We start from the raw sequence: 60948 nt of genomic DNA, 5'->3' as shown, positions 1-60948 counted from the left end.
ACTAAGGCAGAAAGTGGGTTACTAGAAGTTATTTAAGAAACAGACAGCATGTCTAAAAGCCTAAGGGACCTGCAGAAAATTTTGGAAGACCTCATTTCACCTTAAGGAAAGAAGGACACAGGGTCTAAATATTTCAATTCAGATGAAGCAACAGCCCCAGATGGGATACTTTGTGAATGCTGTAAGAAGCGGTAAGACATTGGTTTATTTGGCATAATAACTTAAAGTGTTTCTAGGAAATTGACATTATCCAGGAAGCATATGAGAAGCAGAAGAAAAACACATCTGGAAAACACTCTGATATTACTATGTGGCTGAAGGACATCTGAAGGAATTGCTTGCAACCCTGAAGACAGAATCCATCTGTACCTGGCTCACTGTAGAGCTAGTGGAGGCAGACTAAAGTCAGAGGAAATGAATCCAGTCATAGTTACCAGTAATTACCTCGGATACAGTGTGATTTGGCTCAGCACAAGGAGTTTAAGAGGTTAAGTTACAGTTCAACTTTTGAATGCACAAGACTGCCATGTTGCCCACAGCCAAAGCTGGAAATAATGCTTTGATATCTACTCCAGAATGCTTGTTCAGAGCTCATATAAACACATCCACACAAACATATATGCAAAAAAAAGTAGATATACAGAGCTGGAGTTCTCAGGGCTTACACACATGCACAAATGAACCCTTAATACGGCCTTTGAAAGAGGTGCTAGACTCTCCTGGGGAAGTTGAGTCACTGTAAAAGTCTGTGAAACTCCTTGGCCTAGCTTAGTGCAGTCCTCTCTATATGATTTTTAAAACTCCATACACTAACCTTGAGTTTTCTGTCTCACTATTTCAGTGCTGGCACTCCTTACTCACACTAAGCCTGGCAGTGGGTATGTTGGTAAATCTCTGTATTCAGCTCTTCTTAAAGCTCCTGTTCAGCTTTTGGAAAATGGCATTCTGGCATACGACACGATCACAATGATTTGCAAATATGTGAGATGCTGCTTTTAATAAAAGCAACAAAAGGCTGAGGTTGAGCAGAACAAGGTGCTGGTGGATTGACAGCTTGCTGCTTTCATTTCCTCTCCAGCCTCCCAGTACTGCTGACGCTGCCGTGCTTTAAAGAAAAATGCCCACAAGACCAGGCTTATGTTACGGGATTATTATTTACATGCTCAATGTCATCTATCAGATCTGTTTTGCCACCTGCTGGAACTGATTTAGGACCCGATGCCCTCTACCCTTTTATCTCAGTGGGGTTGCACGCCTGCACACTGCAAGGGCCACCCACGGGGAGCAACCTGCAGGGAAGAGCTGTGCCCCCGACAATACGCTTTCCATCATTGACCTAGATGTTGTACTGCAGCATCTGACTGCTCAGCTCTCCTGTGCTCTCTGTGTAGTAGATGGATGATTAGGGTGATCAGAACACAGGGACAGAGTTTTTCCATGTTCATGTCTGCAGTCCTAATTCCCTAGCTAAGAGATTTAGGACAATCTATAATTCTGCTCAGTACTTCCAACCAAAAGAACAAGCAGTAATCAGCATTTTAATACACGTGCTGGAGTTTAGTTGGTCTGGTCTGTATGTCTCATGATACTGGGAATTATTGCTTAATCCTCATCACTGGAAGAAGGGAAGCAGACCCAATGGGGATTAAATGCAGTAGCCAATAAAAGTCATACTCTATGAAAATATTACAATAATAAATGAAAGACAGCCGTGCCAGATAGCTTTCCTTGTGCTTTTACAAATGTTTAGACAGCCTAATCTAACCACATATTTAGAACAGCTATTTTCAGTGAGACCCGTATGAACTGTACTGTTAGTTAGCATTCTTGGCCCAGGTTAGCAATGGAAAATATTTCTTATCTGATTTGGCTGTATTTATAAGTGAAAGACAAGTAAAATGTATTCTGTCATTTGAAACTTTTTTGATTTACGAAAAGTAACAGAGTTTGTAATGTAACCCAAAAACTGCTTGTGAAAATTTATGTAATTGTCTTTGATGGTACTTTGCAACTCGTTTGTAAGCATTTTATGTATAAATAGCAACATATTTTACATATATAATCTAGGTTTATATAGCTATTTTTCTCCGGTATTATGAACAGATGTCAATGTCTGGGGATATAGTCAAAGCTCTGCCATTTAACCATAAAGCCAGAAACTGACAGACTAGCAACAGGCCATAGGAGCTACAGTCATATTTATGTGTAATTTAAAATGATCTTTCATATCACAATGTTGCTGTTTCCATCCATCCCTTAGAGAAGTGAGGAGAGGAAAAAGTGATCTCATATAAATCAGATGTTCTATAATTTGGCAAACTGGTACTAGTGATATGTAAATCAGAATTCTCAGAAAACAAATTCTGCAGGAAGTATATCTGTTCTTTATTAGAAGGGGACTGTTGATATATTCAAATTGCAGATTACTTTATACAAAATCCATACGTTGCTTTGGAAAATGGTATTCAAGGCTTAAATGAATACAGACTGACAGTGAGGACCCTGTGGGACAGTTCTCTGCTAACAATGAAATGTATGGCATAGGAACGTAAGGTCTTATTTAAATGGCACTATCCACTTTTTAAAGATTCCTCTCCTTTGTATTATCTTCTCCTGCATGTACTGTTTCTAATCCATAGTCCATGCAAGAACATGGGCCATCCTGCATATCCAGTGTTTGAGAAAAGCCTGGCGGCACAGATCTAGCTTGAAAGTGGAGGCAAAATGGTCTTCTTCCATGGTAGAAATATTATGTGTCAACACTGAGAAAGAGTGAATCTGAAGGTACTCAAGAAAAAAAAATCTTGTAAGGATTTTAAACTTAAGAGAAACATAAATATTTCTGAGAAAAATAATTTTCAGAAGGGTTTTGAAAGAATAATTTCAGAATACACAACTCAGTTCCTATAATTTCTTTTCATATTTAAACATCTGTTTTTATTCAAAGTTTCTGATAATACTAAACAATAAGCAGAACTTCACCACACAATGTGATGACTGATGGTGACTGTTCACTTTGAGAACAAGGTAGCTCTGCCCTTAATAATTGCAGCCTGAAGGACACTTCTTGATAAGACTTAAAATGAGAGCTACTGGCATTGTTGCCATAAGCTGTATCTGTGGGCTCCTCACCTCCCTTGCACCTCCCTCCAGCCTTCAAAGTATAAATGTACAAACATGCTCTCAAAACTTTCAGATCAGAAAGATCCTAAATCTTCCACAATGCTTGTGCTTTTACTAATTGCTCAACACTTTCTTAATCTTCATGATACACATCAATCCATCAACTTCTGCATTAATTGTGAAGTCACACTTAGAAAGGGGACCTTTCCATTGACATCAGCAGGAACACCTGGACTGATCATTCCTTTTCAATATCTTTTGCAATTCTGAAAATTTAAGCAGCCCAGAATAAAGTTCTTCTTTTTCCCAAAATAGGACAACAGGACAACAGTAATAGGCCTGTAGTTTCACTTAACACGATAACTATTATCCAGAGGAGTTTGTCTTGCATATTGGCTGCCTTTCCAGCCTTGGGGATCACCTGGTGAGACTGTAATGGGGAGGCAGAGTGTGCCTTTGGGGAAGTAATGTAGACATCTTAAGTCACTATGAGTCCTGATGAACCTGCATGATACTGGGATGGTCTCATCCTCTGCCTGTCTCATCTGCTCTTTTGCTGTATTCTGCTTCCTCTTCTGCTGAGTGCTCTTTCTTGTATTCAGAACAATGTTGGCTGAGGTGGCATGCATGCCAGAGAAATATTCTTAACATGGAGTCCAGCTTGGCAGAAATAGTCACAAGTAATTATCTGTTGAAATGCATTTACTGTATTTGCTTTGGTCCCTCAATAGCAGAAGACAATTAAAATCGGGGAAGTCAACATTGCTTGCATCAAACGTCATAGAAGATGCAGATCTGCACAAAACAGTCCTAATAGCACACATTTTCTAAGCCTCGGGTAGTCCACTGGATTAAAATGTTGAATAAAAGAAGATTTGACCCTGTCTGACCCTGACCCTGAGGTCAAGACACTTATGTCCAGAGAGCTTCAGGTCAACTTGCCAGACCAGCATTTATGAGCAGGTTGGCTGAATCTGCATGATGTAGTATTTGGCCAGACACCTCCTCTAAGCCCTATGTGATGTTCCAGTGGCTTTAAGTCGCAATTATCCCTTTTTATGACTTTTTAAACATCATTAGCCTTAATGACTTAATTGTTAGATCATAATTATGTATGTACCATGCCTCAGGGCACGGCAGGAAGACACGTGCATGTTGAAAGATGCAAAGCCTGCTTGAAGACTACTGTAAAGCTCTCTGTGAAGGGAATCTCCTGTCACACTCTTGTTCATTGATAAAAGGATCTCTGGAAGAAAACATTGCCAGAACCACACCTGGGTGTTGCCTTGGAGTGAGCTAACCAGAGTGGTCCAAAACAGAGCCAAAAGCAAGGTAACCATGAATTAGGGTGAAGTAGCAGAGATCCAAAACTTAAAACTCTCCGACTCTCCTTTTTACACGTAACAATCTAAAGGTATCCTCAGTTCCCAGTCAATCATGAAAAAAATTGATTAAAAACTGCTTGTTGGGTTAAAACCTGCTTCCTTGTGTCTTCTACGGAGCACTGATGATTAGTTTTGAAAACCTGAAAATATTTTACAACATCTCCAGCTCTTTAAGATTTGGTGCCCGTCAGGTAAGGACTGATCTTACTCCTGAAGACCTTTCTGTCAAAGTGAAGGCATTGCAAGAGTAAGAGTTGAAGATTTTTATACAGATCATGTATTTTTTTGCAGTGTTTTAAAACTGGTTGAAAATTTGATATTAAGTTAAGTACTGTTTTCTAACCTGTCACAGCTGTGACATATTCCCAAAAGTTTTTTTGTCAAATAAGGTTTAATTTCCTTTGGACACATGTCTGCCTGTTTTCTTCACTTTTTTTTTTTTGTTATAATTTATTACTTTTAATAAGTAAATGCTACTTCAGAATCTAAATATTATTCACTTTTTATATTAGAAATTCTTCTATCAAATTTCTCCACTGCATTTAAAGATTTACCTAGTAGTTGATATGAACTTAAGAATATCTCATTATTTTATTTTTTCTTGTCTTTTCTCTTTTCTTTCAAATGGCGTAGATTTGCTTGTTGTTCCCTGACTGCCTTCCTGAGCCTAGAGGATTTTTTAAGAATAGCCTGCCCAAAAGGCAGTGCTAGATGCTTAAGTTCGTGGTGTATTCATCAAATACCACCAACGGAGTAACTCCCAGATTTCACTGAATTTCACTGAATTTCACTGAATTTCTAGAGTTGGAAGGGACCATAGAGATCATCTAGTCCAACTCCCCTGCTGAAGCAGGATTGCCTAGAGCTAGAGCATGTTACTCAGGACTGCATCCAGGCGGGTTTTGAAAATCTCCAAAGAAGGGGACTCCACAACCTCCCTGGGCAGCCTGTTCCAGGGTTCCGTCACCCTCACCGTGAAGAAGTTTCTCCTCATATTTGAGTGGAACCTCTTATGTTCCAACTTGTGCCCGTTGCCCCTCGTCCTCTCGGTGGGAACCACTGAAAAGAGTCTGGCTCCCTCCTCCTTCAACCCTCCCTTGAGATACTTGTAGGCGTTGATAAGGTCTCCCCTCAGCCTTCTCTTCTCCAGACTAAAGAGTCCCAGCTCTCTCAGTCTCTCCTCATAAGGGAGATGCTCCAATCCCTGAATCATCTTTGTAGCCCTACGCTGGACTCTTTCTAGTAGTTCCCTGTCCCTCTTGAACTGGGGAGCCCAGAACTGGACACAGTACTCCAGTTGTGGCCTCACCAGTGCAGAGTAGAGGGGGAGAATGACTTCCCTTGACCTGCTGGCTACACTCTTCCCTATACAACCCAAGATACCATTGGCCTTCCTGGCCGCAAGAGCACACTGTTTACTCATTGCCATTTTACTGTCCACCAGGACCCCTAGATCTTTCTCTTCAGTAGTTGCCTCTAGCGGGTCCACCCCTAACCTGTATTGGTGCCTGACATTCTTCTTCCCCAGGTGCAGGACCCTACACTTTTCCCTGTTGAACCTCATGAGGTTCTTCTTTGCCCAGCCCTCCAGCCTGTCCAAGTCTCGCTGGATGGCAGCACAGCCCTCCGGGGTGTCAGATGGATGAAAAGGTCTCTCAGAGCTGTTGTGACATAAAATACTCTGTGTAAGACCTTATGGTTTATACGGCCAAGCGAACTCTTCGACTCCACAACACTGTGACTGGTGGGTGATCCACCAGCCTTTCTGTGTTATTTGAACTCAGTCACGTTTGGGAGCAGATGTGGGGAACAGCAGGCAGTGATCTGATCCATAAAAAAATAAGTTTTACTTGGGTTTGAGACCAGCAGGCTCAGAGATGAATGAATACCAAGGCACTCTCTGAGCTGCTTCAGGACTCCTCCTGTTCTTTGAGAAGCCTTGATAGCATCTGGTCTTCTGAACCCTGATATCTGCAGTGGATGGGCATTAGAGGTAAGTATAGTGTTTCAATTAGGTGACTGACCAGATGATGATGGATCTGAAGTGTTCATTTGGTACGCAGGCAGACAGAGCTGGAGTAGCACTATCAACTCAGGAATGAAAACACTTTACAAAAGCCAGTTGGCCCAGCAATCTTTTATTTTGTTTTCAATAGGAAGTGCAGGGTGAGGTTGACAAAATGTGTTTATATTTATACATTATTGATAGCAATAGGATGTAATAGAGACAGGAAACATGTATTTCTTGGAAAAGCACAGAAGTGCTTTGGGGTTTTAAGTGTGAAAAAAATCATCCTATTAGAGCTAGAGATGAACTTTGTGATATACATACGTTACAGTATACATTTCCTTCTCTAAACATCCTCAAGAGAGAGATCATTAATTCTTCCCTGCTGATGTCAGGGAGATTATTTACCCTTTTATCAGCCTAGTGCTTGTGAATGTTAAAGCAGTGAAACCAAATGTAAATAATAAACATTTCATCCCCAAACTTTAAGATGCACCAGATGGTTTTTATTTTCAGATTTCTGAGTTCTTACTCTAAAGTGTCCTCAAATAGGTATAAATCCTGAAATTATCTTTTGGGGCTTTGCTGTCATTGTAAACCACTGTGTGCCTACACTCAGGGTGTTCACTGTGAGGTCAATTATGCTGAACCTTGTACTTGTTCTCAGACTCTCTGTTATATATGTATATATTGCTCCAAGGGTGTTGCTTCAGCATGCTACAGAAGTAAGCAAGGAAATCACCTCTAGAAAATAAAAGTATAAACCCTTCCATTGTCACTTTCTTGCTGGCATACCTTCCACAATGTGGTTTCCTAGGATTTGTATCAAAATTTGCTCCCTCTGAACCTCTTTACTTCTCTGCCTGTTATGTGTGATCTGTTAGTAGCCTTTATTTGTGAAAATGTCTGTACGGGGAGTGGGGGTCTCAGTTTGGGAGAAATGCTGGATGAAATCAGTTGTTCCAAGGAATTTTTACTGCTGAAAGTTCCTGAAAAATGCCACTTTGTTTTCAATGAAGACAGGGAGAGACAGGGAGGGTGAATACAGGTGTCTTTAAGTGATCCTGTGTTTCTGGCTTGGCCTTGGAGTTCCTGGCTAGCCTTCAGGGGCAAGATGTTTTCACAGTATACTCTGGCCATAGCCCCTGGTTCAAGAGTCTGGGACTTGCGCACAGAAAGTGTTCCCAGGGGGTTGTTTCTGCTTATTTCAAGGCTTTATCTCCCTGATAGGACATCAGAACTAGGAAGCGAGAAACATCTGAAGCTTGGAACTTGGCCAGGTTCTTGAACTTGAGGTATTCTGTATTACTTTTAACTAACAACTTTTTTGAGTAGACTGGATACGTTTAAAATGTCAAAAAAAAAAAAGCCAAAGGTTAATTTATGTTTTAGGTAAATATATTTTTTTGTGAGACCAGTGTTTTCTGTGGTCCTGTTATGATGGACTAAGTCATGGCTACAGCTCCACTGGCTGTTTATGTCAGCAAAGTCTAGCCTGGTGTCTGAAGTGCAAACATGAAACGCATCTTGCATTTTTCCACCTCTATCACAAAGCTTGCCTACCTCAAAGAAGAGTTGTGCTGAACTGGGTGAAGCCCTTCAGGAGCACCTGAAGGTGATTCTGTGGTAAGGACTACTTCAGAAAAATATCCTTGCATGAATTCAGCTTTAACTGACCAGGCCTGTAACATGTATTTGCTCTTTGACCTCTGAGAATGCACCAGTCACTAGACTAAATGAGTATTTTCTCATCTAACAGATGTTTTATGATGCTATTTTCATCATCATCAGATCTTACTAATGTCTTGTAACTGCTTTGCTGCCACTATCCACCCTACAGCCCCTTGAATTATATTGCTGTAGGACTCTACGGTACCAGGTGAGAAAAAAATGGAAATATTTAAAGTACAAACTGTGTTGTTGCTCTTCCACGTGGAAATATCTAACATCTTGTTCTGACTGAAGAGTAATTGCCAGCTGGCACTACCTTGTCCATAGCAGCAGGAGTAGAGGAGTGTGTACAGCAGGAGCAGATAAGGCTTTTTAACTTGCTCAAGACATTACCCAGAGACTGCAAGGTTACGGATGTTGATGTCATCTGCAGTCACATCTTTCTCTTGAGAAATTCTAAGCTTGATGTGCATAATACAACAAATGTCTATTCAGTTATGCAAGTTGGTGCAAGCTGTGCATACCCTTAAGTCCCAGGGTGATTTAGCAACAGTACCACGTGTACTGGAGAAAATGAGAACCTATTATCATTTTCTTCTTAAGCACCCATCAGTTCATCTGTTTTGCTCGTAATCCATTCAGGGTTCAGCAGTCTGGATACTCATTGTGCATTGCAGTTATACCTCCCTTTCTTATTGTACAGTAGCAGAGGATGAAGTGTCAGATTGAACTAGACATTGAACTGTTGACGTTGAACCCAGGCACTTGGTTTCTGCTTCCTTCCTTGGCTTTGTGAGCTGTTTCAGACATCTGACTTGAAAAGGTAGTGGCCTTCAGACATACTTAAACACCAGCCAGCCAGTATTTCACAGTCTGGAGGCAAGGCCCTTGCTACAATAATAGGTGGGAAGGATGGCATCTGCTCCCTGGTCAGAGCTCCCTCGCTCCCTCCTCCTCTCTCTCCTTATTCTCCTCTCTGCTCCCCCCCTCCTTTTTAATTTCCCTTTCTTCTCCTTAACCTTGAGACCTCTTTTATCTTTCTGTTTAGCTTGCCTCCTTTCTCTGTAGAAAGAAGCGAGGACTTCTAAAAGTCACAAGCGAAATAAAGGCTTGTGAATGCTATTACATGCCTCTGTAATTAAAGTTTGATTATCGTTCCAGTTGTGCCCTCATTAGCAGTTATGTAAACACAGATGGATGTGAAGACAAGCAGACACAGAGCTCCCATTGTTGTAGATAAATATGAATTACAGGAATCCAGCAAGAGGTCTTGCTCTCTGGATCAGGGGCCGTGTAGGTTAGGCTCCTTAGAAGGCGGAGTTACACAAACAGACACAATGGAAGCACTGAAACCGAAGAAACACCGGTTTCTTCATACTCGGGCGAGCTAAAGTTGTCCCTCCACGCAGCAGCCATCCCTACAGTGATTTTCCATCTTTCCAGGCGCCACGTATTACAGTTGTGAACTAGAGAAGGGTTACAAGGCGGCTGTGCTCTTCGCGAGGTTGGGGCAGAGCCTTTCAAAGCCAGAGCAGTTCAGAGGCGTGCTCATCGCTCAAAAGTTCAACCAAAGACGTTTGTTTGTGATTTCTATCTGCCTTTTTGCTGAGGGCGCTCCTCCCGCGGCCTGCCATTTAACACCAGCGTCCCTCCCCTCAGCCAGGCCGCAGCGTGGCATGGCTGAGAACTGGATGATGTTGTTGTGGCTGGTAATTTGCTAGAGCTGAGAGCGTGCCTGCCCTTCAGCCAAGGGTGTGTTTGTAGCTTGTGTAGACGTTCCCGAGTGAACTTTCAGCTAGCTAGATGGGGTATGGATAGCAGCGATAGCCACGGCAGCCTGGAGCGCAGCAGAGGCACGGCAGCCAGTTGGGTTGGCACGCTTCTCGGGCAGGGTTTTCAGCCCACACCGAGCTCCAGGTTTGCTGCAGCAAGTAGACAATTAGGCTATCTAATTTAAGCGTAGCTGAAATATAACCTCAGGAGACGAAGCAGTAGCCTGGCTGGTGTGAGGGCTGGCTCTGGAGGTGGCTGGTTGGTGCTGCCCCCAGCACCCCCTCAGCTTTGGCAGAGCCTTGTTGTGCTCCAGATCTGGGACTCTGCAGGCTGGGTTTTGCATATTTTTCTACATTTTACCCATCCGGCTTAGCACTTAGTATGATGTTTCAAGCATGCTGCTATTTGGCTGAAATTTCTGACGCCAGTAGCCATTATACTAAGTTTTGCTTTATTTTACGACAAAATTTAATTTAATTTAATAATTACTTTATAACTAATTTAATAATGTGTACTGAGTGACCTCTAATTGCCATATAACTGCTGTGTCATGACTGTTTTATGAAATCTAAGTGAGACTCTTGTTTCCAATATTTGAGATAATTGACCAATTCCCTTCTTTCTATGTAATTTTCAAGAAAACAAAAGTTCCTCTGTGGGTGTATTACTTAGGGGGAATGTACAGATCTGCTCATTGAATAATCTTACAAATACTTACTTAATGGCCTTCATTGGGAATTATGTTATTTGCCTGAACACTGTGCCATGCTGAAACTTGAAATTAAGCCGAGTTCTCAAGTGTAAAGTATCTGGTAAAATAATACTTTATTTGAAGCAAAGGCAATGAACTGCATTTATTGATCTCCAATTTAAACTTTGCAATATGAGACTGACCAATTTAATTTGAGTTTATTTAGCCCATATCCTCACAAACTTTCCGTGATCTGTGTAGTCCTATTGATTTATGGCTTACTCTTGTGTTAAAAGGCCTGAAATATCTTCCCTGTGTGTTTTGTTACATTTCTCCAAATGAAGATAGTTTTTGTTTGAGGTGTTTCCCCTTTAGCTTTGTCTCGCAAATAGTGACACCAGTCTGGACCTATCTGTGGGTGTAAGTTATTTTCAGATAGGGGAAGGAATTTACTGTCTCACCTGAAAGAATTCCAGCTTGAAAAATATGAGTTGTTCAGCATTGTCAAGAAATTCTTCTGTTCCCTGGGTGTGTATGCAAGAAATGCATAAGCTTAATATGGTACAATTTTTTGAGCTATAGTCAACTGGAGTCATGGCCTTTTTTTCTCTTTATTTGCTGTGAAGCCCCAGTACAGAACCTGCAATGCACTAGGGTAAAAAGTTCTGGTAAATAAATTGCACTTTGTCTTCATATTCTATCATCTTAAACATTAATGGAAGATACCAAGAAGGTATGATTAATCTGTTCTTAGGTATATCTGCCAAGTTCTGGATCTTTTATATGTTCTCTTCCATCACAAAAACAGAGTATAGGAATCAGTGAATCAGGGTTTCTCTGCAATATATGTGAGACTGTTACTTTTGAATAAAAACTCATGTGCTTAAAATATTGTTTAATAAATTATACATAATGTTTGATTTAAACTTATTTTCATCCGTATTGTTCACCCATTTGAGACATCACTGTTGATCAATATTTGAAATAGACTTTACTAAATTAAACTTTTAAGCTTTTCTTGCCAAGGGTTGACTCATTGCCACAATAGTAATCTATTAGCTGCTCACCCACAGGTGACACAAATATTTGAATTCTCAGTTCATTACAGGATATTTAGCCTTGTTGATGTCAATAGAGCTGCTTATTCAGTTACAAAAGTAGTCATGTAAATAGCCATGTAAATTTTATTTAAGTAGCTTTTTATACAGTGCTAGATTTTAAATACAAATCCAAGCCATGCACAGAACTGAGCAGGTGGTTCTACAATTGCAAACTGAGATAAAACAAGAAACTAGAATGTGAGTACTGTTAACTTGTGTTCATGTTTTAAATGAAAACATGTGTATAGTCCTAGGAGGTGTCTGGTCAGACAGCAAGTCTGTTCACTGCTGTTGCAGGCAGCCTGCAATATAATCTCAACATACTTCTGAGCTTTGAGCTCCAATGAAAAAGTATTTAAATTGTTCTCGGTGCAGCAGGAGGTGGGAAGACTGGTAAGAAAGCTGTGTGAGGAGCAGGGCTGAGATGGCGCTGGAGGGAGCACTGATTCGTAGCCTCAATTGGAGGAGAGAGACAAGAGCAATAGGGAGAACCATGGGGACAGAGATGAAAAAGCTGTTTCCCAAGAATCCATCATCGGAGTTGCTCTGCTGTCCTATCAACTGATTTCTCTTGCTTTGCCTTTGCTTTCACTAACAACTTTGAGCTAAAGTTCTCTGCAGCTAACAAAAGGATTTTTTCCTTCTTTGCTAGCCTTTGTGTCTGAGTCCTAAGGGAGAGCCTGGGTACTTTTTGTCTTCTGCCCTCAGCATCTAACTTGTTCTTGTAAAGGAGTTGGATTCTGTGCCTGAGGGTCAGTTCAGTCTTCCTGCCAAAAGGCCCATGGAAGCCAGAAATGGGTGAACTTTTCTGATGAACAGTTTGCATTGAGAAAGATGCAAGTTTGGTCTTTCCAAATGTATTTGTAATTCAGAGTCAAATTCGGTAAGTAACAGCAATGAACTAAACCATAAAATATTACTGAGGTGTTTCCCTCCAACATTTCCCAAACCAACAGCCTTAATTTTTCTAGTTCTGGATTGCTAAGAGTCCCTTAAGTACAGTTTGTGGGTCTCACAAGGGCAGAAAGGCAATCGTGGGGATTGCCTGTGAGGCTGAGAATGTGAGAATTCTTGGGTTTGAATGGCTCTCCTTGATTTAGAGCAGAGACCTGAGCTATGTTCTTGTTCTCAGCAATGTTCCTTGCTGACTTGCAGAACATACCACCACAGGTGCTTTTCACTCTCCCCCAGTGAAGCTGTTTTGCTTCGTGTAAGCAGTTAAACACTCGCTGGCCTGACGGGAGAAATTCCATAGCTGGTATTTAAAAACCTCAGTGCTGCTCCTGGGCTTTCCCTTGCCTCTGCCAACTTATGAAGCAGAGAGGAGATGCCTGTGAGAAGGACAGAAGCAGTTCTGGCTGAGGGCCGGAGGGAAGGCTTACTCCAGGTGCCTGGTCTGGCTGGTGAAACTCTGCACCGGCCCTGCCAGGGGAACAGAACAGCTCATCCCTGAACTGTGCTGGAGACAGGCTGTATAACTATCCCACCCACCAGGCTTCAGGGCATGAGGGCATGTATTGCTTCTTGCCTGTTTTGTGAATATGGGGCTGTGTTTTAAATAATGATCCCATAAATGAGAGATGTTGGTGTCTGGATACTCCCTCCAGTTAACTAGAGGTCAATAGAAAGTTATTACCATGCAGTCCTGAGAATATAGTGGTTATTTTCTTTGTTTGATCCCTTATGCTGAAGTAGTGGACTTGAGGCTAAGCCATATTCATTTATTTTAGCAGGCTTTCAGCTCCTGCAAGGAGATGGGTATTAGTATCGGGAGGGAACATTGGACATTAAATGTGGTCAAGGTGATTGCACATAAGCATTAGATTATATGTAGATTATAAATTAATTTAAAATGATGAATGAAACAGTTAAAGTATGTTAATGGTAAAACTACAGTAGAGACACAGAACGTCCCTTGTAGCCTGGGGTCTGTGAAGCTGTGTGGATGTCACTGGCAGCCTGCGTCCAGGGAGAGAAGCAGGTACACACAGAGAGAGAAGCTTTTCCACAACCAAATCAAAGAGATTAAATTCCTGTTGTCCTTGTTCAAACCAGTGTGGGCTGGGTGGGTGAGGAAGCCAAAAAAAATGAGAAATAGATTGCTTTCACAAAACAAGTGGCAAAAGACAAAACTACAAGAAACAATACAATTACATATATGTTTTAAAACATAATGTCTCAGTTAACTGACAACAGCTGGAAAGGCTGGATTCAAATAATGTTCTCAAATGTCCATTTGTGATGAATACTTAAGAAAAAATTATGCAAGCTAATGATAGTTACAGAAGCATGACTTGTATTTAAGTGAGCTACTGCTTGGATGCCAGAGGTAGGAAATGAGTGCTCTGAAATATTAGGTATGTGACTATTTTATGTTAACAACTGCAGAGTTTGATTCTGCAAACCCTAAGCCATGTGAGAGTGGAACTACTCTCCTGGACAAAACATGAGTACAGCAATATCGATTTAACATGCATAATTATCAGACCCTTTGTCTATATTTTAATTTTAAATGTTAGATCTTCATTTTGGTTTTAAACAGTTTTGAGAAATACCCAGTGAAAACGCATGCCTATCTTGGGGAAGAAATAATGACTGTGTTTTGCTGCAGTAAAAATAGATATTTTTTTTTCCATTTATATCCGTAGCTTCATGAGCTTTCATTAAAAAAATCAAAATCCTGTTTGTTGTCAAAGATAGCTTTTAACTTTCCTTTTTAAAATCCATTCAGAAAACCCTATGCCACTTAAGAGAGAACACATGAAAGAAAGTCTGCCTTTCTCTTTTCCCCTCCTGCAGCACTGCCAAGCTCACACTGCAGCATTCTTTCCTGGTTCTCTTTGAGAAAAATATATAAATCTAAATTTAAAATCTATGAGGCATCCCTGATCAAAGGATTTTATTTTCTTGTCAGCGCCTTTTTTAACGTACTTAAAAGTATTACTATAAACTCCCCAGTTTATTACATCTATTACAATGTAAGTACTGTATAGATTTGCTGCGCATAACAGTGTCCGTAATAGACATCACAGAGAATGCTGCAGTTTACTAATCACAAGTTTTATGAAGCTTTGCTATCTATTAATTAGCATGCCTCAAGTTCAGTAGAATGGAAAAGTTTTAGGGCCCAGATGAAGTATATAATCAACCCTTCCCCCCCCCCTTTTTTTTTTTTTTTTTTTTTTTAAGAAGTAACTTAAAATATGTGTGCTGTGTAAGAACGTGTGCTGAAGTTTCATGTTTCAGGTAATCTTCTTTAAAATAATGGGAGTCTAGATTGCATCAGTTAGTTTAAAAACTGCTATGCTATTGGTAGGGACAAAATGGGATTAGAGCCAAAATTTGACTGCATTACTGCCAAAGTCTGTATCAGATTTAAGACACATGCTTCTGCAAGCTTCCATGAAGGTTGTGAAAAAAGTTTTAATACAGAGTTGGATTACAGCTCTCGAGCTCAAAACATTGGCCATTACACTACCATCTTAAAAGGCTGCTGTAACACGGAGCACAGAATAGAGCAGACTTTTTACATTTTCTGGACCACAGATGGATTTTGAATAACTCTTTGTGTCTTCATGGAAGATATATTAACTTCATTAACTGGAATCTATATCTGATCACTTCTGAGCGTGTATGTGTAAATATACAGATACATATCTATTTAAATCCTTATCATGATTTTCTTTTAAGTGTATCTAAAATCTGCTCTAAGAAATGACATTCTCTAGATGAACTTACAATTGTTTTGAGCAGTAAAGAGCCAAATATTTACTCTCATATGTTGGAATCCTTTGTGAGTTTATAAGAGAAATTCTGGAAGCTTTTCTTTTCTGTATTACTGATAGAGAAATGCATTTTGAAACAGACGCCTCTAGCTGTATGACGACGACTGCGTAGTAACCTGTGGATTTTAAACATCAGAATGTATAAACCGTGGGCAACTGTGAATATTTTCATAGTTTCTTTTCTACATCTGCTGCAAGGATCTGAGTATGAGAATGGATCTGTGAAGGTAAGTGATCTTTATTGCCATTCTTAATAGTTCAAATTGCCAGAATTACATACATTTAATGTGCAAGGTGGAAGTCTGTTTGCTGTTTTGATATTTCAGTTTATTTTGTGATGGTTTAATTGCACAGATGCTTAGCAGCCACAAAGGAAAGTAGGATTTATAAAGAAGTTAAATCCATATTTGCTGTTTAATATTTATATCTTGTTACTAGTTATTATTAAGTACTTGTTGCGTACTTGGTTCTTAAGTTAAACTTTTAGTGTCAGTCATACAAAATAAAAGCAAAATCTAAACAAAAATGCAAGGCAGAGCATTTGGAATACTCTTAAATATACTTTTTAATTTCAGGCATTTATAATTGCAGGAATTAGTATCCTGGTACTGAAAATTTTCCTCTAAAAACACATGTTCATTTTTTTGCCAGAAATCAGAGAAGAGTTTTTCTTTTGTTTTATTAGGAGATGTTATCTATGAAGTTAAAATAATCAGCAACTTGTAATAATAGAGCACATTGCCTGGGAATTAACCTTTCTTCTGAATATAATACATGCAACAAAATTTAAGCTGAAACCTCACCTTGAGAGTAGGATTTTTCAGATCTGACTTTCTGCGACAATGTGAAAACATCCAGGACAATCAGTTAGAAAAATCAGAACAAAAACTGGAACAAGTTTCTGCATGTGCAGCGTGTCCAAAAATGATTAATTCGGTGTGTGGTCCAGAACAAACTATTTGTTTTTCACTAACAGAGCAAAACAAGCTAATACTTTTGTTTTCAGTTCAGAAAACCTCCCGCTTGCAAGAGATGACCACACACTGGTCTGTGAACTGCACTGCATGTTGACCTGCGTTTTAGAAAAGAAACGCTAAGTTCTGTGCTTAATTGCAGACCCCTGTTGCCAGCACAAGAAGTTAGCAGCGGTGAGCGATGTGTGCCTCAGGATGACTAATGACTAACCCCTTTGCCTGCTCACCATTCACAGGCTTTTAATTTACAACCTCAGCAATCAGTGCTTTGAAGGCATTAGGACCAGAGTAATCAGTCATGTATACATTACCTTTATGGACTGTGGGACAAATCACTGGTTTCTTACATGTAGGAATCACTTTATTTAAATCAAAAAGTGCTTTCTAATACAGAATACTAACCGTTGTATAATTGGCAGTGATGAAATTCTGTTCTCACATGGGACACAAGTTTATTCACATAATAGTAAACCACTAGTCAGTCTTTGAATTAAATTTTGAAACCATATAATCCACTTTGCCTAGAATAAATGCAAGAGCTAATTTTAACTGGTTTATAGATCATTTACTGTGATAGCTTTGTCCATTCAACATATGTACATCTGTAATTGTTTCCATTGTAATTTGGCTACCATTCTCAAGAAGCCAGCCTAGCCACAGAGTATTTTATATAATAACAAATTACTGTTAGTTTCCAAGACTATCCTGAAGCTATTGTGTAGACCACACTAAAAAGGGCTGTGTTTCACATGCATTGGCTGCTGATTGACATAAGGACTGTTTTCCCACTTGTTCTGGCTCTTTCTGTGTAGACAGAGATTTTTGGCTAAGCTGTGAATTATTTTTCCTGTAATGTTTTACATATTATATTAGAGTTCTGGCTTGTTTTAGCGTGTATGACCTGTGGGCTTTTCTGTGTCTACATATGTGGATATACCCCATAAAAAATCCTTCATGTTACAGTGTTTAATGATACACAGGGTTATGCCTATTCTTACCAGTTGCACCTCAAATTGAATTTGCAGAACACAGAAATGATGTATTGCAATCACCTATCATACCTAATTTTTTTTTAAAGTTCTTTAAGGTCAATGACAGTATCGCCTGGATAAAAACCACAAGGTCAGGATGTGGGTAATATGCAATTAGCAAGACCCAAGAAGGGTTAATCACCAGCAACCTGCTCTTGCTCCATTCTATGAGTTCAAATAGTGAGCTCTGCCCAGGACACCCAAAGTTTTAAAGCTGTTAATGGTTTAAACCATCAAGTGGTGTCAGTGTGGTATCATGTGATAGAGTTTGGGGGGGCTAAGGATTTATATACTCTCTTATTGCCCTTCCGCAAATATCCTAATTAATGCTGTGAATATTAAAAAGCTTATGTACAGTTGCTGTGATTCAGCAAGTGTCTCTGTTGTGCTTGACTTCTCTCAACCTTTAAAAATGCCATGCTCTGCCAGCTGCAGGAGCCCCTTTTCCCCCAACATGCACACCAAGGCCGGTTGTCCTCTGCCCTTCAGGACCCAGCTCCTCCTTCCTCTCTCCATTCCTGACCTGTTCCAGTCCCAGCATTTGACCAATTTCCTCTCCCCTCTCGGACTCAGGATCTCAGTTTCCCTGTGGGGCTCCCATTCGTGTTCTTCATGTGCTTCCCTCCTTCCCACTTGCTTCCTCCTGGGTGGGGATGGTCCTGCTTCTCCCTCAGATCCTCAGGAGGTCTGTCCCAGTTCCTCAGAGACAGCACTACTGGGCTTTTTTGCTTTCCAGTCACGTCTGACCATGCTCCCCCCTTCCCTCCTCCATGCTTAGCTTCTTGTTTTGTCTCTGTGGTCAGGACTTCCTGGCTTTCCTTTTCCTGACCCCAGTTTCTAGATCTGGTCTTCCCAGGTGTTCTCAGCCTCCTTGGCCAGATCTTGCCCTCTTCCATCAGTGTTCATCTCCTTCCCAACCCAAAGGTAGTTCTGGCAGCTTCCCTTCCCCAGCTGCCCAATCCCCATGGCCTTAGGGAGAGGAAGGACAGGTCCTCTGCTCGCAGCCCCATAGGCTGGACCTGTGGTGGCCTGCACCCGTGTCCTGTTGCACCCCTGAATGGAGTGGGGTCAGCACAGGCCCCATCTGCTGAGCATCTAGCTGCTAAACCCTGGCAGGTCCCTGCTGTTCCTCTCAGAGGTTTTGACATTTGGGTGGATTTTTGCAGAGATAGCAGTAGACACATCTGGGCCAAGCGAGGTTCCTCAGGTGTCAAAATTTCACATCTGTGATCCACAGTGGGGAAACGCCAGATGTTTGCAAAGATGAGATTGCCAGAAAATGCTTTTTTCTGCACAGATAAAGAAGGATCTTCATCCTTAACTGCGGTCAAGACACTTTGACGGAGAAAGCAAAAAAATTACTAAAATCATTTTGAGGCAGACATCTGGTGTGGAAAGTTTCAGCCTGAACATCTAACGTCTTGGCAGTGTTATAAACAACTGGAAAATGGTCTCATGATGGGAAGCGGTGGGCAGCCTGGGACTGGGACAGCCTGGCCGTGCAGGTGTCAGGCTGGCCCCCTTGGCTGAACCCACCTCAAGGCTGGCGGCAGGCCCTCTGCCTCACACTCCAGTTGCTTGGTTCAGGATGCCAGCCTGACATGCAAGGTCCTCAGTGAAAAATTATATTTCTGCGTGGGTTTTCTGAAGGCTGAGCGTTATTATCATTACTTTTTTTTTTTTTTTTCATCAGGAAATGCTTTAAAAATGCCTGGTTGAAGCTTTGTCCTGACAGTCTCTTACATTTTGGAACCCCTCAACTAGGGAACCGCAAACTTCGCCATCTCTTTTCCTGTCTCTCCCCCACACATTTTTCCTCTCCTAGAGCAATGACAGACACAGGCTACTTTTTCCAGAATTTTAAAATTAGATGCAAAGAGCTATGTCCTATATTCATCAGAGCCGAGGCAAATTTTTTTGCCAAGAAAAGCCAATGATCTGTCAGAGTTGCTCCTGCCTTCCAACATTAAAACTGCCTCTCTAATGAGGCTGCAAGGTCTTGATCTCTGAGAATTTAAGTCTCCTCGCTCCCTGCCCTATTCTGCCCCGCATGTTATTAATAAAGTGCTGGAGGGAAGGCAAGAGAAAGGGACAACTGGTAATGCCCAGGATTCACAGCTTTTTTTTTTTTTTTTGTAGAGGTCTTCTCCCCATGGTGAACCCTCCTCTGGTTCATTACAGAGAAATCCACAGCTGATAGGCCTGAGGAGTATCACAGAATGGTTAGAGTTGGAAGGGACCTTAGAGATCATCAAGTTCCAACCCCTCTGCCATGGGCAGGGACACATTGACCTAGAAATCTGCTTTCTGATCAGAGGACCGAGGGGTTAGTTATGCTTAGCCCTGGAGCTAAACATGGCTGCTCTCTGTTACATGCCCTTCTTTTCCACAGCTAAACCTTTTTTACTTCTGTGCTAAACATCAATACAGCCTTGAGTGGTCATTTTAGCTGTAACAGATCTTCGTAGATTCAACAGTCTCACATTGCCACTGTGAGCTGGACAGAGGTGGAAACTGCTTTCCAAAAACAGCTGGTGCATAGTCCCTGTCTGCTGGTGAGCAGACAGCACTGTGCCATGATCCTCGGTCCCTGGACCACCTAAGCGGAGAATGCTTTGCCCCTGGGAAGGCATAGAAATACTGGAGAGCCATCACGCCCTGAGCAGAAGGAATTGGGAAGCTCTTTGCATCTCTCCCTTCCTAGAACCAGCTGCAGCCTGTCTGTCTGTACAACCTAAACAAGCAGAAACCTGCAAAGAAACCTAAGCAGCGGCTCTGGACATAAACTTGTGTTCCTGCAACTACAACTCTGTTTTTCAGATAGATTGACACAGCTCTCTAATAACTGCTTGCAAATGTTGCACAGTTTCTAGAAAAGAGAGATTCTAACAAATCTTATATCTCCTGAGTTATCTTCCTGAAAGGCAACTCCTGGAAGTACAGCAAACTGCTCAACGCTAGAAAAAGCAACTCTAAAGGATGTTGGAAACAATTCCTCTGTTTAAACTAGGCTTTTCATCCTCATATCCAACTACCTTTCAAAGTTAGCAAACTCTTTTAAATAAATATTATGAAACAGTGGTTTTTCAGAAGTGTTTTATTATCCCAGCTTTGTCACTGCTGCTTTTGATTCTCCGTGATTACCATCTCTGATAGGCACGATAAGGCAAAACCATGTGAAAATGTATTTGCCACATTCCTGCAGAAATGATCATCTGTGCTATTCCTTCAGTGGTGGGAAGCTATCGGGGAGGTTGTGAGGAAAGCCAATTTGTTTTGACTTATCTGCTGCTGCCTTGACAAGGTACAGTGAAGGATAAGAGAACAATTCCGTATTGTTGTTATGCCACACGGCATCCGTCCTTGGCTCTTATCAATTTGGAAAGGAAACTACTAATACACAGCTACTTTATCAAGAGCAGTTCTTGCTCATGAGAAATAGTGAAAAAATCTCTCCCAGCTGCTGTTCCAGTCCAGTCCACCTCAGCTACCACTGTAATAATCAGAGCAGAGCTCTGAGAAGTACATCGGCTTCAGATGAATGAGATGCAACATCTGAGCAATTCATTCTATTAGTCAGCTGTTTGAAATGAAGACAATGCTAATTGAACTTTGACATCAGCTGTGGCTCACATCTGAAACTCTGTGAAACCAAAGAAAGCCAGGAAGGCAGGCTCAGAGGGCAGTGGAGCAACTTTCTGTTAATTTGTGGTCACAAGGCAACCAAAACAAGCAAGCAGCTCAGGCTCAGTTAGTGTTGCTTGTTTCTGCCTTATGCCTTGTGCTTTCTTCCTCACAGGCATTTGTGATGTTTCTAACTACTGATGTGGTGGTACTGATGGAGGCTCCCACAAGAGGCAAACAGAGAAATAGCCTGCTTGAAAATGGAAAAAAAGTGGTGCAAACTCTGGCTTGTGAGACCTCTACTGTTGCCTCTGCAAATTTTATTCTGATCATTGCTGTCCCTACTCCAGACTAGAGCTAAGTAAGGTTTACTTGTGTCTTATCTCCTGTAGACACCATATCAGTATATGCGAAAAATAAATAAGGCACAATTGTTCTAGGTGATAACTCATTTATTCATATTCCCATTAAAATGGTTATCACTAAATGACTGGGATCTGTGTTTCTTTTATACTTTTCTCTTAGGGCAAGTAAATCCAGTTACAAAACTGGCTATTGCTGTTTCTTGGGCTTGGTTTTGAGATGTAGTCCCAGGATTTGCTGGGGGGATAAAATGACCTTGCTGCAGGGAAGATAACTCAATATAATACCTTTCCTAAAGAAATCCTTATTTCTTAGGAGTTCCTTATATCTCCCACTATGTGCCAGTCCCTTATCTACTTCTCCCCTTGCTCCCTCCCTCTCCAGCATGTTTTTGAAATCTTCATAATCCTTGTTGGGATTTGGGGAACATGGGCAATATGCTATGTGCCCCCAGTACAGCTGCAGAGATTCCATTTGCCCATGGGAAGACCAAGCAGAATTTGCTCTTTTTTTGATGTCCTTGTGAAGGAGCTATATATGGGCTTCTATATCAATGAGTAGCAGAACAACTAAGCAGGGTATTTTAGTTTGCTGGCATTAAGTAAAAATCAGCCTCCTGAAGGACATCTGCATTTTTTTTTCTGGTTGCCCCCAAATGTGACTTAAACTGTGTGACCACTCAGCCTGTGGTAGAACGCCATCTAGGGTCCTTACCGCTTCAGTAGAGTGATACTGAGTGCAAGGGACGTGCAGTTGAACACATGGGATTTGGCAATCCAGTGTGGGTGCCACATGGGTTGGGAAAGGGGTGATTGCTCGCCTTGTTAACAGGATGTCAAGACGGCTTTGTCTGAGCCATGCTTTCAGACGCTGGGTTAGTTTTGAGAATTCATTGTCACTGGGTGCAGCGTGGTCACTATGTGCGTGTAGTTGGGGAGGGAATTCTGTTTGAGTTGGGTTGAATTGCAAAAAAGTTGCATCGTGTTACTGTCTCATATGTCATGTTGCACGTAGAGAATGTGCCATACAAACAGGCAGAACTTTGCACTTTAATTAGCAATGTGACTCAGAAACCACATTAAGATACTTTCCTGCACTGCTAGGGAAATATTACTTAAGAAAAATTACAATTCCAGGAAAATGTGTGCATGTGATTGGGGTAACATAAGTTCATTCAGTATTGGCAATAGCTTTGCTTTGTGAAGTGACATTTTGAAACCTGGCTGTCCAATTGGCTAGTCACACTTCCAAAACATTTCTTAAAGTGTCTTGGGGCAAACCCAGAAACCAATGAAAGCACTAACTGAAGGAACCTTCATCACATTAAAAAATACTTTGAAGTATTAAAGGAATACATACTCGTCTGGTTTCATTCAGGTGTCTGTTACTGAGCCATTCCAAAATCACTTTCCAAACCCCAGTGACTTCCAAAGAATGGACAAATATCAAAAGAAAGTAACTACAGTCTGGACATGCTCTTTGTAAACATATATAATATGCTATTTTTGACACACGTACCCTGTCACAGTGTTAGACTACACCTAAAATTGTGTACAATGAAGTAAGTGCTGCGTAATGTTTCTAGCTGTGCTCTGTACTCAGCATCACAGCTGCCTGAACAGATTGCAGCAATGCAAGACGTTATGAACAAGCATGGAAGTAGAGGCTCAGAAAACATGCTGTAAGACTCCCAAAGCTGTCAGCAGCATTCGGGATATATTACTGAGTTAATACCCTGGATGTTTATGACAATCCATCTGTGACCTTTCACTGACCAAGCAGATATACTTTGTGTGATCGCCGTAGGAGGGACCTAAAGGAAAACTCTCAACGTAGATGACTGGGCTTGAACAGAAAGAAACTTCACACCTTAGCAGACCTACTCTTTTCTTCCATCCGCACATCCAGCTTCTCCACCACTGCTGACAAAATGATGCGCAGTGGATGTTGTTACCTTCAAAATCACATTTCAGCTGCTGTGAGGAGCTTTCCCACGAAAGCCAGAAGACCTGACTATGGGAAGAAATATTTGTTTAAAGAGAGTTGTAGTTGATTCTCAAAATATTTGCTGGCTGGAAAAAAAACCTGCCTATTTTCATGTAAAGATTTCGCTGGCTAAAAGCATATAATTGTCAGAGGTATTTTGATAAAATATTATCAGTCTCTGATTGCTTTGAACATGAAAAAGAATATGAAATATTCTGAGATTTATGCTTTCACAAAACCATGTACAATTTTGAGGTTTTCAGTTCTTTGCTTTGCTTACTTTGGTTCATTCAAACCATAGATACAGCAACCAAAATATCTCATCTCTGAGGATTTTGATAATGTAAGCATGCTACTAAAGTGCTAGAAGTTTGATTTGTTTGCTGTAGCACCACAAAAGATCTATTCTAGTTCAAAGAGCCATAGAAAATATAAAACAGCTGCTCTTTTGAAGCCATAGGGTAGCTAATATGATTTACTTGTGAAAACATAACATCTTCAGCTAAACTAGAAGCTGTTTTATCACCACCTCGACCACTAAGTTTAGGAAACGGGTAATTAAGTTTCCTGCCTTCACTGGAAATAAGGCTGGAGCCCAAGGATACCAGCTCCCAAGGAAGGGAATCTGAAGAGGAGTTTTTCCCATGCTGAACATCTGAGGTGAAGCAGTCTAGAAGTTGCTTCTCCTCCAGTTTTGAGTCTTAGTCAGATGACTAGGTTTTAGTAAAAGAGGCCCTCAAACTTCACATCTGTGCAGTAAGAAATGTAACAGCCTCAGATTAATGTGTTTCTGTCAGCTCCCTGCCTCCCCATACAATACCTGGTCAAACTATTAGTTTTACCATTTTATGTTCTTCCCGTGCCCACAGTATCATATCTGTCAGTCCTCCTTTCTGTGCTCCACCAGTTCTCCACTGCTCTTCTTACAAGACAGGGCCCTATGCAGTTTCTCTTTCAGCAGCCATGACACAGGACCTCAGGATGAAGTGGTGTAATCACACAGTCACCCTTTCCTGAGAGGATGCATGGCCAAGGCCAACACTCTTTGAGGCAGACAAGGGAGAGGTTTTGCCTAGCTTGTAGGTGGGGCAAGTAAAAGTATTTTTCCTGTGCCTGCTCTTCAGTCCTTGAGCTTTTTCTGGGCAAGCAGGCACTGATGAGGGTGGAGAGGTGACCACTCAGAGTACCATTTCCTCTGCAGGCACAGCGGGAGGAGCTGTCTGGGTGTTACAGCCAGGTGATGCATGTCTCAGGTATGCATTTTTTTGCTGGTGAGAGTTATATGGAGCCTCCCTTTGATGCAGTTGCAGAAAATGTTGTAGTAGTGGGCACAGCTGAAAATATTTGCAGGCAAATCAAGGCATCAATTTTCTGAGGGGGCTTTGGAAAACAGAGTTTTCCCGGTACTTTGCCTCTGAGCCCCAAAACCCCAACTTCTTTGACTATCATATGTCTGATACAACCCTAGGGATTCTTAACTGTAACACAGTCTGTACTAATTTTATATTCGGGGAAAGAATTTTGAGGCTGCTTTTAACCTCATAAAGAAGAAATACAGTCCAATTGCATATCTTTTGCTACATACTTGGACAATCTAGCTATATGCTTTCAATACTGTTCTCACTGGAGAAAGCACCCTTTTAAAAAAGTGGAAATCTGCCTCACGGGACCAAAACTTGTCCCCACCAGAAACAACATGTCCCTTCAGGTTATTAATGCTGTAACTGTGATGATCAAGTGAATGTTCAGTCTGGATAAGGCAGTGCACTGAGAGAGCCTGGACTTTTTTCCAAGTATCAGAAGAGATCTGAGTATTTGTTTAAACAGTCACCATTTGAAGGTGGAATGAATTACTACATGCTCCTGAAACTTCATCCATGCTCCTGATAATGATGGCAAAGCCTGTAATAATCACTGAAAAATGCCATGACAAGCCCATCTGCTTCAGAGAACAGCATTAGTTGGAAATCAAAATTTCTCATTGTTTTGTCTCTCTGGTCATGTTCACTCTAATTCAAAATAGGTTATTTGTGCACTAATAACACATAGACAATTCCAGAGGGGATACAGCCAGAGATGGGACTTCATCTATCAAAAGTTCATAGCAGACAGAGAATCAAAATTCTGATTTTATTGCAGCTGTTGAAAAGTAGATGTTCTTTCCTCAGAAATGAAATACAATGGTGATGATAAAATTAGTGCAAACTAGTATGTGTCAGACATGTGGCAGAGTTATACGCCTCATGCTAGATGTTTATAAGGTGATGCAGTTGCTTGTTGATAAGGCAGTAAGTCACTCCTGCAAGCCTGATGTTTTCAAGCTGCAAAAGATTCACTATTTTATTGCCCGTTATGCAACACCCCAAGGATACAAAATGCTGTATTATAGACAATATTTGTTATGATAAAATTTGGCAACGGTTGAGCTGCTGATATCTCAAAATCATGGCCCCTCACTCTGAGAAATATTTTCTGTGTTTCCTTGGTACTGTCCTTGGATGAATGCCTTCCTTTGTTTTCCATTGTCTTTAACTTTGGTTGTAACACCGGGTTAGGGATCATCTCTTTATCTTGTTTTACACCTGACCCCATACTCTTATGAGCCAGGATAATGCCAAAAATACTACTGATAACGATGAAAATCCTCAAAAGGAGTTCCACTTACTGCAATAACTCTACACAAGCGTGTCATCCTCACTAGGACAATGGTCGAACAGGACACCTTCAGACAACGTGTAGATCTTTGTGTTGTCCTCACAATGGCAGGAGCTGCCCTGTTTTCCTGCCAAGAGAGAAAGGAACTCCCTTGCAGTTCCCAGGCCACATCAGCTCACAGTCTCTGTGCTGCTACCCACAGCACGGCTGGGCAACTACCCCATGGATTTGAGGCAGGGAATGAAGTACTTTCCTCTGTCGAGTCAACTGCCAGTGATGGCCTTCAGCCAGTCCCAGGTCCTTCAGGCCCTGGTGCAGTTGCTCTTCCTGGCTGTTTATATTTGTGTACCTGAGAAAAATCGGCTGCTGCCCCTCAGACATTGCCTGTGCTTTGGATAAGGAGAGGGGATTTAATCTCATTTGACTGCTCTCGGTAGAGTGGGATTCAGGTCAGCCAAGTACAGCTGAGCTAGTGACCTGCTGAGTCCTCCTTCGGTGTCAATGGAGAGAAAGAGGCAGTTTGGAGGCATAGTTTATCAAACAGACTTTAGAATGAGATGAACGTGCACCTGATGGACCCATTTTTCTCTATTAACTATAACACGTGTCTCAGATAACTAGTCCATATTCAGTCAGGTGAATGATACCCATAGGATCAGATTTTTTATTATTTTTAATGATTGTGGGGTAGCAGGGAGCTGTAGGCATTCTGTTTCTGCATAGACGACCCTATAACAACAATCAGCTCATATGCTGTTGTAAAAACAATTTGGGGAATGCATCACGGAAGAAAAGGAGGTTATTTTCAGGTGTAGCATACACAGCAGCAAAATTCCTTGGTATTTTCATGTGGTGATGAATCATATCCTGAGTATTTAAACAGGTTTGAGTCTGGTTCTGAGAACAAGCCTTCAGGCAGCACTGGAGTAGGGGCAGCTCAACTTCTGGTTGTGTCAAGTCTTTGTCTTCTACATGACTCCTCTTGAACTGAATGCAGCTGCTACTGCTGTATGAAGCACATGACACTCATATGTGTTCAAAACGTCCTCATATGCTGCCAGTACTCTTTGTCCACGTCCAAGTGCCTTCAATTTGTGATGGAATCCCCCTCCATCCCCACCCCCAGCCCCAGACTGGCTAATTTTGAAAGATTTACTTTGAACTTAGCTTAAACCTGTTTGGCCATTTTTGTGATACAATGGCATTAAGAGAATCATCACTCTGCCTTATGCAGCTACACTCTGTTTTCCCTGGCAAAATAAAGCTATCACCTTCTTTTTATTGCTTAACCTCTGGGAAGATGGATCATAAAATAGTGCAAGGTTATTGAGAGGTTCCTTAATCATTTGTCCTGGCCTCAGACACAATGATAATGTTGAAGATTTCCACTGGCATTCATGCAACACTTACCACAATAGTATCTGTGACCCTAACTCAGAAAAACATTCCTTTTCAGAAGAGATCTTACACATGTGTTTAGCTTTAAGCAGAAGTTTGTGTCCACTGTGGATAAGGACTGTGAGGTTGGGGCTTAAGGAAAGTAGTCATCTGTGTTAGCTTTTTGGTTCTGTGGGTGTGTTCGAGTACAGAATCACAGAGTAAAATGCAAGAAAGAGTTTCCTCAGGCTGACCAAAATATGGATTATGATCGACCTTTTTTTTTTAACATTCTCATGCACACAAAATATCGTTTTGCATGATATTGCATCTGTTCTCAGAAATAAAAATACTGATAGTTACTGATGGCCTTTAAAAGAATTAATTTTGGGCCCTAGGAACGTGTTTATGCAATAAATCCTCAAATAAACCTAGGACTTTAGTGGGCCTTCCTTTTACTATTGCATTCTACAGATCCGTCCTCCATTGTTCAAAATATCTCCAGAATATCCTGAAACACAGCAAAGACCACCTGTGTCAGGCTAAAAAGAGCAGCAGATACAAAAGAAAAGGGGTTCTGCAAACATGGGTTCGGTTGACTCACTCAGACATCAGTTCGAAAGGGTAGGGTATTTTTCCTTAGGCAAGAAACCTAGGAGCTTGCCAAGCATGGAGAAAAGGTGCAAAGTGTTGAGCTGCAGCACCTGACAGAAGATTGTCAGTAGTAATTCTCAAGAAAGGGCCCAGTTCGAACAGTGCAGACTATGTGTGGGATTGTGCATCTGTATGACATGATGCATAAGCCAAATATTTGACTAGCAGAAATCAATGGGGTAATGAACTCAGTGTCTGATTTAAGCTCGTGTCCAAGGTGGGAAAGGCCACTGAATGTATCACTGCTTCTTCTCTTGTTCTTTTCCAATGCTAACTACTTTCAGGGTTTTTCTGGCATCCGAGATTGCTAGGAAGAAGACAGATAGCCCATTATGGTTTCTTTTGGAAGGATAAAAGTTGTAATTATCCAAAAATCACAATGCTAACCCACGTTATCATTTCCTGATGTCAGTGATTTTGCTCATAGCCCAAAAAGAGGAAAACAGATAGTCCTCTTTGAGTTGAAGAATAGTTTTGGGACATATGAGAGGTCAATATGTTATGAAAAACATACAACTTCATTTAAATATGAATCTGATTTTTACTTCTGCGTAGGGGATCCAGTCTTAGATAAGATACTTAGAAAAATGATATTAAGAGCAGCAGTAAGCTGAAGAGATAAGAACAAGCTACTGTGACCTACTACTTTGATATTTGTTGTTGATGAGTTCTGTGCAAACATTTCTTTTAGGCAATAGCATTATATATTAAGTTGACTACAGAGTGTATATTTATGGGTACTGAAAGTTTGGGACATTCGGAGCTTTCTAGTGATAAGGCTCCACGGGTAATTTGTTCCTTTTGGGAGTCTGTAGAAGACATTTCCCTGGCCCTTTGCCAATGGCTCCTTCTCTACTTTCTTTCTCTCTGAAGACTTAATGTACATTTTAAGCTTTCTGGGGCCAGAAATCATAATTTTGCTGCCTATGTGATTCACGCCAAGTGCAATGAAGTCCTGTTCCACATAGGTTTCAGTCTTTGCAACCAACAGCTACCACAGTGGTGATGGCTCACTTGGCTGACTACTAAATTCTGGGTCAACGTAAGGGAAGTAGAGTGAGGGCATGGAAGGGAGGAAAATGGATATTCCTCTGCACCAGGGGGCTGAACAGCTCAGCCTGAGGTAGGTCCCATTAGAATCCCACCTGGCAGAATACAGGGATAGGAATAAAAATAAACATAGAAGCACAGTGATATCCAAGGAGTACACGATGATGAGAGCAGAGTGGAGAGGAGGAGGGGAACCCAGAAAGAATTATCAGATATTATTAACTATCAGAGAAAGTCTAAAAAAGGGAGGTATTGATATCTGAAAAGTGCAAAATAGTGTGTGCTGGTAACTACAGTCAGGAGAAACAGATAGACAGTGGCTCTGTTCCTCTTGCTTTTTGTGAAGAGCTGGATCTCCCAAAAATGTCAGTGGAGGTTTCACCTCTATGCATGCTTCCCTCTGCTTTGTGGCTGAGTGTGGAGCTCCCTTCCTGTTCAAATGCTGACTTTAACCATTGTCTACTCAGTATCACTGAGAGAGGGGATAACCTTCATCATCACATGAGGGGTTGGTTTGGGATGCTGTTGAACTTAACACCTTCCTCCAATTTCACATGTTGAAACAATTATTCCCCTTTCTGTGCAAAGCTGCACCCTTCCAAGTGGGGCTTTTCAGTCAGGCAGAGTATGTTTGTCTATATCTAAACAGGGCTTGAATTTAAACTGCAGTGTATGAAAGAAGTTTCCACATCTGCATAGTGCTAACAGCCTTATGGCACATCATCCGCGGCATTACCTGAGACCATAAGAGTTTCTGTGTTTTCATTTGATGCTGTCCTTTTCAAAACAGGATGAGCAGAAATGAATGCTTTGGAAGGATTTTGTGATGACACGTTATTCAGTACTGCTGTGCCGTAACAAGGGGGTGCCCGACTGAAGCAATTCAATCTGTGGCGTCCAAGGCCATAGGGTTGTACCCTGCTGGTGGGGCTGATGCACCTTCCACACCCTTCTCACTTTTTAAGCTTTTAGTTTTGAATGCTTTCAAGTTGTGGATAGCTATGTCTATGGTCAAAGTGTCTAAGGATAAGGGATGTCCTTCTAGATGCTGAGCACTCTGTCTGTGCTCTAGCAAGTGTTTAGAAGAACATTTTAGGTGAGAGTATTGTAGCAGTCTCAAAGGAATGAAACCAAACACATAATGTGGTATTCATTGTTCCTGTTTTGGCTCTTAGGTGGACTGGAACAAAAAGAGGTGCTTCTCTTCAGATGTTTTATACCCCAGATATCTGTGGTGAGATTTGTTTGTCCAAAGATCCCCCACACTGATACCTCTTGTGATCTGGTGAGCCTGGCCCTGCTGGGCAGCCAGCAGAAAGATTTTCAATGTGATTTCAAATGAATCATGCCCTAGAAGTGTCTGTATTTCTCTGTCTTGGCTATAGAGGAAGCTGAGAGTAACTAGCTCCCAGGCAAAACAGATATCCATGCTGTAAAAACTGACAACTATTTGGGATTCAGCCCTCCCTTAAAAGCTAGCAGTGCCATCAGCTCACCATCTTGCCTATGGTCAGCAGTGCTCAGAGAGAGAGACTGTACTTTACCTCAATGTTATTGTTGTTATGGGAAAGGGCACCGGGAAATTCTGCACTGGGTAGGGATTCCTGTGAAGAAGTTGTAAAGTCAGCTGTAAAATCTGTTCCCTCCAGGAAGAAGTCAAATATATAAGAAGAAGGAGGACAATTACTCTGGCATTGCGATGGTAGGCAACTGGCAATCCCCTCAAAATGCAGAGCTTGGATAGGTGTTCAGAAACATGAAGAGAGTAGAGGCAACAGATTCACTTCAGGGCTGAATAGCCCAGACAATGCTGCATGGGGCTGGAGCTGAGAGTAGCGATAACTCAGTTCCAAGGTCTCTGTGTGAGTTTTGGATGACCGCGGTTTAGTTAATCACGATACATTTCTGATGACTGCAGAGGGAATTCTGCAATGCGCACTGCTCCTTCCATTTCCTTTGAACGTGCTTCTCCAATTTCCAATATATGAAAACCAGTACAAAAACAAACAACCCGCACACATAGACAGGCTTTGTCGATACGCTACAATGCATCAATATCAGAGGTAGCATTTTTTTAATTACCAGAATTCAAAACCTATTGGACATGTATTTTTTGGTGTAAAAAGTGAGTTCTACTAATAGAACTTATTCCCCTTTCTGTACAATAGTACTTGTGAAAGCAAAAAGTTGGTTAATTTCAGTGTATTCAGTCCACATTAAGGAACTTATACAGCTTTAAAAATACAAAAATCCTTAAAACAGTAGAAATTTGTGCTTTAGATAAACCCAGAGATCTTTGCTTAATATGAGAAGGCATGTAAATTTCTTCTGTACTCTTTCATCTTAGGTTTAAACCTTATTTTGCTCATATAATGACCATCAATAGAAACCTCTGGTATTTAAGTAAAAGAAATGGAATATCTAGTCTCAAACTACCGACTCTTAGAAGTGCAGGGGATATGTCTTCTAATTTACAGAATACCGTCATCTCATTTTACAGGTTCTCTGCAAATTCAGTCCAGTTCAGAAGACTTAGATGCTGATTCAGCTAGAACATCTTTTTAGTGCAAAGAGAGAAAAAAAAAAGTCTTAGAAGTGCAGGGGATATGTCTTCTAATGTACAGAATACCGTCATCTCATTTTACAGGTTCTCTGCAAATTCAGTCCAGTTTAGATGCTGATTCAGCTAGAACACCTTTCTAGTGCAAAGAGGAAAAAAAACAAGACAGGGCCCTATGCAGTTTCTCTTTCAGCAGCCATGACACAGGACCTCAGGATGAAGTGGTGTAATCACACAGTCACCCTTTCCTGAGAGGATGCATGGCCAAGGCCAACACTCTTTGAGGCAGACAAGGGAGAGGTTTTGCCTAGCTTGTAGGTGGGGCAAGTAAAAGTATTTTTCCTGTGCCTGCTCTTCAGTCCTTGAGCTTTTTCTGGGCAAGCAGGCACTGATGAGGGTGGAGAGGTGACCACTCAGAGTACCATTTCCTCTGCAGGCACAGCGGGAGGAGCTGTCTGGGTGTTACAGCCAGGTGATGCATGTCTCAGGTATGCATTTTTTTGCTGGTGAGAGTTATATGGAGCCTCCCTTTGATGCAGTTGCAGAAAATGTTGTAGTAGTGGGCACAGCTGAAAATATTTGCAGGCAAATCAAGGCATCAATTTTCTGAGGGGGCTTTGGAAAACAGAGTTTTCCCGGTACTTTGCCTCTGAGCCCCAAAACCCCAACTTCTTTGACTATCATATGTCTGATACAACCCTAGGGATTCTTAACTGTAACACAGTCTGTACTAATTTTATATTCGGGGAAAGAATTTTGAGGCTGCTTTTAACCTCATAAAGAAGAAATACAGTCCAATTGCATATCTTTTGCTACATACTTGGACAATCTAGCTATATGCTTTCAATACTGTTCTCACTGGAGAAAGCACCCTTTTAAAAAAGTGGAAATCTGCCTCACGGGACCAAAACTTGTCCCCACCAGAAACAACATGTCCCTTCAGGTTATTAATGCTGTAACTGTGATGATCAAGTGAATGTTCAGTCTGGATAAGGCAGTGCACTGAGAGAGCCTGGACTTTTTTCCAAGTATCAGAAGAGATCTGAGTATTTGTTTAAACAGTCACCATTTGAAGGTGGAATGAATTACTACATGCTCCTGAAACTTCATCCATGCTCCTGATAATGATGGCAAAGCCTGTAATAATCACTGAAAAATGCCACGACAAGCCCATCTGCTTCAGAGAACAGCATTAGTTGGAAATCAAAATTTCTCATTGTTTTGTCTCTCTGGTCATGTTCACTCTAATTCAAAATAGGTTATTTGTGCACTAATAACACATAGACAATTCCAGAGGGGATACAGCCAGAGATGGGACTTCATCTATCAAAAGTTCATAGCAGACAGAGAATCAAAATTCTTATTTTATTGCAGCTGTTGAAAAGTAGATGTTCTTTCCTCAGAAATGAAATACAATGGTGATGATAAAATTAGTGCAAACTAGTATGTGTCAGACATGTGGCAGAGTTATACGCCTCATGCTAGATGTTTATAAGGTGATGCAGTTGCTTGTTGATAAGGCAGTAAGTCACTCCTGCAAGCCTGATGTTTTCAAGCTGCAAAAGATTCACTATTTTATTGCCCGTTATGCAACACCCCAAGGATACAAAATGCTGTATTATAGACAATATTTGTTATGATAAAATTTGGCAACGGTTGAGCTGCTGATATCTCAAAATCATGGCCCCTCACTCTGAGAAATATTTTCTGTGTTTCCTTGGTACTGTCCTTGGATGAATGCCTTCCTTTGTTTTCCATTGTCTTTAACTTTGGTTGTAACACCGGGTTAGGGATCATCTCTTTATCTTGTTTTACACCTGACCCCATACTCTTATGAGCCAGGATAATGCCAAAAATACTACTGATAACGATGAAAATCCTCAAAAGGAGTTCCACTTACTGCAATAACTCTACACAAGCGTGTCATCCTCACTAGGACAATGGTCGAACAGGACACCTTCAGACAACGTGTAGATCTTTGTGTTGTCCTCACAATGGCAGGAGCTGCCCTGTTTTCCTGCCAAGAGAGAAAGGAACTCCCTTGCAGTTCCCAGGCCACATCAGCTCACAGTCTCTGTGCTGCTACCCACAGCACGGCTGGGCAACTACCCCATGGATTTGAGGCAGGGAATGAAGTACTTTCCTCTGTCGAGTCAACTGCCAGTGATGGCCTTCAGCCAGTCCCAGGTCCTTCAGGCCCTGGTGCAGTTGCTCTTCCTGGCTGTTTATATTTGTGTACCTGAGAAAAATCGGCTGCTGCCCCTCAGACATTGCCTGTGCTTTGGATAAGGAGAGGGGATTTAATCTCATTTGACTGCTCTCGGTAGAGTGGGATTCAGGTCAGCCAAGTACAGCTGAGCTAGTGACCTGCTGAGTCCTCCTTCGGTGTCAATGGAGAGAAAGAGGCAGTTTGGAGGCATAGTTTATCAAACAGACTTTAGAATGAGATGAACGTGCACCTGATGGACCCATTTTTCTCTATTAACTATAACACGTGTCTCAGATAACTAGTCCATATTCAGTCAGGTGAATGATACCCATAGGATCAGATTTTTTATTATTTTTAATGATTGTGGGGTAGCAGGGAGCTGTAGGCATTCTGTTTCTGCATAGACGACCCTATAACAACAATCAGCTCATATGCTGTTGTAAAAACAATTTGGGGAATGCATCACGGAAGAAAAGGAGGTTATTTTCAGGTGTAGCATACACAGCAGCAAAATTCCTTGGTATTTTCATGTGGTGATGAATCATATCCTGAGTATTTAAACAGGTTTGAGTCTGGTTCTGAGAACAAGCCTTCAGGCAGCACTGGAGTAGGGGCAGCTCAACTTCTGGTTGTGTCAAGTCTTTGTCTTCTACATGACTCCTCTTGAACTGAATGCAGCTGCTACTGCTGTATGAAGCACATGACACTCATATGTGTTCAAAACGTCCTCATATGCTGCCAGTACTCTTTGTCCACGTCCAAGTGCCTTCAATTTGTGATGGAATCCCCCTCCATCCCCACCCCCAGCCCCAGACTGGCTAATTTTGAAAGATTTACTTTGAACTTAGCTTAAACCTGTTTGGCCATTTTTGTGATACAATGGCATTAAGAGAATCATCACTCTGCCTTATGCAGCTACACTCTGTTTTCCCTGGCAAAATAAAGCTATCACCTTCTTTTTATTGCTTAACCTCTGGGAAGATGGATCATAAAATAGTGCAAGGTTATTGAGAGGTTCCTTAATCATTTGTCCTGGCCTCAGACACAATGATAATGTTGAAGATTTCCACTGGCATTCATGCAACACTTACCACAATAGTATCTGTGACCCTAACTCAGAAAAACATTCCTTTTCAGAAGAGATCTTACACATGTGTTTAGCTTTAAGCAGAAGTTTGTGTCCACTGTGGATAAGGACTGTGAGGTTGGGGCTTAAGGAAAGTAGTCATCTGTGTTAGCTTTTTGGTTCTGTGGGTGTGTTCGAGTACAGAATCACAGAGTAAAATGCAAGAAAGAGTTTCCTCAGGCTGACCAAAATATGGATTATGATCGACCTTTTTTTTTTAACATTCTCATGCACACAAAATATCGTTTTGCATGATATTGCATCTGTTCTCAGAAATAAAAATACTGATAGTTACTGATGGCCTTTAAAAGAATTAATTTTGGGCCCTAGGAACGTGTTTATGCAATAAATCCTCAAATAAACCTAGGACTTTAGTGGGCCTTCCTTTTACTATTGCATTCTACAGATCCGTCCTCCATTGTTCAAAATATCTCCAGAATATCCTGAAACACAGCAAAGACCACCTGTGTCAGGCTAAAAAGAGCAGCAGATACAAAAGAAAAGGGGTTCTGCAAACATGGGTTCGGTTGACTCACTCAGACATCAGTTCGAAAGGGTAGGGTATTTTTCCTTAGGCAAGAAACCTAGGAGCTTGCCAAGCATGGAGAAAAGGTGCAAAGTGTTGAGCTGCAGCACCTGACAGAAGATTGTCAGTAGTAATTCTCAAGAAAGGGCCCAGTTCGAACAGTGCAGACTATGTGTGGGATTGTGCATCTGTATGACATGATGCATAAGCCAAATATTTGACTAGCAGAAATCAATGGGGTAATGAACTCAGTGTCTGATTTAAGCTCGTGTCCAAGGTGGGAAAGGCCACTGAATGTATCACTGCTTCTTCTCTTGTTCTTTTCCAATGCTAACTACTTTCAGGGTTTTTCTGGCATCCGAGATTGCTAGGAAGAAGACAGATAGCCCATTATGGTTTCTTTTGGAAGGATAAAAGTTGTAATTATCCAAAAATCACAATGCTAACCCACGTTATCATTTCCTGATGTCAGTGATTTTGCTCATAGCCCAAAAAGAGGAAAACAGATAGTCCTCTTTGAGTTGAAGAATAGTTTTGGGACATATGAGAGGTCAATATGTTATGAAAAACATACAACTTCATTTAAATATGAATCTGATTTTTACTTCTGCGTAGGGGATCCAGTCTTAGATAAGATACTTAGAAAAATGATATTAAGAGCAGCAGTAAGCTGAAGAGATAAGAACAAGCTACTGTGACCTACTACTTTGATATTTGTTGTTGATGAGTTCTGTGCAAACATTTCTTTTAGGCAATAGCATTATATATTAAGTTGACTACAGAGTGTATATTTATGGGTACTGAAAGTTTGGGACATTCGGAGCTTTCTAGTGATAAGGCTCCACGGGTAATTTGTTCCTTTTGGGAGTCTGTAGAAGACATTTCCCTGGCCCTTTGCCAATGGCTCCTTCTCTACTTTCTTTCTCTCTGAAGACTTAATGTACATTTTAAGCTTTCTGGGGCCAGAAATCATAATTTTGCTGCCTATGTGATTCACGCCAAGTGCAATGAAGTCCTGTTCCACATAGGTTTCAGTCTTTGCAACCAACAGCTACCACAGTGGTGATGGCTCACTTGGCTGACTACTAAATTCTGGGTCAACGTAAGGGAAGTAGAGTGAGGGCATGGAAGGGAGGAAAATGGATATTCCTCTGCACCAGGGGGCTGAACAGCTCAGCCTGAGGTAGGTCCCATTAGAATCCCACCTGGCAGAATACAGGGATAGGAATAAAAATAAACATAGAAGCACAGTGATATCCAAGGAGTACACGATGATGAGAGCAGAGTGGAGAGGAGGAGGGGAACCCAGAAAGAATTATCAGATATTATTAACTATCAGAGAAAGTCTAAAAAAGGGAGGTATTGATATCTGAAAAGTGCAAAATAGTGTGTGCTGGTAACTACAGTCAGGAGAAACAGATAGACAGTGGCTCTGTTCCTCTTGCTTTTTGTGAAGAGCTGGATCTCCCAAAAATGTCAGTGGAGGTTTCACCTCTATGCATGCTTCCCTCTGCTTTGTGGCTGAGTGTGGAGCTCCCTTCCTGTTCAAATGCTGACTTTAACCATTGTCTACTCAGTATCACTGAGAGAGGGGATAACCTTCATCATCACATGAGGGGTTGGTTTGGGATGCTGTTGAACTTAACACCTTCCTCCAATTTCACATGTTGAAACAATTATTCCCCTTTCTGTGCAAAGCTGCACCCTTCCAAGTGGGGCTTTTCAGTCAGGCAGAGTATGTTTGTCTATATCTAAACAGGGCTTGAATTTAAACTGCAGTGTATGAAAGAAGTTTCCACATCTGCATAGTGCTAACAGCCTTATGGCACATCATCCGCGGCATTACCTGAGACCATAAGAGTTTCTGTGTTTTCATTTGATGCTGTCCTTTTCAAAACAGGATGAGCAGAAATGAATGCTTTGGAAGGATTTTGTGATGACACGTTATTCAGTACTGCTGTGCCGTAACAAGGGGGTGCCCGACTGAAGCAATTCAATCTGTGGCGTCCAAGGCCATAGGGTTGTACCCTGCTGGTGGGGCTGATGCACCTTCCACACCCTTCTCACTTTTTAAGCTTTTAGTTTTGAATGCTTTCAAGTTGTGGATAGCTATGTCTATGGTCAAAGTGTCTAAGGATAAGGGATGTCCTTCTAGATGCTGAGCACTCTGTCTGTGCTCTAGCAAGTGTTTAGAAGAACATTTTAGGTGAGAGTATTGTAGCAGTCTCAAAGGAATGAAACCAAACACATAATGTGGTATTCATTGTTCCTGTTTTGGCTCTTAGGTGGACTGGAACAAAAAGAGGTGCTTCTCTTCAGATGTTTTATACCCCAGATATCTGTGGTGAGATTTGTTTGTCCAAAGATCCCCCACACTGATACCTCTTGTGATCTGGTGAGCCTGGCCCTGCTGGGCAGCCAGCAGAAAGATTTTCAATGTGATTTCAAATGAATCATGCCCTAGAAGTGTCTGTATTTCTCTGTCTTGGCTATAGAGGAAGCTGAGAGTAACTAGCTCCCAGGCAAAACAGATATCCATGCTGTAAAAACTGACAACTATTTGGGATTCAGCCCTCCCTTAAAAGCTAGCAGTGCCATCAGCTCACCATCTTGCCTATGGTCAGCAGTGCTCAGAGTGAGAGACTGTACTTTACCTCAATACTATTGTTGTTATGGGAAAGGGCACCGGGAAATTCTGCACTGGGTAGGGATTCCTGTGAAGAAGTTGTAAAGTCAGCTGTAAAATCTGTTCCCTCCAGGAAGAAGTCAAATATATAAGAAGAAGGAGGACAATTACTCTGGCATTGCGATGGTAGGCAACTGGCAATCCCCTCAAAATGCAGAGCTTGGATAGGTGTTCAGAAACATGAAGAGAGTAGAGGCAACAGATTCACTTCAGGGCTGAATAGCCCAGACAATGCTGCATGGGGCTGGAGCTGAGAGAGTAGCGATAACTCAGTTCCAAGGTCTCTGTGTGAGTTTTGGATGACCGCGGTTTAGTTAATCACGATACATTTCTGATGACTGCAGAAGGAATTCTGCAATGCGCACTGCTCCTTCCATTTCCTTTGAACGTGCTTCTCCAATTTCCAATATATGAAAACCAGTACAAAAACAAACAACCCGCACACATAGACAGGCTTTGTCGATACGCTACAATGCATCAATATCAGAGGTAGCATTTTTTTAATTACCAGAATTCAAAACCTATTGGACATGTATTTTTTGGTGTAAAAAGTGAGTTCTACTAATAGAACTTATTCCCCTTTCTGTACAATAGTACTTGTGAAAGCAAAAAGTTGGTTAATTTCAGTGTATTCAGTCCACATTAAGGAACTTGTACAGCTTTAAAAATAAAAAAATCCTTAAAACAGTAGAAATTTGTGCTTTAGATAAACCCAGAGATCTTTGCTTAATATGAGAAGGCATGTAAATTTCTTCTGTACTCTTTCATCTTAGGTTTAAACCTTATTTTGCTCATATAATGACCATCAATAGAAACCTCTGGTATTTAAGTAAAAGAAATGGAATATCTAGTCTCAAACTACCGACTCTTAGAAGTGCAGGGGATATGTCTTCTAATGTACAGAATACCGTCATCTCATTTTACAGGTTCTCTGCAAATTCAGTCCAGTTTAGATGCTGATTCAGCTAGAACACCTTTCTAGTGCAAAGAGGAAAAAAAAAAGTATTATTAATGGGTCATAGAGTTCAGTTTCAGTATCTTTGGTCCCATTACTATTCCAGCACTGGTCCCGCACTTGGATGTTTTGCAAGGTTGAGGGGACAGCTTGTGAATGGGAGTGAATATAAGCTGTGGTTCTTAGAACAAACAAGTCTCGACACATTGACCGCAAGATGAATTTCAGCTTTCTTGGATCAGCAAAATTCTGGGTAGCTTTTTTGTAAAACTGTCTTGAAATGCAGTTACTGGTGCTAAGTATTCACATTCCTTCTGAGCTCTCTGTCCATAAGTATTGAGACAGGCTTTCCAGTTTTTGCCACATATGAAATGTATGAGAAATCATTCACCAATGAAAAACAGCCATCTCTATAATGAAACATGGCAGCTTGCTAGAGCACAATACAATGTTCTGTATGGACATAGAAGAAGAGCAAATAACTTCTTCTGAGTTAACTACATAGGGAATTTTAGGCCAGTGGAAGGTAATTACCCAAAAACGAACTTGGCCCGCGTGTACAGGCTAACATCTGTATCATTGCAAAATAAATGCCACAGATGTTTTAATAACAAATAACAGATGCACTCGGTGCCTGGGTTTCAGATCTCATCCAAAAACGTTCTTATAGATGACCCTTTCCCCCACCCCTTCCCCAGTCCTATACAGAGCACTTGCCTGCTACCGGTTCAGGCTGCTACACACCCCACACCTCATATCGCCAGATTCCTACACTTCAGCTTTGCTTTTAAGAACTGGTATTTTATTTACGAGAGCTGGCACGTCAGCCCTTTCTTTGCAAGTCAAAAAGTACAGTCAACTGCACGACCAGAGAGCACAGCTGAGAGCACCAGCCCAGCGCAACACAGCCATTTACAAAGATAACCTTTCACTTGGGTTGGAGGCAATGGCTTTCAGCAGATCTGGTGAGTCAGTGGAAATAAATACACAATGCCTCCATAAAGGCACAAACACAGATGTTGGAAAGCAGCAGCCAAGGAAACCGGTATTGTTATGGGGTGCCGTGCAATATTTTCTGTTGAACAGGTGTTTTTTTAAGTGAATTAACAACTTTAAACCGATGAGGTAGGCCACTGTAGGGAGCATTCTCCCGTGAAAGTGGAGAATGGTCTTGTACATCACATGGGTGGGAGATGCAATGACTGCACTACTGCAGCTGCACAGCCACAGCGCTGAGGCTGGACGGAGGCCCCTTTGGCTGATTTGAGCATGACCCAAAAGGTGGTCAGGATGGGAAATGGCAGGTGCCTCCTGCACTTTGCAGCATGTTAAATATTGTGTTTGCCCGCCATGTGGATGGGCCCTTATACTTAGGGCAGCTTCCAGTGGTATCACCTGCCCGTGCAGTGATGTCTCATGGGTGCCACCAGAGTTTTGGCACTGGAGGTGGCCTCCTGCAAAGGCAAGCCACCAGTTGAATTCATTCAGGTTTTCTGTGGGGGTGACCTGGGATTCACACTGGCACAGCTGGCCAGCTCAGGCACAGCAGCCATGGGATGTGAATGTGAATGACGTGAACCAGCCATGTCCACGTGGTGTCTGCCAGCTTCCCTGGAAAGCTGGGATATAGGGAGTACAGCATTTGTCAAACAGCTGTAGTGGCTGTGATGGAAAGGGTGAGGAAGCGGGCATCTCCCTTGCTTGATTTCTATGTGTGCAAAACCTGCAGATTGGTCTGATTCTGGGCATCTTGAGAGCCCAGGACATCTCCACATGCTCCTGTTTTCCCAGGTATTTTCAGCTGTCCTCAGTGACGTGCTGCCTTTTTGTACAAGTGCTCCACGTGCCGCACTGGGTACAGGCTGTAAAGGTACTGGCTTTCTGACAACCCCCCCTTCCCTTCCAGAGGACGTCTCTGTCAGCGCTGGAGCGGTCAGAACAGCAGATCAGGAGAGCATCCAGCCTGGAAGAGCTGCTTCGCATCACTCACTCTGAGGACTGGAAGCTGTGGAAATGCAGGCTAAAACTCAAAAGTCTGGCCAATTTAGACTCCCGCTCCGCATCGCACCGCTCCACCAGATTTGCTGCTGCTTTCTACGATATCGACACACTGAAAGGTAGGTGCGGGTTCACAGCTGAGTTGATCTCAGCTTCGGGACCATTGACTGTTAAACCAGTAAAGGGTTAAGCACCAGGGGTTTCCTAGAATACACCCATACTGGAAACAACGGGGCATTCATGGAAAATGACTTTGTATGAAAAAATGTCAAGCAACAGCCCCAGTACACATCCCCGTTTTATTGCCAAATCAGGTTTATTGTTCTCTGTATACTCTCCAAAGGGAAGATTGTATTCCATATGGATTTGTCAGTCCAGAGAAAGGACGGGAAGTCAACGTGCAAAGAACAGGTTGGAATGACTGGTTGAGGGGCTGGCAAGCAGCATTGTGCTAAATCTCAGAATTTGCTTGCAGGCAGAAATAAACGAGATTTACTGCAGACATAGAAATCCCTTCTTTTATTAGGTGTGCTCTGATATAAGGCATTGCATCCGCAGCAGCATCTGGGTGGGATTTGCACAGGGAGGACGTATTGCCCTAATTTCAATCCATTGGAGGAAGTCTCTCTGGAGAGAAGCAGACCTTGAAAGGACCAACCAACACTTGAATGTGGGGAATCACAGTCTATTCCTTCACCTGGAGCAAAAATGAATATTGTTCCCTGTAGCTGAGAGATGTAAGAGGCATTATGCGTTCACTGATGTAAAATAAAGCATCAGTTACTATACTTTGGCTGAGCAAATGGATATCCTACAGCAAAGCAAATGGATATCCTACAGCAAAGCAAATGGATATCCTACAGCCTCACAAAGGAGAAACTGAGCTGTTCTTTTTTATTCAGTCTTCACCCTGAAGGATATGATCACATCAGTTTCCTTTTGGGAAAACAGATATTGCTGATCCTGTTCCAGTACCACTTTTACAATAACCACAACCACTTTGCACACCATTATTTAGCTAAATTATGGCTGAGCCAAAGGCCTTAATTTGCATCTCTGAGCCACAGCACAGAAAGGCAGACACGAATGCCAGTCTTAAAAGGGCTTTCATACAACGGGCATGGTTTTAAGCTTCTCATAGAAATTTTTTATAGAAAAAAGCTAGATCATAGAATCATAGAATTGTCTAGGTTGGAAGGGATCTTTAAGATCATCTAGTCCAACCATCAACCTGACTAGTAAAAAATCAACTAAACCATGTCACTAAGCTCTATGTCAACCCGTTTTTTAAATACCTCCAGGGATGGTGCCTCAACCAGTTCCCTGGGCAGCCCATTCCAATGCTTAATATCCAATATCCAATGCTTACAATTCAATACACACTGGAATAATAATCAAGAGGGCTTTAATTAAGGATAAAAATTTTGTTTACACACCTTTACAAGTCTGCACAGAAACATTAATAATACATAGAGCTGTTCTAGACACAGAGATGTCAGCTTTCTCATTCAAAGTCAAGCCACTAAAATTTAAGTTAAAAAAAACCCCATTGGGTCATCTTCTCCACTTTTCCATCCAAAGTGGAATTACCCCAGGACAGAAACTACTTTTGTTCTAATATGTTAATATGTTCAAGGTACTAAGGCTCCTTTTAAAAAACCAAGCCTATAAACATGTATTTCTTTCCCACACCCTTTCCAGTCATTAAGCATTGACCTTTTTGCCAAGGGCATCTGTTTTCTTTTAATAAAGTGTTTTGATGAGAAGGCTGTGTCAAGGCTCCTCCTTGTGTCACTGCTAGACTATCTTCCACAGTGCCCCAAACTCCAGCAGGGCCAATTCAGGATTTTGTTGCTCTTTTCTAGAGCTTTAATGATGAATTCACTGAAATCTTGTGTCACCTTGTCTAACCACAGCCTCCCCCAAGCAACTCGGATCACCCAGGACTGCAGATGCCCTGTGCTTGTTCAGGGAAAAAATCAGGGTGACCATGTTTCTTCTGAGCAAAATGTGACACCCACTTCTTTGACCACCCCTCCCTATAACAGCTCTTCTACTAAAGAAGTGGTTAATAAAGTGAGGATGTGGGCAGTTGGAAAGGTCACCACCGCTAACACTCACTGAGGTGACATCTGAAGTGATTACATGCACATACCTTAATGAGTTTGGCAAACACTTTATTTTCTATTTTAAGGCCTAGGATTGGATTGCTTTTTTGATAGACAAACACAACTCTAGAGAATTCTATTGATTTTAGTGATTATTCTCTTAATTTATGCTGTAAAATCAGAAACTGGGCCCCAAGTTCTTATTTCTTTTACTTTTTATGAGACTGGAAAGTGGAGTGAATGAACCCTGGGGAAGGACTTTGAAGGAATAAACAAACTGCTTTAAGCATATACAGTCAGCTAAAGAAAAAAGTTATAAAGGAAAAAGGAAAGTCAGGTAGGAAAGAGAGAAATAAATGCTTCTCCAAAGACAAAATATAGCATTTATATTAAAAGTCTTCCAGAATTTTTTTTTTTTCTCAGAACTTCCCTCTAAATGTATGCACTGCTTGCATAATAGTGGGGAGGTGGACTACATAGGAAGAGAGAGCAATTTTCTTAATGGTGTACAAGTTGCTTTTGATCTTTCAGAGGCTTGATGGAGGAGGGCAGACAGGAAAAACATTTTTCATAATTTTAAGGAGGACTTAAGGCATAAGCATTGATGACTCTCGAGTAATTCCATAACTTGAATCAGGTAATCAAAAGCCAAAAAAAGCAAGACCATCTTTTAACAAGACCCAAGATCAAATTGTGTAAACGTCACTGCCTTCTCCCTCTGGTTCAGTCAGTTAATGCATTATTCCTTCTTACAGTCAGAATTTGACAGATCAGTCTAAAATAAATTACTAGTTGACAACAATTCGGTATTTGAAAGATGTCGCAGTGTTTTGAATAGATAAATCATGCTTGAATTCATATTCCTGTTATTCAAACTCGAAACCCTGAGGGTACTGAGGTGTGAGAGTGTTTGTCTTGGATTTCATTAGACATTTTGGAAACAGTGCTTGCTGGCTGACATCCAGTAGGAGTATTAATACCCTCTGACCAGAATCTGTTAATCATTAATGCACTTTTGCAGTCAGGCCCAGGCTCTACTGCGTCCGCAGTGGGGTACATGCGGAGAGAGGATAAAATGACAGTAAAGAGGTCTACCCTGGAGAAAGGGAGAAGAGGGTGTGGGCCGGCTTTGTCAGACAGAGGCCATGGAGCTGACTCTTGGCTCAGGGAAGTCGATGCAGCTCTACTTAACCCACCGGAATTAACGGAGATTTTGGTCATCTGCGTTGAAAGTTAAAGGCGAATAAATGCAACAACCTCTCTGCCAGTGCAGCTGGTGTAAGTTACTGGGATAACTCTGCACTCAGACTCTCTCTCTGGTCCTTAGATCAATCCAAGTTAAGTGCAAATCGATCCAAGTAAGTGCAAATGGCCTGCCAGCACTTCATTTTTATTTATATAATGCTTCTGCCTCACTAATCAGAGGTTTACCTTTGCCACGATTGCTCACAAAGACGGTGTTTTCTCCAGTCATAGATGAAGAATGGCAAAAGACTCAATGTGTGCCAAGGGAAACCTGTGTGGAAGTTGCCAAGGAGCTGGGTACAACAACCAACAAATTCTTCAAGCCTCCCTGCGTGAATGTGTTCAGATGCGGAGGCTGCTGCAACGAGGAGAGTCTGAGCTGCATGAATACAAGCACAACTTACGTCTCAAAAACGGTAAATGAGGCTATTCATCTGCTTTCTTTTTACCCTGGCTCTCCAAGAAGGGAGGGGAAAGAGGATGTTTGGTTTCTTAGATCCTGTTATGAAAGATCTGTCTGCACTATCATAACAAACAGCAGAATTAATTTTTTATCCATGCGGAGTAAGTGCTGGCATGTGCAATAGCATTTTACATCCATGTCGCATTATTAAAAATGGATATATATGTGTAGAGATGGAAAATCAGGCCCTGAGAAAGCGACTGCAGGCTCATGTGATGTTGAGGAGTTTAATCCTTCTTTAATGTATTGTTACTTGGACCTAGGACCTCTGGAGAGTATTGGCTTATGGGAAACCTCTGCACCAAAGGATTAAGTGAGACTCCAGGAAATTTTGATGTGTGAGGCCAGGAGTCTGAAAGCTGCATTTTCAAAAATGCTCTCAGTGCCAAAAAGGCTGGCTAATAATTTTGGATGTGCAGTTTTGCGAGCCTAAAAAGGGGACATTTTCAACAGGAGAAGACAGATGCTTTCAAGTTGAATGCCTCAGGACCTAATTGTCCCAAATCACAAGTCACTTCGGAAAAGAAAAGCTTAAGCCAGTAGTCAATTACTGCTTAGGTGCAACAGGCAACAAAGACCTGAGTTTTAATGACCGGTGACAAAAGGTGAATACAAGCAGCTAAAGAGCTTCTTTCTGTAGACTCCATCTAGTGTCTATGTACAGAGATACCTTGCTTCAGTGGGTGACTGAGCAGAGCTCCACAGTTAGTACTTTCAGTCAGCTCTACAGATGAAACCATTTGTGTTAAGACCTACAGAAGGAGCACAGGAGGCTAGTCCTCTTAGATTAACCTTTACCTTCTGCATTCCTACTAAAATGGTAGAACCTTTTGACCTGGAGTAATGTATTAAGTTCCAGTTATTAAAAAGACTTTTCTTTAAATCAGAGCAAAGATCGAGGGCAGTTGTTTTAAAAAGAAAATTGAAGTCCTCATGGGGACCAGGTCCGATTCACTTCTGTGTTTGTTTCAGGTTTGTTGGAATGTAATTCCATGGTGTGTGGTTGTACTGGAATACAGTTGGAGTAAAATAAATCTGGGCCTGCCCTTCTTGCGTCAATGTTCATTAATTGCTTTCATTCCACACCAGAAGGAAAAAGCTGTTAGGAGCTGTTGGCCCCACACAAAAGACATCCGATCACTTCAGGGAGCTAGGTCAGGCTAAAAAGTATTTACTTATTTATGTGTTTTTGGAGCAACAGTTCATAAGTTTGTTGAAAAACTGCAGCTCTGCAGACTGTAACATTCCTTTAGCATCCTTCAAAATAACCATTCCCTCAAAAGCCCCCAGCTAAGTTCCACTCCTGGATACACCAACATCAGTCCAGATTTACTCCTGTAAAATGAATGGAATTACTCCCATATTAGTGACAGCATTCTTTTCCTGGTATATAATATCTACTGAAGGATATTCATGCCACCTAAAGTTAGATGCTATGATACCTACATTTAAATGTCTATACAGTCAAGCTTAGGAATTTTTCTCAGCCCCTGGATGCAGCATTAAGCCAAGACACGTTGGCGTGCAAAGATGATCCCCTATGGTTTGGTTTCCATGGAAGGAAGCTGGCTTGAGGGGTGGTGAAGCGGGTGTGGGTCACTTCCACAGCTCCCACACATAGGTACCCAAGGAACCAGAGCTCCCACAAGGCTACTCAGAGATCCTTCTAAACAATTTGGATGCACTGAAGGTAGGCTACTTGGTTCCTTAGGCTCCTGCTACAGCCAACAGAGAGCCGTTTCCAGGATGACTCCCTCCAAGAACACAGCTGAAGCAGAATGAACTCTCCTCTATTTACTCCTGTTTCTTCCCTCTTAGATGAGGTTGTGGGGCTTAAGTTAGACCCCTGAAGATGTATGTTGTGATCATACCCTAGGACACTTAAATAGCTCCATCCCTAAGTGGTTGAGATTCAACAGATGATGTAAATTAGAACAAAGTTCCCAACACCTATATCTTTTCCATTTGGCCCTAGCATCCAGAAGAGGCTTCGGAGTATAGTTGCAAAGAATTTTGAATGGTCTTGGGTGTTTAATAGCTGGTAATACAGCACTGGGACCGCTGTTTTGGCAAGGTCCTACATTGGTGGGCATTGCTTATTCTTCTCTTCAAAACCCTCAGTACTCACCTGCTCATTTATACCTATGCTAACTATCTCCTGAAAAGAGCAAATGTGGGGCAAATGGTGGGAGGTTTTGATTTAAAACTCCAAATACAAACTGTGTAACATAAACTGAAAAAAAAATATTTTATTTCACCCACCTAGCTCTTTGAGATCTCAGTTCCCTTGACAAGTGTTCCTGAGCCCGTGCCGATCAAAATTGCCAACCACACAGGCTGTAAGTGTCTATCAAATACACAGCGCCATCCATATGCCATCATACGAAGATCCGTCCAGTATCCAGAAGAAGATGGGTGAGTTAATTTCCCTCTTTTACAAACTGCTACATGTGTTATGCAATCTGAAGTAGAAAAATTATTTTGTTCTGATTTGGTCATTACAATAGTCCCTTCACTTTCTGTTATCTCAATGGTTTTTCCAAATATCTTGATTATCACTCAGGGTTAGAAAGGTTCAACTATAAGTGAACGGACACCAGAATCCAACAAAGAGCAGGCTTGTTCAGCAGGATTGGGAGTCATTAAGACACTTAGATGCCTGAAAGTGTACTCAAAGTACACATATTAGCGCTGTGCTCCACTGGAGCTATTTGGGTTTGTGTGCATAGACTTTTTCAACGCGATATGGGCAACTCTGCTCTCACAATTTTTAGCCAGGGCACACAGAGTGCTGTGGTCAGGCTAAAGCCCTCTGCCATACTTCACAGCGTGTTGGGTCAGAATCAGTGTGAACTATGGCTTTGCACTTTCTGGTCCAGTCCTGCTTTGTATCTGTCAGGCTGATTGGCTGGAAAATGTGATCTCACATCTGACTTCGAAACATGGTATGAAATACCTGTAGTCCTGGTGGCAACAGGCTACATTAACCAAGACTCTAGAAACACAGATTGCTTGAGTGACTCATTGGAAGTCATCTCGGGTGTCTCTGTCTAGCCCTGCATGGAGGCTTGCCCCTGTAACTGCCCTTCTGTGAGACATCTGGGCTGGGGAGAGGTGGCATTTCAGCAAAGCCCCTCCAGCCCTCACTCAGCCTGCTGGCCACTCTGATTCCTCTTCCAACACAAATAAAGAAGAACCTCAGCCTTCTTCCAGTTTGTGAGTACCCCTCCCAGAGCCGTGCCTAAAAGTCAAACCTCTGACCCTGAAAACAGGCCACCGTACATCCTTAAACGTGGGCAAATTTAAACTGGAGCTGCGCTTTCTGCCAGCATGGAACAATGGGATACAGTTACATGGCGTGAATATTGTAAGACAAAGGCTACCCTGGGTGGAATAGAGCTGTATTATGGAAAAGGGGAGCTGAAAAAATGTAGTTGTTTCCTAAGGATGTAATCTGAAATGCATGCTGTACCTGCTCAGTCTAGTTGCTGGGAGCCAGGCAGCTCAGCCCCATCAGCAAAACCATCCAGTCCCAAGGTTTTCTGCTTGCAGCAGTAATGGACACAGGTGTTGTACCTTCACGTAGTGCAAGTGGCAGACCCAGCATACCAGCAGGCTCATTTTGCCAAATGACTACACTGATATGCCTATTTTTTCAAAATTCCTATCTTTTTTTTCTTCTTTTCTTCTAGATGCCCTTTTACCAACAAACTTTGCCATAATGGATGGACCTGGGATAGTGACAAATGTGAATGTGTTCTAGATGTACAGCACTCCAACAGACGAGAAGGTAAAGATGAAATTAAAAATGGACACTTTTGTTCATGTATCATTTTTGCTTTGTCCCATTTTTACATGAAGAGAGTTATAGTTTTGATTCCACACCCCTAGATAGACTTCGCTTATGGTGTAGAAACCCACCTGACAATAAACACTCGTATCTACTTATCCCCCTCTCATGTTTTTTGCTTGGACATTTTACTCCCTCTGCATTAACAACCTGAATAGCAACTAGGAAAGTATGAAAAAGAGTTAGTGAAGCAGACACCCAGGATAAATTTTTATTTTACATGGGCCTTAAGTTGTATGATGGGAAAACTTTTTAACTGTAGAAAAAAATATGGTCTGGAAAATATTGAATGAGGAAGGTGTTGAATCTTCGTTGTGGAAAATTCTTAAAACTAGACATATCAGAATAAGATTATTAGCTGTAGTCAGTGCAAAAGGTTATAAGGCCTTTCAAAATATTTTATTATTTTTTATGATAATACTGAGGTATTTAGAAAGCTTTCAAACCAATATGCCCTACATACTCAGAAGTATGCAAGTATACCCTTTCAGGTCTGCGGAAGCAAAGGGAAGAGGGTAAAATTAGTAGAAGTTTACATCTCTTCTCCTTCTGTTTTTCTGGAAAACTAATCTGTCAAAGAAATTTGCAGGAAATATTCTGGGGGGTAACTGCATAAGTCTAAAGATACTTACTAGCAGTAAACATTTAGAGAAGTTAAAATTTCTCCAAGCCCTATATAAGGGTGGGGTTTTTTTAATTGTTTTTTTCAGGAAATTGTGCTGGTTAAAATAAAATTATCATAGTACTAGAGCAGACGGACACAGAAGAAAGCCCTGTCTTTGTGGCTTAACCTACATGCAACAATAAAAGCAAACTGGCAACCAATTACTAGACTAGCAAGCTAAAACAAAACTCAATAACCTCACAAACTGGTCTGTTGATTACAATCTCCTAATTTTAATAAGCAAGAGATCAGTTGTGTAGTGGCTTCTGTAGGATCTGTTCTCGTTCCGGATCAGATCATTTGACCATCAGGTCAGTTAGTTAAGCTCAAGTTAGACTTTTCACTCAAGAAAGGATTAGTACTCTATATTTCAGGGCATGTGCAAAGGAATGTGAATAGCCAGAGTCCTCCTGACTCTCAGCCTTTTGTAAGGTCAGCTTGGAGCACTAAAAACTGTGGCTTGTTGAATTATAGCTTTTGTTGATATAGACTCAATATTTCCTCAGCAAAATACCATTCTCTGAAGTACATTGTATTTGGCAGTGGCTGGGGCAAAATAACTTAAAATCTGTCTTTGAGGTTAAACAAAGTGAGACTAAACCACCTACACCACTTCACACACGCCAGGCTTTATCACCCCAAGGAAGGGGTTTGTCTTCCAAGAATTTGTGGCAGATTCCTTCCTTCCTTCCAATAGGACTTGGGTTTCAATCTGTCTGGATATTGGTTTTCCAGCAGTAAGTAAATAATAATGAAGGTTTCTTTCAAGTAATGTGCAAGCCTTTTCTGGCCACTGAGATCAGAGCTGAGGCTGCAGAGGTCATAGACACAGGTTACATTCCACATTCCGTAGGTTAAATCCAAGAGCTAATTGTAAAATGACAGGAAATTACCTTCCCAATGACACATTATACGCCATGGCCTTTAACCGAGGATGTGCGGCTAGGATTTTAATAAAGCTTTCCCCAAATGTGTTCCCTTTTTGCTAGGATTAGCCTCATATTGTACTCCAGATGTGTATTTTGAAGGAAGATAGATGAGGTATTAGACAGTGCATTCACTTGGCTGGGGTTTTGTTTCTGAAGCAAAGTATTTCCTTCTTTTTTTCAACTGACAAGTGTGCATATGCACTTCATCAAAGCACTAGACCAGCTTCCACCTTACTAGACTTAGTATTACCTTTGCAAAAATTTCCAAAGTATGTGGATAATGAAGTACATTGAGTAGTGAGTGTGGCAGTTTGTGTGAATGTGCATTTTTGTCAGGGGTAAAGACTAAATTTTTGAGACTTACTTTTTAAAACCTGCTGTTCAGTAAATTTTTGTGCATTCCAAACCCTAACACTAGGCTCTTTTAATATACAGCCCCAAAATAAAGTATTTTTATGCAGGGTTCAACCCACAAGAAATAGCAGTGCTAGAGTTAGTGAAATAATCAGCCCAATCCTCTCAAGTGCTTTTCTGCACTGTAAGTTATAACAGAAATTCTGAAGACTAGAATCTACCAGAGAGAACATGTGTGAGCCCAAGTGGTTGAAAAGAAAGAGTTAGACTCTTCAAAAGCAGGATTTTCAGCCATGTAAAGCTTACGGCTAAAAGACGTATGTACTATTGCAGGACTCCCTCCTCTCGCTGAGCTGGCTATGTGTGGACAACATATGGAATTTGATGAAGAAAATTGTGAATGCATCTGTAGACAGAAGTGTCCCACTGATTTCTTTCAGAGTAAAGACAACTGCAGCTGCTACTTGTGTAGGGAGAGCCAGGAGAGCTGTGCTCTAAAATACAAGATATTTCACGCTGAAACCTGCAGGTAAGCGCTCCTTGTCGTTTAATGTGTACACTGCAAGACCTGAATTAGCTTGAGTAGATGCCGTAGGATCAAGTGCTGAATTAGCTAGGAGGTCCGCCCAGGATAAAATACCTCGCTGCAGTTAGGGAGGTAATGATAACAGAGATGATATTTACAATACTAACTTCATAGAAGGAGTCTAAGGTTTATTTAATTAACATGATTTAAAGAAATCTAGACAAGGATGCTATTCAGCTGCCGATATTTGTTACTTTCTCCCCTCTCCTAATCTTAAGGGAATGAAGGTTAAAACTGTGCTACAACTGAAATAACTTGTGACACAAGGGATTTACAGTGAGATTCTGAGTCTTGCATTTGTAGAGAGGTAGAACCCATCCTGTGCTCTGTGTCACAGCTGAATGCAGATTCATAGACGTCTAGGGACAAAAGCTCCCTACGTCTGCACCCACACCATACAACTCATTTCTCATTCAGTTTTTCCTCAGAGCAAGTAATTTTCTAGAGCTAATACAATTTTGTACACACATAAAACTACTCAATCAGCTCTGATGCCACGAGAAGCTGCAAAATAGTTCTGGGGCTGTTATACTCCATGTGTTACCATAATCCCTTTGTGTAAGCAGTTTTGAGGTTTCTTTGGCAAAATTTTAGTAGAAAACACCCTTTTAAAATACTCCTTTTTCATGCATTCGTTTATTTTCAAAATTTTCCTCTCAGAAAGCCTTGGCCACATGTAGAGACCCAGGAGCATGCAGGAGCTCTGTCTGAAAGCTTATGTAAGGGCAGTCAGCATTCAGTTTCCCTGGGTACACTAGCAAAGCTGTGGTTCACTGAATGGTCCATTCTCATGGACTTCATCGGCTCATTCATGGAAAAGCAGCTGTGGCAGAGGGTTGGAGAGGACCTTCAGAGATCGTCTAGTCCAGCCCTCCTGGATTTCCTGCTCACAAGAAATGAAAGGTTGTGACTGGGAACAAATGGAGAACAGCAAGATGTGTTGTTGTAGATGAGAACTCTCAGGCAGCAAAGTCTTATCTCCCTGTGTTGTAGGGTGTTGACACTTCCCCAAATGTTGTCTAGAGAGCATTGCAGTGTTTAGCAGTGAAGAAGTTGAGGACTGCAACAGTAAGCAACTACCATATTACAATGCTTCTCTCTTTTTGCTTTTTTCTCCTTTATCAAACAGCTGTGAGGATAAATGTCCATCCCAACCCAGAACATGCCCAACTGCAAAACCAGTGTGTCCCAGGCATTGTCGTTGTCCAAAGGAGAAGAGAGGTTCTCACGGTTCCCAAAGCAAAGAAACACCTTGACTGAGCTTCCCCTATTCACCAAAAACCCACTGCTTTGCAAAGTAGCCGTCACTGACTTTCAAACAATAGTAAAGATGAACATCTTCCACACTAATAGCAGAAGAATGATTCCAGTCCGCATTTATTTATTAGAGTAATCACTAACTGCAGGTGAATCCTCTGGGACGTTGGTAATTGTTCTCCAAGAGGTAACAACAACGGATGAACTGCTGGCTGCATGGAAGAATGGGTGGAAAGAGCCAGTTCAATGATACATTACGGAAGATGAAGCTGTTACGTTGGCAATAGAGTCACTGTCACCAGCCTGTCTTTCAGAAATTGAGACTAGATAATCTTAGCCTCTGAATCCTTAGCTAATGCAGCTCGTGGGTGAAACTTTCTTCAGAAATTCAGTGTACAGGATTTGGCTTCTAATAGGTTCAGCACTGAGTTATTTGATCTACTGTCCAGCTTTGATTATCATTTTGAGTCTATTGTACAACTACTGTCAGATGTGCCATATTTAAGTGTATATAAGAAAATAAATACATCAGTTATTCGAGTGGTTTTGATTTTCCTCTGTTGTTTTAAAACTCTGCCCAACAAAAAGAAAATAAGCAAAAACTCAAAGCTATCTCAAGTACAGCTGCCTTATGTTTGTCCCACTGGAGCTGGCTTCTGCCCAAACCCAGGTCGAAACAAGGTCACTTGATCCAATAGTTTCAGTAAAGAAGAATCATTTTTCCCACGTCTGCCCGACAGACGTGTGATTTATTTATTTGTTCCTGGTGTAGTGTGCTAATCTCCCTAAGGGGATAACAGCCATACTAACACTCACTCTTCAGTGGTTTTTGGGAAGGCATGGTTCACTAAAAGATGGTTTTCCTTTTGGCTTACCATGCTTTGAAAATACTCCTTTGCACTGAAATTCCTTTCACCGGTGTGAGGCCTGAGTAAGTGTTTTAACCAAATCAAGTACAAGGACAGCACTGTTTTCTGAGCCACCGAAGCCTGGACTGAGCCAGTCCAGAGAAAACACTGTGTGAGCAATAATCCTGAACTGGAAGTGATTTGATGGTCTTGATGACCGAATAATTTTTTCCCCTTTGCTGACTTCTCCAATCCTACGCGAAGGGAATAGAACAAATGAAATAACCGCTACAGAGATGGAAAGCTTGACACAACACAGGGAATAGAAAATGGCTTTTTGATGTGCATCTGAGATTTTTTTACATTTATATAGGAGATAAAATAGATTGCTTTAAAATAAAATTAGAGCCAAATCCTATAAGATTGATTGAATTGTTGGATGAAACACCAAACAATTTAACATGTCGTTTGTCTGAATAAAGCGTTTAGGGTTCGACCCTGGAGGAATGCTCTGAGTGATTCCTAACCCATCTGTGGTCTAGGCCTGTGCAAACATACCGGCAGGCTGGTTTTGTTATCTATGCTGGGAACCGGCCTGGGATCCCTTGACCAAGCAACACAGTCTGACCTGTGGGTGTACTGGGTGGAGCCCCTGCAGCAGGGTTACCTGCTGGTCTGCACTGGGCTCACATGCTGAGGGTTCTCCTCCAGAGCGGAGGCCAAGTGCAACCAGCATGCACAAGAAGGGGAACCCTGGCATGAAATCAGGTGAACCAGCTTGGCAGCAGAAGCACACCCTTACGTTTCCCTTGGCTCTAAATCCAGACATGTGTACATGGTGGGTGAAGTCCCTGAGCTGTATAAGGGTCCATAAAAGGAAGGAACTGCCCCATCACTTCTTGCCTAGCTCAGTCTGGGGCAGCCCGACCTCATGGCTGGATTGCTGATAGGCCACACCATCAGCACGTTCCTCAGAAAGCCAGGGAGCTACAGAGGGAAACCAGATGCTTAACTGGTGGCACCAGAGGCATATGGAGTAAAAATACACCTTTGTGCAAAACTATACAACAGTATTGAGGGATTGGAGTATTGCCCTTATGAGGAAAGGCTGAGAGAGCTGGGACTCTTTAGCCTGGAGAAGACAAGGCTGAGGGGAGACCTCATTAATGCTTACAAGTATCTCAAGGGTGGGTTGAAGGAGGATGGAGCCAGGCTCTTTTCAGTGGTTCCCAGTGACAGGACAAAGGCCAACAGGGACAAGGTGGAACATAGAAAGTTCCATTCAAATATGAGAAAAAACTTTACGGTGAGGTTGACAGAACACTGGAACAGGCTGCCCAGGGAGGTCGTGGAGTCCCCTTCTCTGGAGATCTTCAAGACCTGCCTGGATGCAGTCCTGAGTGATGTGCTCTGGGCAATCCTGCTTTAGCAGGGGAGTTGGACCAGATGATCTCTAGAGGTCCCTTCCAACTCTGACAATTCTGTGATTCCATATTTGTACAGCTAAATTCTGTGGAAAGAGTTTAAGCTTCTGTGTTTTCTATATTTTCTTAAATTGAAGTTCAGCACCTGGAACCCTGTACTAATTATGCCCGAGTCTTGCTAATAATGATCTGTAAAGATTTCCTCCGTTTTCTGTCCTGACCAGTGAATATATTAGCCTTTTTTTTTTTCAAAACAGAACTGCTCCAACCTGAGACAAAAATAAACCTGCTTCAACTCCGGAAGGCTCTTAGATAAAGCAGCCACTGAGGGGCTGAAAACCATGTCCAAAAGCTTTTCTCACTGAGACAGAGAGGGTTTTGAACAATAGCCATTAGGATACCCAGGCTCGAAAGGTACCATTGCTGACCACCACTGTGAACCCTGCTCTGGTTTTCACACCCTCCTAGGAAAAACAGGCTTGTGCCTGGAGGTCTAACTCAGGACTGGAGATCCCAATGGGAAGAGTAAGATGTTGCCACGTCCACTGGCTTCGTTCAGCCTAAACCTCTGAGTGAATTTAACCCTTAACCTCAAAATTTTGCGCTTACCTCTTGCAGATCACTTTGTGAAATGCTTAGGTAAATATTTTTGATACAAACATGCTCAAACACCAGAGAATGTGTGATCATCAAAAACACACCTGAAAATACGTGTAAAATTCATCATTATTTTCACATTTAATCCCCTACAGATTCTTTCACCTGTGAGGCATTTCCATTTTGCAGCAGCAACGTGCCAGAAACCTTGTGAAATCAGAACGATTCTTAGGCTTACTGTGAAGGTGGAAAAGGAAACTGCCTGTGGAACCATTCACTAACAAGAGTGGTCTAAGCAGCCAGCACACTTAAATATTTACCTAGTTTCTAACTTTCGTGCTCGTTATAGATTCTCAGCCCTAATTTGCAGAAGGCTTATGAATGTACTTCTTTGTCCTTCAAACAGGATTGTCAACTCTGGTACACAAAGTTGAAACTCACACCCAAAGCTTTGCAGGATAACAGACTTGGGGTGCTCTGTGTGTGTGTGCACACGTGTGAGTACACGCACACTAACCTCACCCTCAGCTCTTTCCCTCCTGGTGCAGCACAGGACCTCACACAACTCCTTCTCTCTCCATTTATCCATTAACCTGTCACCCATCTGCCTCTGCCCCACCAGCTCACAAAATGAGGTGGAGGTGAGCACCCACACTGTGACAGGGCTGTCAGGGCAAGGGGATGCTGGTGTCTGGAACTCAAGGATGCCACACACACCAGAGCAGTGCTGCCATCCTGCAGGCTTTTCCTGCAACTCAGTGCGATGGATCCATCCCCTCTTGCTTCACCTAACATGTGGCACTGTCGTGGGCAGGAAAGCAAAGACATCCAAGAACTCTGAATTGACCAGATTCCCGCTTATCTATGCAAGAACATGAAAATTCCTTTCCCCAGCCCAACAAAACAATTACTTGAGCATGAGCGTTGTCCATCCTTCCCCTCTTGCTGGCTCCCATAGAAGAAAGGCACTTCCACCTTCTGAAGCCTTGACCCACATACATTTTGGCCTGCACTAGTGCACCACCATGTTTGCAGCTCACAGCTATTACAGCTTCTTTTCCTTACAATAAATTCCCCTCCTAGCAGATCATTTGCCTAAGGCCCTGTGTCGGGGTTTAGGCTGGGCTAGCCACTAAACGAACGACAGGCCACCCTGTGCCAGCCTCCACATTGCAGGGTGCTCTTTTCCACCCCACTCTCCTGTAGGATTGGAAAATGACCAAAGCTAGAGCACGTACTACATATTTGTAGCATTCACTAAAATACTATGTGGAAAAAGCTCGAGAGTTTAAGCAGAATGTTGTAAATGCCAGTGCTGCCTGATGGCCTTCATTGCCACAGCCCCAAGAAGACGCAGATGTCGCCAATGCCGTGGCAGAGCCATAAATCCTTTACATGGAAAACCATGACTAAAAGGATGCTCTGGGAGGAGATGGAAACACAAGCACATAATTAGAATTTGATGAGGATTTACAAAAAACTCATAATGTTATTTCACTTGAGAAATTCTGGATTCTTCGATCCATTTAAAAATATTCAACAAACTTTAAAATAGAAATGCTTTGTGTTATCTTTCATATTTATACTTCAGAATTTAATAACAGAGATTTAATATAACAGTTCAGAAGACTTAAATGAGGTATGTCAAATTCATAGCAGATCTGTTTTTTGACTGATGTCATTAGCTCTTAACCTAAGACTAAATGACCTTCTCAGAGGGAAGGTTATTGAGCAGAGGAACGTTCTCTTTGAAGTCTGAAATGCCTTTTATTACTGTGTTCAGCTTGACTTGCTTTTTAAGCATATGGACATGATTTACAGGTTTCATAGCCAGAAAAATAATGCTCAAACTTCCCGTTACAGTGTATCTTAATTTTTATATAGTGAGAGAAGTCCTAATGCAATATTTGGATTATGGCCTCTACATATTCATGTGTATAATAAGAAGGAGTATACTTTAAAAAATAATTGTTAATTCTAAATAAAAAGCTCATAAAGTTTCTAAAAACATCAGGTTTTGTAAGTAGCTCATTTTCACTTCCATGTGCTTTTTGTGGGGTGGGGGCAGGAGAAAAGCCTGAATAATAGCCAAATATGCACCAATAAAGTACTGCTATCATTTACTTCGAAAGCCATCCTCCGTCACGAAATGTGACATTGCTTATAGCAAGCATTACTCATAGGGAGGTTGACAGACCATATATAAATCCTGTCATACACATATACATTGCAAAACTATAGATCTATATGTATCTTCTGGGCATCAACTCCAGCTGACTGTTTTCCAGCCAAAAAAAAAGTGAATCTGCTTGTGATTTCTTTTTTTTTTTTTCTTGTACCACTGTAAGCCAGGATTTATGCTATTTAAATCAAGAGTTATTTTGCTTTACGGAAGTGTAAAAAAAGGGAAAGGGAAACCTTGAAAACCCAAAACAAAGTTTGTGTAAACTCCTTCAGCTGCCAGTTTCCTTTGAGTTTTCTAAATATCTGATACATGTGTTTCAACTTTAAAATATTAAAGAGGTTTTTACCTTCTAATTTTGGACTCATGGCGTGAATTAGTCTCTCTGGAACCACAAGGTGGTTACCAGGGCAAGTGAATCTATGTTCTCATTTATTACAGTCTACATTAAAAAACAAACAAGTCAGGGGTTACAAATGATGTACTGCCATTTGTTTTATTTCTGTCAGACTCCTACATCGGCACTCACTCAAAAACTTCAATAAAAATTTTTCACTTGGGGGGGAAAATGTCTGTTTTAAATTAAGTTAAAAGGAAACTGTTCCTTTAGCTAATAAAACAAAATGAATACATAAAACAATGCTGTCAGGGCTTGGTCTGTATTTTGACTTCTATGCCATTAACACCCTTCCTTGTTTCCACTTTTATCGTACTTTACTACTCAATGTGAAATGTCCTCCCAGGTTGAGAGCATCGAGGATCCATGACTTAGTATGAACTGCTTTCATTTCTTAAACATCAAAAGCTTCCTTTAAAATGTTTATGGTTGAATAAGCATTGATTTAATTCTAGTCTGCATTAGTATATGTTACGTATTTAAAAATATAACAGAGGTTATATAAAAAATATCCAGTTACTGAGTGCAATTACAAATTAAGCATCAAGAAAATAAGGTGACAAAATAGGACGCATTCCACCTAGTATTCCGCACCGCTTGTTTTGCTAAGGGGTATTTTGAATAGGTGAAGGCTGTATCTCTAACGTGTGGCTTAGTATCACAGGTCCAGCTGAAAAGGTGATGCAAGATATCCAGACTAATCCAGCATTTTGTGCTAGTTGACTCATTGGCGTGAGTGAAGGAAGTGTGAAACCTTCCCTTGACCCTGGATGCTGCTGTTTAAGCACACTCATGTACCTCCTTTACTCTTCTTTATTTCTTGGGAAAGTGTTTCTTGCTCCCTGTAAGTGGGCTAACTGTTCAGGATTGTGTCTGAACGCTTGAGTACAGTTCACAGTGGTTATTTAGCTTCACTCAGAACAAAATATCCAATACAAGTCATGAAACACAAGGAAAAGCTCAACATATTCACAAGAACTACATAACGCTTCCTATCAATATTCTTATCATAACAAACTGCAATATTTTCCTGTAGCTCAGTTATGAAAGCATATAATGACAATACCCTTAAAGTCATCCGGTTTCTCTCTGATCTGCCATTTCCCTGTGCATCCCATTTTAAAACCACCCACAGCTCACTCCTAAAGTTTTCATAGTTAATAATGCCTATGCCTCTCTACCTGTCCCCTGAGGTCTTATCACCTTGCTCTTGCTCCACCATAATTAAATTAAACTTAGAGCACTTGTTTCCAACCTGACAAGGCTAGAAATCTGCGGCTTCCGTTTCAAACCTCAAGAAGGGTTTGTGTGCCTGGAAGGCTCTCTGAGTCTTGCCAATTCTAACAGTCAAATAAAAACTACTGCTTCCTCCACAGACTTTACCTTGTTTTCATCTTGAGATATTCAGGGCTACAATAACACTATCAGCTTAAAGAAACCCTTGTTTCATTTCATGGATTTTAAAGCATAATTACAATGAAATATTCTTGCTTATACAGTTTAAATCCAGATATAAACTATCAAAATATTGGATAGTTTAGTTTTTATAAGAAACTCAGTTTTCTTTTGATTCAAACTACTGAAACCAGGCAGGTCCTACACTAATGGGTACCACGAGCACAGAGAAGAGTGCTGATAATGTTCTGGAGCATACATGTGGCAGAAGTATTAGAAGTAGAAAATAAAACCTACGAGGTGCAGGTTCTTCAGCTTTGCACTGATGGTATCTTGCATCCCCACCAGCACCAATACATTTTAAGTTTCCAACAGCTCCATCTGCTGTTGTCACTGCACCTTTTTTTTTTTTCCTCCACCAAGAGGCCCTTACACTTGTTTAACTTACAGTTAAACCCATTTTGTTAGCATTTTAATACTGAAGCCCACCTGAGACTTCTGGAGTTCTGGCATTTCAGTTTCTATTGACTCTATGACATAAATTCCCAGGATTTTATTAAAGAGTTTGTCAAGCACAGTGCTAAAGGTACAAACAGAAGACCTCTAAGACAGGCCTTCTCTTCTAATGCAGGTGATGCACAAATGCTAAATCACTTTGATGTGGCCTCAAGGCTGCAGAAATGGAAATTTACATCTGCAACTGAATAGACACTAAAATCTAGTAAAGCTGAGCAAAAAAAAAACCAAAACTAAAACCCAAGCTAGTCTGGTCAACAGGCTGTGGCTTCATAATAAAAGATACCAGATCTGTGTGTTACTGTATCTCATTTGATCCCGAGCAGATACAGGCACATAATTGCATTTCTGTCAAATTATTCAGATTAATTGCCAGAGAGTTGATGCTGTTTGTACACTGGCTGCAGCACAGAGACCCCTTAGGTCTGCCACTACAAAGGTAACCAGTCCTTCTGATGGATTTCAAGTGTCAGGGAGAGCACAGCCACGGATTTGGATTGTGTGCCCAGGATGTTTTTCTGCTCCATTCAGGGAGCCCTTAAGCTGGATCAGTCACTCGGCTGAGAAGGCAGAAGGCAGCCAGCACCTGTTTGTGACAACTGCTTCCGCTAGGGACTGGGAAGGACTCTGAGACCACGTACTCAGGTGCCAAAATAGTCCCTGCATGGAAGTGGTGAATGACTTATGCCTAGCTGGTGTAAAAGAGAATTACTTGCAGTAACTGTCAATGCACTGCAAGCAGCTGTCCCCCACTGGTGAAGACAGAGAGGTGACCTGCGTGTAAGCCCATTCCTGATATGCACCCCTTGACTGTTCCTAAGCC

The 60948-nt window shown here is 41.6% G+C and overlaps 1 protein-coding gene across 2 annotated transcripts; it reads left to right on the top strand.

Annotated features, from left to right (window-relative positions):
• Positions 1-14954: 14954 nt before the first annotated feature.
• Positions 14955-53306, top strand: FIGF (c-fos induced growth factor (vascular endothelial growth factor D)). Of its 2 annotated transcripts, none has more exons than XM_014960153.1 (8): positions 14955-14997; positions 15617-15763; positions 41219-41429; positions 44889-45079; positions 47393-47541; positions 48819-48916; positions 51257-51452; positions 52639-53306. In XM_014960153.1, the coding sequence occupies exons 2-8, from the start codon at positions 15674-15676 to the stop codon at positions 52763-52765; spliced, it is 1062 nt and encodes a 353-aa protein (XP_014815639.1). In that variant the 5' UTR covers positions 14955-14997; positions 15617-15673; the 3' UTR covers positions 52766-53306. The 2 variants fall into 2 exon arrangements, with proteins under 2 accessions (XP_014815639.1, XP_014815638.1); XM_014960152.1 differs by lacking the exon at positions 14955-14997 and adding an exon at positions 15070-15382.
• The last annotated feature ends 7642 nt before the right edge of the window (positions 53307-60948 follow it).

This window comes from Calidris pugnax, unplaced genomic scaffold (assembly GCF_001431845.1).
Source record: "Calidris pugnax isolate Ruff unplaced genomic scaffold, ASM143184v1 scaffold188, whole genome shotgun sequence".
Taxonomy (NCBI): Eukaryota; Metazoa; Chordata; class Aves; order Charadriiformes; family Scolopacidae; genus Calidris; species Calidris pugnax.
This window is presented reverse-complemented; position numbering and strand designations above follow the sequence as displayed.

Coding starts and splice junctions, on each gene's coding strand:
- FIGF (XM_014960153.1), top strand. CDS start 15,674: ATGTATAAACCGTGGGCAACTGTGAATATTTTCATAGTTTCTTTTCTA. Junction 15,764..41,218: donor ATGAGAATGGATCTGTGAAG/GTAAGTGATCTT, acceptor CTTCCCTTCCAG/AGGACGTCTCTGTCAGCGCT. Junction 45,080..47,392: donor CAACTTACGTCTCAAAAACG/GTAAATGAGGCT, acceptor TCACCCACCTAG/CTCTTTGAGATCTCAGTTCC.